Source organism: Chroicocephalus ridibundus, chromosome Z, assembly GCF_963924245.1.
Source record: "Chroicocephalus ridibundus chromosome Z, bChrRid1.1, whole genome shotgun sequence".
NCBI lineage: Eukaryota > Metazoa > Chordata > Aves > Charadriiformes > Laridae > Chroicocephalus > Chroicocephalus ridibundus.
The window spans coordinates 23,842,877-23,914,965 of NC_086316.1; the positions used below are offsets into that span (position 1 = coordinate 23,842,877).

Here is a 72,089-nt window from a genome sequence, read left to right on the forward strand (position 1 = left end):
ACCGACTTGAAACCTTCCCTAACATTTCTTTTGGAGGAGCAAGAGTTAAATTTGAAACATACAAAGTGTTCAAGTGCTTCAAGTCAGTGGTCTATGCTGGCTGATGAACAACATGTAAACACTTGCATCTGTTTACTCTCACTTCATATTTGCATATTTTTTCTCATAATACCTCTATTTTTACTTAAAAATTAAAAAAAAGGAAAATAAAGATTGCAGTGAAGGCTTATTATGGCTCGGAGAAGAGCCAGCTTCACTTCAGAGTTTGAATCCAGGCAGCAACAAACTCAGGGAACAAGGTCCATCTAACCGGTTTGGTGTCAAAACAACTGTGAATACCAAATCAGTCTGGAAAGCACAGCACAGTCAAAGAAAACAGTGGAAGTACTGAGACCTAACTTCAGCACTGCTGCGCACAGGAGTTGCTAAGAGGAGCTGCTATGCTCAGAAGCCAAAAAAGCAGAGAAAATCACAATGGAAATGGAGCACAGGAACCCAGGCAGGCACAGGCGAGTAACAGACCTGGGAGGAGCGCTGTGGCACACAGTAACGGGGGAGAATAGCAACAGCAAGCAGCTAGTCAGAGCTAGCCTAAAACAGGCTTGGCATTGTGGAAGAATGGTACAAATTTCAGCAGTTGCCCTGCTTGGAAGCAAACCTAGAGTTAACAACGGCTATATCCCTTAACCCAGATAATGATTTTTCCTCACAGCCTATTGCATGTGCCATTACAATCCCCATAAGCTACAGCAAGTTCTTATGGATAACGTGAAGCCCAATCTATCAAATTCAATTTTAATGTGTCTTGCCACGTATAATCAACAACTTTTGACTAATATTACAAGATACTGTCCTTGACGTCTTGGGTGAAGGAAAAATACAGGAAGTAGCAGGTGAAATATCCACTTGCATCCACTAGCAAATGGAAATTATTTTTTATTTCTGATGAAGTTATTAATGGCAAAAAGTTGCTCACCATTTTGATGGAGGGGGGGAAGGCCAAAAGAAAAGTCTAAAACCAAGAAGCAATCAGAGCTACTGCTGTAAGACTGGAACGAGCTTTAAGAATAGTCAAACGCTCCTGAAATAGCAGTGCTGTCTAGGAACGTTAAGGAAAAGACAAAAGAATAAAGGAGGTGGGATATCAATAACATCTAAAGGAAAAAACTGAAGTGTTCTAGGTAGACTGTATAGATATAAGAAACCACATTAACATGTTTAATGAGATCATCCAGACTGCAAATATTGTATCAACAATGTTACACATAAATTGTTTGCAAAATATCTTGCTTGTTCTGCTTTCAGAAGAACGGCCTGTTTGGCAAAAATTATGTCCTTTTTTCTCCCGATTAAATCAAGTAGTTCAGAAAAAAAAAAAAAAGAAAAAACCTCCTCTACAAATCTTACAAGTTTTGTACACAAATCTTATACAGATTTAAACACCTGTGCCCAAAAAAAGTTCTTCTATGTCAGTGAAAAAACATATATGTGCACTCAGTAAAATGAAGTATCTCCTTCACAAGTACTCCCCTTTCACAACTGCTCAGTGGCTGTGAAGCAGTGACGCATGAAGACTAGAGCACAATTATTCTCTCTCACATTCAAGAAGTAGGAGGGGCATACAACATTAGAAGATAGCAGGTCTGGAGAACACAAACAGAAATACGTTATTTCCCTCAGTATTTAATTAAATTGTAGGTCCCATTACTACAGGATGTTGTGAAGGATAAATGGGTTCTAAAAGAGATTACAGGAACTCACAGAGAACAAACAGGTCTGTCACAGAATATTAAGCGCAACTGTTAGATACATCTGGGTCATGAATTACCTAAGTAGCTGCCTGCTGAAAGCTGGTGTGATGTGCTTGAGAAATATATATACACATGACCTGCCTGCTAGACCCTTCGTAGCTACTCCTTGCTCCATCTGGAGACACAACACGAGACTTGACAGACCTTTGTTCTGATCCAACAGTAAAGTTCTTTATTCACTGTTCCTGCTTCTACTAAGGCTGATCTGCAAGCACTGACTTACTCATCTTTCAATATTCTAATGTCTTGGTTCCAAAAAAAAAAAGATTCTTTAAAATCTTCTAAATTAGTTTCAGTAACGCCTATACGCTCAGAGGTTTATCATATATTACACTGAAGTTTGCGGGACTTGGACTGCTTCAGATCCATTCAGGAAATTGGGAGTAATGGGTTCTTCAGAAGCGCATAACCAGAAGCTCATAATTCTATGGTACAAAGGATTTTCTTAAATCTCAGTAGTAAACTTCATAAAAAACCCTCAGGTGTACATCATTCCCATGGACTACACGTTCTCAGTCCTAACTGGCGAGAATGCCACAGTCGTAAACTTCCATAATATTTCTCTCTTCTCTTCAAGCTTTAACATGAGTCCAAGTCACGGATAAAGAACAGCCAGAACAACACAGAAAAACTGTAAAAGCTGACTTCCCATCACCTCTGCAGTCCTTTGATAACTTTTCTTGCAAATTTGAGCAGCCAGGAGGATGCTGATCTCATGATACACGTGGAACTGTCGCTTGTTTTAAGCGGTATTCCATACTCTACACTACATGTACATGTTTGCAGATAATTTGTTCCAGGAGACATGACTAAGAAGAGCTCCATAATGTGATGGCATTAAAAAAAACCACCAAAAAAATATCACATATACAGAACAAAGTCACACTGTTATTTCAGTCTTCTGCCAAAGGCAATGAACTCCTATTTTAACTTTTCTCATCAAAATTGCACAGATTTGTATTAGTTACTCTGTGTTTGTAGCCGTAGCATGTGAAATACAGCAAAGGCCTTGTTCAGGAGATTCTTCTGCTGTGAGACAGTAATCTCAAACAGCAAAGTTTTTTTAAGATAATCCCATTCATGAAGTCCCAAACTCTGCCCAAACATTATTTGAAAACTAAATATCAATTCATAAAAATAACATCTGATTCAATTAATTTCCCCACAACTCAAACCTTTTGATCTAGTAATCTTTATCTCGTTAAAAAAAGAATCCTAATGCCTCCAAAATTAAGAGCAAGAAACCTGGTTATAAGAGAGGGTGGGTTTTTTTGGATTAGTTTTGTTTTTTTTCAAGGTACATTATTTGTAGCGCAGCTAGAAATCTTAGCTTTCAGAAATCGGTGTCTGAGGCAGAATAGTGAACACAGCTTTCCAAAGTGAGAAGAAAACTACTTTCACAAACTTTATAGGAAAAGCACTCTACTTGCAGAAGAAAGCAATTTTTTTATATTCATTTGCCTTCAGCTAATGTAAATAAACTGTTAATAATTCAGACTTTTTATTTTTGCATGAACAATAATTGTTTATTAAGCACAATATAGGTTTTGGTCTCCTGCACAGACATTACATTCCCACTTGTTTGGTTGGTTTTTTTGGTTTTTTTTGCAAGTCATTTCTTCATTCTGATTTACATTTTTGGCCATGAAAGCATAAGGTAATTAGCTATATTACCTATAGCTGCCCAACTGTTTGTTAACTGACCGCACAAACTAATACAACATGAATATTTAAACTGCATGTATTAATTTTTTGTTCCGACTAATGTGAGTAAAAATACTCAGTTATGCACATTCTAAATGTAAAGTATTCTAAAATACTTTCCCATACAGAGATGTATAAAATATAGTATAATATACAGATGTATAAAATCAGAAGTCACAGTATAATTCTTGGAATCCACTATTTTTGGTAATAAATTGTACTATCATTCTGAGGGGAATTTTATGCAGACAAAACCCTGGAGTATTTTACAGCAAAGCACTTTTCATATATGTTAACACACACAGACTCTGATTGAAGAGAGTCTGCAAATGAATCCAAGTTTCCTCAAGTTGTGTTGACAATCTGGATACTTCTTCCAGTAGGTTTGGCTCTGATGAGAGAACCTTAAGATGTAACTGAAAATGAAAACAAGCAGTTAGTGAAACAAATACAGATAATAAAAAAAAATAAATTAAGAGATGAGTTTCCTCATTCAATTCCAATACTTTGCTTTCAGGAATGTCCCAAGTAAGAGAAGGACTCTTTTCCTTCAATTAATTGCCTCTGTTTAATGCTGCCTCCCTTTTCTAGTCTTTTACAAGCCATTTTACTCCCACATATGTATTAGATGGAATAAGGCAGCAAAATGTCTTAAATATGTTATTGCTTTACAAGATCTCCTGCTGCTGCTGAATCTATCCTTATCACACACTTCTCTAGAGGGTAATTTTCTCCTCTTTGCAACCTGCATCACAAATTCCTCTTTAGGCTAGTACGGCTAAATAGATGCCTTGAGGTCAATCAGGATTATTGTTTTAATTATCCATGTTGCATAAAGCAAGAAGAATGATGGTGGCACACTTTATACTGATACAGGGAGATGATGTCTCTCTCTGTAATAAACAGCAACCTTGGTAAAGATAAAGAAAAGAAACCTCTCAATCTTGTAGAAAAGCAATACATTATTACCACTTAATGGATGGAATACTTATTTTCCTGGCTACAACTTCACTCTAGGAGTCTTGCTAACCTCGGAGCTGTTTTAGTTGGAACCTACAACAAAAGATACTGGTGTTCATGTGTCACAAGCTAAGTTTATATTATTCTACTGTAGTTCACATCAGGGGTACATTTCTGAGTCAAATTTCCTAGCTGTTCCTAACCTACCCTGCAAGACCTAAATTTCTTTTGTATGAAACTAAACATAAAGACAAATTCTAATATTGCAGCTATTAATCATATCCAATCCATGAGACCAGACTAATAATAAATAGACTGGATCAAAAGCCACTGGTGAATGAATATCAGGACCTCAAGCCTAAATGTTTTACTCTACAGATCTACTCCTATTCGTCTGCACTGCTTGTTCCTGTGGAAGCTGCCTCATGCGTTCCATTTAACCTCAACGAAAGGAAAAGAGCAAGTCATATTTCTCCAGCATTACACTCTAACTTTAAAACAAATCCCTTCAATATTGCTGTTAAGAAATATTTAGTTAAATAGATAGTATTACGTGTCTGAATGTTTATAACAACTTTTTCCTAGTAAACTCTAATTAATTGCTTTCTCAGAGTTTCACAAATCAGAGTATCTTGACAAGGTAAGCACTTGTACATCAAAAGGTTTTCAATCTTCTGCAGAACCACTTTCTCTCTGAGAGTAACTGCTACTATATTTTATCACAACAACTTTCTAACCTCCACACACCTGGGAATCATTTCATTAGCTCTGTGATGCTTAGCAGGTAACAGAAGAAAGGCAGCCCACTGACATGGGAAGTAAAAGTCAGTCAGCCTTGCAATGTCTAGTGATAAGTCCAACAAAATGCTCATTTTACTTCCCCAAACATTGTGCACTGAATTATTTTCTTACTTAAGACATAGCGTATCTCATCTTAGCAATTAACAACCATTAAGAAGTTAGGCACATTACAAAAAATACCAACAATTCTAAGTAGCAAATAGTAGAATAAAACCTGTCTGGCACGGTCCTCATCACTATCTGGTTTTTGCAAGTTTCTCTCGACTGTGACCAGATGAGTTGTCAAATTATCCAGTGCATTCAGTTAGTAATTTTAAAACCATCCCCAAGAAAAAAATCACTTAAGATAATTCTTTTGAGCAGACAATTTACATTCTTTTACTGGACAACGATCATAGACAACCATCATTTTAAACAGGACTAACATAAAATTTTATAAGAAAATTGTTACCTTTAAAAATAGCGCAAGGTATGCCTGAGCAAGTTCAAAGTTGTACTTCTTGTTCAGCATCATCCCAATCATTCTCAAAAAGCTTAGCATCACCTCCATTGAGCCACCACTTTCAGGGGCCAAACCCCTTAGTTCTATCTCAATATGAGATGGTCCCAAGGTTTTCAGTAAGTTAAGTGGAGATGTATCTGTGTTAAAGCATTGAGGGATACATTATCAGGAACATTTGAAGAAAACAATCTTACAAATCCTTCCAAAATTATTTTGGTATATTCCGAAATTCTTGGGCAGTGACTGTATGTTTCAAGTTTCTACTGTTCCCTTACTTTTTTGTTTTACACAAAATGCCATCCTGCCTTTAATTTACCCTCCCATCACATACTACAGAGAAGTACATCTCTAAAAAGACAGTTGCATTTTATTTCTAAGTTCACCTTGAAAAATACAAGTAACAACTTTGTATTTGTATAACTTTGTTTTCCCATTTCTGTCTTTAAGCTGAACAAAATTTCTTATTAACGGCATTAACGTTGTCATTTTACACCTCTTGGCAAAAAGAACATATATACTTGGGACTTCAAGCTGTTACTGCAAATATATCCTAGAAGAGACAAGGTATTGGTTTTACTAGAAATCTTTACAGTGTTTACTCTTATCGAAATTATGCTAAATTGAGGATCGTCTGGTGCACCTAAGGTAATTATTACTTTAAAGTCAATTCTTCCTGCTTTTCCTGGGACATGGTGCGTGGTAGAGTGGGGGAAATCTTTTCCCTGATGGAAACGCTTGCCATTTACAAACTCTTTCCTCCTCTTCATGAATGTTCTTCCTCAAGATTTTTACAATCCTACCTGATCTTTAAGAATTCCATTTGCTTTAAAAATGCAGAAATAAAAATATGTATGGTTGCAAACACAGCTGTTGGTAAAAATATTTTTAAAAAGTCTTCCAATTAATATTTATTTTGCTAAGAAGAGCAACTTCTTAAAGTCTGATATCATGGTAACTAATGGTATCAGGCTTTGGCTATTATTCCTTAGGTGGTATAAATCTGTTTCCATCTGTATTTGATTCCTGTGAAAATCATTAGCTAGTTTTAAATATAATTGTGATACTAACAGTACTAAACAGATGCATTAAATCATTTTTACGCCGTGACATTAAAAAGCCAAGCTTGGAACATACTATGAAGTTGGCATCCATACGATATGGAAAAGATGCCCAGCTCAATCTATGTTCCACAGTCCTAATCTGAGATACCAATCCCTGTCTCCATGCCAATGGCAAAAAAGCCATCCCAGGATGGCTTCTAGTATACTACTCTATTTGCAAAGCCTAGTCACCTTTAGAAGAGATGCCTGCAAACTAGCAAGCACAGAGCTGTGTTACACATCAGAGGCTTCCCAAGTCAGGATCAACAGGCTCCCTGGACTGGGATCACAGCACACAGTGTGGAGCACACCTGCCTTACAGCAGAGGTGGCCTGAGGAAGGCCCACTATTGCCCACTACTGCAATGCATCACAGAGTGTACTTGCTCCCTGGTATGCCCAACCTCTAGGTGCTTCATTAGGTTTTTAAATATTCACCTGATGTTTCACTCTTCTCTGAGCACCTCTGAAGCAGCTTAATAGAATACTATCAATCGAAATACTAAAAACACAGCATAAAAACACACCTTGTTTGTGATGAAAAATAAGGTTCTGCACACAATGTGTTTGAAGTGCAGTTGACTACGCTGGTCATCTCAAAAGCGTTTAAGAAGGGGTAGAAAAATTCCCAGCAGAACTGCCTTGTGGTCAAGCTACCAGTGACTGTCTGTTTACACTTCCAAGCCAGCTATATTGGCAATCATTTACAAAAATCTAAATTTCAATGATTCTGTAGCAGCACAAGTTAAACAGGGAAAACAGCAGGTACATTCCACAGGCAATTTAAGTGACTGAATTTCAAAGTGAAATTAATGTTAAAAGAAATCCAACAGCTTATTTTCATATAAATTATTTCTTTTCAAGCTTTAAATTGTAAAGCTATCAACAAAAGCTCTAAGTTTGCTGAATGTTTTGTGAAGTAGCCCTTGAAAATAGAACTTGTTATGCAAATTACGTTTTTCATGTTTCCATGAATCACTCGAGTATTCCTTACCAGACCATTCCCTTCCTTTCTTACCCTACAAATAACACATAGCACCTTTTCTGGGTGAGATCATCACAATCTCCAAGAAAGTCTAACCATCTTATGAATGTTACCTTCTTTCTCTATATGGCTTTTAGCCTGAACTAGGCTCCATGCTGCAGGCAAGCTGGAATGCCAATGGATCTTTGATCTAGATTGGCTATCTACGTATTAGTCAGCTTTATAGCTGACTATATAAATATATCTATATGTGTGTATCTATCTATCTCTATCTAACTAGAAAGGCTCTTTGCCTTTGCTACTGTAATACACATATTTTTTTCCTCAGACATTACAATTCTGGCATTAGAAATCCAACCCATATCAAAACGGTATTAGCACCTACATTTGTAGTGAAATGTCTTGTCAACTTACATTCATTAGTGCTCAGGGCTTCTTCAAGACGAATGTAGAAATCTGATTTCTGTGCCAGAACTCCAAGGTTTACTACCTTTGACTAGACCACAAAAATATAAGAGAGTGTGCATGAATACACAAACATATTTTTACATCTCAATTAGATTCTTTTCCTATTGACAGAATAAAAGACTTTAAGAAAAAAACATTAATGCAAATGTGTTAAAACGGGTACTTTAAAGTCTTTAGCAAGATTTCACTCAGCACTAAAAAGCACTCACGATTTTCTTGTAAAATACACTAGATAAAAACTATTGTATTGATTCTTGGGTTTACCTGTGTATCATTTTCTTCCTCTGGAGCAACGTATCTGGGTATAAGTCCAGGAACCGTTGGGATGAAGAAAGGGGCTGATTTGGGAACTTTTGGTGGCTCTCTTGGTTTATTTTTTTTCTGTTAATTAGATGATGATTATTTTAATTCAAATATAGTAACAACATGTGGGGATTTTCTTTGTCAAGAGTTTTTTTTTTAAAATACTATGAAAACTGTAAGGACTAACTGAAAACTAAATATATAGGTAAAATGTTTTACCACTGAATATGAAGCTACTATTTAGAAGAAAAAACAGCCGCTCTCCCAAATCCCAGAAATTGTGAAAAGCACCATATAGTCTTCTACTGCAAAATCTTGAAAAATACCTGAAAAGTGGGATCAAGTTTTGTGATTTAAGTAAATGCAGCTCATAGAACAAGGGCAAATATATCTGGCTATATACTACTATGTTTTGCACATTCTGTCTTGTTCCAGTTATGGGAATGCCCAACAGTGATTTGGAGACACAACCTAGGAACAGCTTTACAGGCACTTCTCAGCTGCGTTGACATGGAAATATCTGCCCTCAGGCAGCTATTTTGCATGTTGCAGAAACAGTAATGTCAAAAGTTACGAAACGCTTCCTCCTTCTCAAGATTTCTCGAACATCCAAGTTAACACAACTGTCTGCTTTACACTACAGGAGAAATAGCCCTTATTTTGCCTTCTTAAAAACTACAATCCAAATACTACAATAGATAAGCAATGGTGTGCCTAATATCATTACCTTGATAACATCAAGACTGAGGAGATTTTTCCACCTTGATTCTGGTAATGAGGAAAGGGTCACTAGCTGCTCTCCCAGCTGCTCAGGTGAGACATATTCTATCATTTCATCACAGGTTTCTTCATCTCCTGACACATCCACATCTTTCGAGAACAGATATCTTATGAACATACATACTTCACATTTATTTTTTTAAAAATCAAAACATGATAATTTCTTTTGCAATTTTTGAAAAAAAACCATGCATAACAGCTAGCATAACATATAGCTCAAAAGCTACAGAAACAATTTTTATTAACCCTATTAAATATTAAAATGGCAAACAATTATAGCTAAAACATAGAATTGGATAAATAAAATTTTAAAGACTAACAAGATTTATCCACTTTGGCTGAAATGATATAAATGCAATTTATAGAAGTCCTAAAGGAAGAACAATGGATTACTTTTAAACTGTTAACTGCTGTAAAATATATACACAGCAATTTTAGTTCCAAGTTACAAATCTGTAAAATCCTTGCATTTAAATACGTACAATGTTCACAATCTGTTCATAGGTATGACTGATGTGGCACATGAAGATGAAGAAAATCTCAACATTAAAGCACAACATCACACAACAAAAGATATGCAGTTTGTCATTAGGTCTCTAGACTTCCTATCTGGTCTTGACCAAACACCTTGACTTTCCCTTTCTTTTTGCAAAACATTACATGGCTGAAGACATGAATATGATAGAAGTCAAAAGAAACAAAAAAATGTAAAACCATTTAAAACTCTGAGCATCTAAACAGGAACTTTACATTTGCTGAAGACAGAAAGCGTATTAAAGTGTTCAGCCAAAATCAGTTTATAGGATTAAAACATTCAAAGTTTTGGGATGAAATCCTGTCTCCCTAACTTAAGTATCTAAAATAAGTATGTGCTTAATAAAGCAGTCATCATTAAGCACGTTCCTCACTCTTCTATACGGTCAATAGCTATGTGTGTTTCTCCTCCAGATGGAGATCAAAATGCAGGCACTGCTAAACTTGGGCAGACAAGATCTCCATCTAGAGGCTCAACCATTTCTATTAAATGTATCAAAAACGCAATTTAGGCCTTTCTTTCACTGGCAATCTAGCACAGGTACGTAGCAGGTCAACTGAACCCAATTCTGTTGCAAACAAGACAATATACAGCAGAGAAACTACCATGGCATACAAGCAGACAAAAAAAGTTGGAGGGAAGTGGAACAAAGAACAATTCTCTTCCCACCACCAAACAGTAATGTTAATTTCAAACTGGCCTCCCAGATGTCACAACAGAAGGCATTTACGCAAGTCTGGGATTAAAGAAAGCCAGCAAATAGCACAGATGTTTTTATTACCTACAAAATCTCCTTGAAGATGTGGAGATCACCACAACGTAATTCTTTATGTCTGAACATAGAAACATGACTAGATTTTAGTAAATAATATTAGCATATGAGTAACTATGCCAAAAATGGTTGAAGCAATAGAACAGTTCAGAGAAAGACTGCCAAGACACAATGAGTTTTCACTGAGGAAGCAAACCATCTTCTACTTAAAATATAATACCAAACTGAACATAAAATACTCTTTCATCTGAAGATTACCTTGCACAGGGCAGGTGCTAGGGAGTGTCACCACAGAAGGTTCATAATCTGCCGGAAGGGGCCGTAAAGAGACAAGTGAATATAGAGAACGGTTTGACCTGAAAAATAAGACAGGCATTTTAAAACCAATTGTCAGGAGAATGGGAACAAGTATTTTAGACATAATTTTTACTGCAATCTAATACTACTGCATTACAGCAGTTCACCAGATTCTATTCAAGATTAGTTTTCCTCATCTACCAGATAAACAAGAAACAAAATGCAGCAATATACATAACCTGGAAGTCTGAAACATAAAAGTTATGCTGAAGTACCATTGCCAAGAGCATTTAATACATATGGCACTACCTGGTACGATTACTTTAATCATTGCCATTTACTATATTTACTCGAAATTGCAAAATTGCCTACCTAAAAAGTTTGCTTTGTACTTAATATGTACAATACGTTATGCAAACATAAATGATTCACCCTGCTTTCACAGAATTTCAGAGTAGTACTCAGCAAGTTTTCCTGAGGTCTGGAATACACACACAAGCCATTCTGGCAAATTATTTTTTCCTGTCAATATGAAATAAGGCTAGGTAAAAAACTTTGTCATTACTTACAATGAAGCACTTTTACTTAAGCATAGAAAAGTCTAACAATTGAACACCCCTCAGCCAAAACTACAGGCTACAAATGTAACCTGAAAGATCAATCTATCTATCAAAACGGAAAAAAACCCCACCAAATCACTTAAAAGGTGTGTTACTTCAGTACTGGACCTTAGCAGTCATTTGTTTTAAAGCTGTATCGGTAGGAAATTGAACCAAAACAGATTTTACATCTGTGCTGATCTATCATTAATAAGCAGAAATAATTGCACCTTCTAAATTCTACTCAGAAGTCTTAGACAATATTGTATACCAGAACAAGAAGAAAAGCTCTTCAGGAGTAACACTACACAAGCACTGACACTTCAAAAGGGGTAAAACAAAAATAGTAGAGTCAAAGAAAAACTCCAGGAATGACACAGAGAGAATTCTTTAACATAGAAACATTTAGAAAAAAAGAGTTCATTTAATTATCAGAATAATTTTTTAACTGTGAGAGATTTCAAAGTTTATGAATCACAGCAATACAGAATATTTGCCTTAATTAGAACCAGAGAACACAAAACCCTGGAGATGATATTTTGCAGAACAACTCTCTATTTGCAATAAAAGTGATTAAAAGAATTCTTCCCCATCTGAAATTCTGTGTAGAAACAGATGTAACACATACTCACCACAAATAAATTCCAAGATCATCCACATGTGTTGAAGCTAGAAAATCTCCTGTAGGAGACATAGTAAGGCTCACAGCTGCAGAGTCTACCAAAAAACAATCTATGAGGCTAAGTAGAGAAAAAACAACAGAGAAATTCTCAGGAAGATCAACTTGTTTATCTGTGCATATCTGAACAGCAGCACAAATACGACTGAAACCAAGCACAACCCTGGAAGCATGTATACAAACTATCGTATTAGAAGTATTCAAATACGACATATAAACTTAGCAAATGACAAATAAACTTAAAAAATGACACTATGCAACAAACCACTCACCTCTATAAAATTCTCTAAAATCGACTAAAGCTGGTACATTCATCCTAGACATCCACATTCTGTGGAAAATATGATGAAACACCTATCCGCAATTCAACTCCTTATGCCTAACACTAACCATTTTAGTGGCCATGTATTTTGTACTTTCAATCAGCTCCATGGTGCTCTGACCTCATCTTTTAGTTCTCTGCCATAATTGTCAATTCCCTTTCTAAGAATACTTCATATACACCTGGTTAATACTAGGACCTAATGTTCCTGAAGTAAAGAACTGAAAAAATTAAAATATTCAGTAGTATGTGACTATTTTAGTAATAAGCCACTTTTGAGTTCTGGATGATGCCACAAGTCCTGTATGATGCACACCCTTGTAGACATGCACTCAAGCCCACATCATAGCACTAACTTGTCACTTGTTGAGGTACAAATTTCAGTTATTTCAAATTGCAAGAAACAGTTAAGTTTGACAACTAGTTAAGAGAAACAAAAAATGGAGACCTTAAATAATTTGTTATTGTTTACAGACCAAAATCAAAAGCAAAGTGAGAAGTGATGAGAGCAGCTACTTCTACCACTCTGTTCTGTTCAGTACACATAGAAAAAAACACTGATGTAACAAAGCAGTCCAAAAAGTAAAATCTTGTGGCCAATGTATTTTCTTAGGTACCGAGTACTCCTGTGATTATCTGACAAACCACATTAAAAATAAAAGCTGTTTTTTCCCCTGAATGGAATGGTTTTTTCCTTCTGCATGCTGTTAGATGCATGTTACAAGTCATCAGGTAAGAGCCACATCATTCATCACTCTCAACATAAAACATACAAACACTAAATCCACAAATGCCAGAACACGTATCAGTTACACTGATTTTTGCACACAGAGCACAATGGCTAGAAAACTTAAATACAGGTTCTAGTTTCAAATCCGTCCTTTTACCAGAGTCTTTATCAGTAACTGAGAAACACTGCTCAAGGAAACAACCATAAGGAACAACTGCAAAACAAACTTTAAATTTTTCTAGTTATGGAATTTAAATCATGATTAAAAATACAGACTTGGGGGAGGAGAGGAAATCAATCCACTATAGGACAATGAGAGACATGCCTGTAGTTTTTACACAAAATGTATAGTAATTGCTAAATTAATCCTGCCTGGGGGCTGAAAGCATTCATCTTTACACTTTTCATCCAGCTGCAGAAGTGAGACAATGGAAAAGTATAAAATTGCTGAGCTCACAACACCAAGAAGTTTCTTTCACCATTGTGTCTCAAGTATCCTGTCCAAACTATAAACAGTCAGCTTGTGCCCTTGATTCCTTCGTTTGTCTAAAGCTGCACTGCAGAAAGAAAAACTTGCATAATGCCAAGGTTTCTGCTTGTAACTCTCTCTACATAAATTGGTAATTTTTTTCCCAATTCTCAAAAAGCCCCACATAAAAAACCATATGCTAGGAATACTTGCATTATATAAGGACAGTTAAGCAGCATTCCCGTTTATAAACAAATGTTCTCTAAGTAAATGGTATGACATCTATTAAAGTCAGTTGGTATTTTTTGTAACATAGTACTCAGTCATCTAAAAAACATGTTTTCCATCCTTCTCTAAGGACAATATCAAAGCTGAGTCTTTAGAATACACAGTTTATAATTCAGTTCTTCGATTTATGAGCAAATATACCACAGCAAAAGTAAAACAAGTATCTGGCTTTTTATTAAAAGCTGTTCTTCCTTTTCAATACAATCCTTTGCATATGGTTATGGAAAAACCTTTCCTTTAAGTTCTAGAAGAACTTAGCCTCATTACTTTCAAAAACAGGGTTTGTCATGTACCTGCCTAGATTTGAGCTTGACTGGAATTTCTTGCAGTTACTTAGAGAGAAGAGACAAAATATTTACTTATGTGTTACATGCAGACAAGAACTATTGTTAGATTACTTTTAAAGAACAGTATGAATGGATTCTTACTACAAAGTGTTATGTTACTAAGGAAATGAAAGATACAAGTAACATTTCTGAAGTGTTATAATTAATGCCGTAAGTTTTTGTAGGCATATCATTTGGGAAGGGAAAGAGGGTTAGAAAGATGTAGTCCAAACAGAGTGTTAATTTCCCTCCCCTTTATACTGGAAAGATGACAGTTACTGTTCATCCTGTCCCCTTTTAGACTAGTGTCATTCATCATGTAAGAATAGGTCAATTATTTGTTGAGATTCAACACACTTTTCATAGTAAATTGAAAACTTTTACTGTATACAAAATTATTTACCAAACCACATCAACAAAAGTAATCAATTGAAATGCAACCATTCAGTGCCAGGTATAACCAGAGCCGCACAGTGCACAGGACTACTTTAAATTACTAAAAATCTATCTGATGTGCTGCTAAAAGAATGCACTGGCAGAACTCCAAGTTACTTTTTCACATCTTTTTCTGGGCTCCTGAACCTCTTGCATGTACTTCTCCAAATTTCATTCTGGGAAAAGACTACTCACAGTGGATCATAAAAGCGTATTTTTGGCAGTTGCAAGGATGCCTAAGTGAAAAATATAACTGAAGTAAAGCCTTATTGTGCTGCTAAAATTAATGTAAGCGAGAACAGGTTTCTACTTAAAAAACCAACTGGAGTAGTGCATCCAACTCTGGGGCAACCAGCACAAGATAGGCATGAAGTTTGAGCAGGTCCAGGAAAATAATCAGAGGGCTGGAACATGTTTCCTGTGAGGACAGGCTGAAAGAGTTGGGACTGTACACCCTGGAGAACAGAAGGCTCCAGGGAAACTTCCTTGTGGCCTTTCAATACTTAAAGGGGACTTATAAGAAAGACTGAGAGAGACTTTTTAACAGGGCCTATAGTGACAGGAATCATAGAATGTGTTGGGTTGGAAGGGACCTCTACAGGTCATCTAGTCCAAGCCCCCTCCATCAAGCAGGGACATCTTCAACTCGATCAGGTTGCTCAGAGCCTCGTCAAGCCTGGCCTTGAATGTCTCCAGGGATGAGGCCTCCACTGCCTCTCTGGGCAACCCAGGAAAAGGGGCAACAATTTTGAACTGAGAGGAGGTAGGTTTAGACTGGATACAAGGAAGAAATTTTTTACTATAAGGACGGTGAGACACTGGAACAGGCTGCCAAGAGAAGCTGTGGACAGCGCCTCACTGGAAGGTCAGGTTGGACTGGGCTTTGAGCAACCCGATCTAGTGAAAAACGTTCCTGTCCATGGCAGGGGGGTTGGACTAGACCTTTGAAGGTCACTTCTAAATCAAACCATTCTATGAATACTTCAGCATATCATAAAGCAATTCACCTTAAGCAATCTCTTTTTGTTTAGGTTAGAGTGCTACTTCCAGACAACAAACTCACACTCATTCACACCACATGAGAACTCCAGGATTCACCATTAGATCTTCAGGGCATCGTTATTTTGTATACACAGAAAAAGGCACACATTGCTAGCATCACATTCAACTGAAATACTGCGTACTTGTTTGTTATACCATGTACAACTTTGAATACCACATAGTACAGGTTGGTGACAGATACTCAAGCTAGAAGGCTTTTTGCCACTTAACAGACAGAAAGGGGATTATAATAAATTTCTTGCTGCTGTATAGTTTTTAAATTACTCACCATCCAGAGGGAAGGTCCCAAGTCTTAATGGTACAGTCCATCGATGAAGTTATTAGCCAACGGCCATCAGGACTGAAAGTCTAAAATAAAATAATCAATCCAATGGCACAACTGACAAGTCAGTCCGTACAGGAGGTCCCCTTTTACACATTTCAAGAATAGATTGCTCCCTAACATCAGGACGAAGTGGTCTGGCCACAAAACAAAAATTGACCTTATTGAAAGCGATAAAAGGACAAAAACGGAAGCTATTTCAGAACATGTTTAAATACATGATGCACGACACATCTCATTGTTAGTAAAAGCACTTTGATCCTCACTTTTATGTTAATGATGAAAACCACTGAGCATAAAATTGAAGAAACTGAACAAATACTTCTTTACTAGCACTTAGAATTAAATCAGAAGCTAAAAAGTATTTCAGTGAACACTACAAAGCACTATTACACAAAATGTAAAACAAGGAATTATCAGTCCATTGCATGATCTCAGAACTGCTTATACCTTTTATCTCCCTGTAGCATCTTTTCAGTATATACAGTTAAGAGCATTGCACAATTTCGCCCCTCAACATGCTTTTGGTTATTCTTAATGCTTTATTTTGTTAAACCCAAAATTAGATTGTTGCAAATTTATATATAGTAAAATCCCAAAGCACATCAAAAATACATGGCCATTCAAACACTATACATTTAAGTTGAAAACTATCATTGTGAAAACTGCTGCAGAGCTGAACTACAACTTTACTATTCGTAGCTGAATGTAATACTCAGTGACTTAGTAGACACAGAGAAATACACCGTCTTTAAAATTAATTAGGTATTTGTACACACCATCTGTTACAGAAAATGAGTTAACAATTACCATGTCATTAATCCGTCCATGGTGTCCTGGGAACGTCCTGACAATCTTCCTGGTTTCTATATCCAGAACACTAATACTGAAGTCATCAAAGGCAATTCCCAGAATACCACTGCCAAAAATCATTAGCACATATGATAGTGAATATTTGGAGATAAGAAATAAAAACAACACCCTAACATTGCTCCAAAAATCTTTTATCCTGACATAATCTCAGAAAAACAGTTACATTCCTTCAGTCTAATAAAATAGCTCGTGGTCACTTTGTTTTGTCAACTAGTAGTCAGTTGTATTTCAATGCATCAAAAATTTAAACTTCATTACAATATTTGGTTGCCACCCTACTCTTACGTACTTGCAGCAAAAGAAAATCCACATGAAATAGCTTCAGTTTCTTACCTGTCCCTGTGAAGCAGAATTCCACTCGGCGAAGAAGAAAGCTCAGTGCAGTAAACGAGATCTTTAGTTTTGAATTTCCAAAATTTAATTAATCCTTCACTACCAGCTGTGATTATCAGCTGATTTAATCCATCCACTGCTACCCCCCTAATGGTCCCCTCATGTGCTGCAAATAAAAGGAAAAGAAAGTTGTATTTCAGAATTTGAACATAGCATAGAAATCAGCAGAATGCCACACACTATTCTGTGTGTCTTCACCTAACTGCACTAAATGAGCAGTAAGCATGTGACAAACAATTCTAAAGCCACCTGGCAAGGCAGCTTGAATATTATAAGTTTCTTTACTAGTACAGAGCCAAACTGCTTTCAAGTAAGCACCTAGAATACAATACGAAAGCTGTGAGTAATTCCAGGTGAATATTAGCTTTTATTTCTGCTTTAAAATCTGGGGGGCTTTTTTTTGAATGTGAAATTTGAGTGACTTTTTGAATCACTTATGGAATACCTCCAGGAGGCCCAACTACTCCACACAAAATTTACAGCCTCAGTTTTGGCACAAAGACTGGGAGTTTTCCTAGGATGCTTTACACTGCAGTGTAAAGATGATAAGGCATAGCTCCTCTGGTTTTGGATCAATTTTATATCAATTTTATTTCTTACTATATGCCTAGGGCTACTGACCAGTAACCAAACTCATATAATTCATCCCAGTATCAAGCAATGATGTCATTAGGAGACCACTTCACATTTACTATGCTAGATGGCTTTTAGGAACCCATTAAGGTTTAGAGGTTCATCAAGACTCTTTCCTTATTTCTATAACAACAAAAAGAAAAATAAATCGGATCACAAGGTCCTTATTATAAATTGCAGATTTACAAAGCAACAGCAAACATACATGAGGATACATGACATGAAATATATATGTACGCAACCATTGAAAGAAGTCTGAACATTGACACTTACATTAAGACTTAAGTTTGCAGCTGGGTTATTGAAAATAATAGCATACGCAAAGAACTGGACTTGCTTAGGATTTCAATTTCCCATGCATGTAAAGTATTCTTTCAGTTTTAAGCAGAGAGCACAAAACAGATGGCCAAATTTATCTCAGAGATAAAACCCTATAACATAAAGCTAAGTACTGGAAATGTGATTATCTCAGAAAGAGCTGAGGCCAGAGGATCTCATTTTAGTGCTAACCATTTTGGTAACTGACAATTTTGTGTTAATTAAAACCAAACATATGCTAACATCGGAGCTGTTAAAACTAGCAGGGATCCTGTCCTTCAGAGTATGTTTCAAATTACTTCTGATTACAATACAAGATGGGACAATATAGGGTAATTAGAGAAACTGAAGACATTCCCAAATTCAACTCAGAAGCTATGTTAAATGACAGAACACCAGTTTGTCACTGTTCTGTTAAGAGTCAGTATTTTAAAAGTGTAGCAATTCTTACCTCTTTCTTTGCCGTAACACCCTCTGTGAATACCAGACTGCATGTTATACACATCTACCTGTCCAGTTGACAGCCCAACTACAGCAAAGTTCCCACATGAGGTGATGTCAACTGCCTTTCAAGGGGAAAAAAACCACAAATATCTATGAAAACAATTTTTAAGTGTATATCTAATTAGCAAAGTTGTTAGAAGATATATAACGTATCAGGAATACAAAATACCAGTGTGTTTTTATTAAACTTCTTCAAGGAAAACTGCACAGAACAAACAACAGTTTACACCTGAAAAAAGTAGAGGAAGGAGCTCTTAAAATAAGCAAGTAATCAACAAATAACAAATATGGCACTGCATGCTTATGAAGCATAATGAAATACTGACTTGGTGATATCCATCAGATTTCATATCTAATAATATCAACACTGTAACCTAAATGACTAACTTATATAATCAAGACATCCACAAGTTTAATCCCTAACAAAAGTCCAAGCATGCCAACTGCACGCCTCTTTCAATGCCCGTATTGGCAACAGCACCCTAAAACAGGGTAAGTTCACACAGACTTTAAATAGTAGAGAAAACAAAGATCTAGATGCATTGGGAAAGATTAAATCCAAAGAATGTAGTACTTAAAGCCACCTTTACAACTGAACTGATCTCATCTACCACTTTACTAAGCATAAGGTCAGAAAAACGATGTATCACAAGATACAGTAGTAGTATTAATGCCTAGCACATGAAGTATGCCATGGTAGCTACTTGTCTTGCAAGCTCATAAGCCTCAGGAAACATTTCTACCTCTTTCATCGAGCGTTAGACTTTCACTGTGTCCAGATCAAGTGGTAAAGCATTTTAGAGGGAATATCCTGGCTGCAATTTGGAAATGCATTTTTCTGTATTGCCAAAAGGAAGTATCTTCCACAATTTGCATTCACACAGCAAGTTTATCATCACAAGCATATAGTCAACTCTAGATCATTATGACAGATTAAAGGAAACACCAACTACCTATGTGAATCAGAAAATAAAATCTGTGCTTAACCTGGATGTTTAAGGAAAAAATGCATAGGCAGCATTTTTCTTAAGACCATATACATTACAGAACAGCTACGTGGACACACTGAGCTGGCAGAAAGCACTTTGCAAAGCATCTAAAACACGTCTAGATAGTGCTTTTGCATTCTAAACATTGCTTCTGTACAAACAGAAATCCAAATAGCATATACTGTAAGGGTAAAGAAACATTATCTTAAATAAACTTACTGTTGCATATATATCAATAGGCTTATGTTTGCCAAATTCTTCTGGCCTCAGTTTATGAGCTCCCATGGAAGTTTTCTGATAGTTCCAGGTTGTACAGGTTATATACCCTTGATGGCAGGCAACAATACCATCCCAGTCACTCTGATGTGCTATTTCTGCAATGTAACACATAATCCTTTTAGAAACATCATTGTAAAATCAAATAAGCTCTTCTGATTTCATAAGAAAGAGTACTTTGAAATACCTTTAGGCAGAACAGTTCATATTTAGTGTTCTTGTTGGACACTCAAAAACCTACCATTCAGAAAAAACACCTGGCAAACCGTTGTGCATTTGATAGCGTAACTGAAATGCCACCAAAACCACAAGCACTTTTTTGGTATGTTATATACATATATGTGTATATATACATATATGTGTGTGTGTGTGTCTTTGTATATTTGAGTATATGCAGTTTGAAAAGCATATTTAAACTTAAATGGTTTAAGGGGACAGGATCTTTTCAATGGTGCCCGGGGACAGGACAAGAGGTAATGGGCACAAACTTGAGCACAGGAAGTTCCACCTAAACATGAGGAGGAACTTCTTTACTTTGAGGGCGGCAGAGCACTGGAACAGGCTGCCCAGAGGTGGTGGTCTCTCCATCTCTGGAGACATTCAAAACCTGCCTGGAAGCGTTCCTCGTGTAACCTGCTCTAGGTGACCCTGCTCTGGCAGGGGGGTTGGACTAGATGATCTCCAGAGGTCCCTTCCAACCCTATGATTCTATGATACTGCTCAATCTGTACACATTTCCAGCTGAGTCTCTTAACTGTTTCTTCAGCTGCTGAAGCAGCAGCAGCCACTAGTTTAACAACTTAAAGCAGGGTTTAAGAGCTAAGTCCGCTTCACATAGCAAAAGACTTTTCTGCATTTGCAGGAAAATCGTTCCTCAAAAGCTCAGTATCCAAACTTTGCAGGAAAAATATGATATGCAGGGATGTAAATAATGAGCAAGTCTACTTTTTTCCCCCTGGAATTTACACATCAAAAAAATTTGAGAGCACGAAATTAGGTATTTATAGAACTTCAAAGAATAAAACAACTAGATAACAAACCGGTTCACTTCACAAACAAGGACAATATAGCAAAAATGAAACAACTCTAATTAAAATGTACTTAAATAAACATTTTCTTCTGTCACAAAACATACTTAAGGTAGTTCTACCTTAATTCAATCAGGCAGGTCTAATATTAATTTAAAAAATGCATCTATATGTATATACACACACATTTGCGACAAGTATGTACAGATGGTCTCTATCACTGAAGTCTGCAGATATAAATAGTCAAAATGGCTACATAAAATTGTTAACTCAAACCTTTCAACAAATGAAACAATCAACCATCCTCAGGAGGCAAAAGAATAGCTACACTTCAGACAAAACCGATTTAAAGTCTGAAGAAAAGGTCATTAATTTAAAGAAACACATTTTGATGAAGCAAAGATAATCGCAATTCTGCTTCAAAAAGGTAGGTTCGCTGTTTGCATACTGAATTACAAATTAACAGAGTAATTGAAATTTGACTTTGAAAAGTGACTCAAATAAAGGAAATGGGGAATCAAAATCCACCACTATAACCAAGATTTCCTTAGCTGACAAAAGATATTCATCCCTGCTAATTGCTGGTTCTCCAGACTGGGATAATATGTATTATTATCCAGAAGATTCTGGCTCCCATGATGGAGATTTTAAAGCCAAAAGCCAGTTAAAGACGTTTGAAATGAAATGCTCTTTTTTGAAATAATAGAAAAGTTTACCAGGTGAAATATAATTTTCAGCTGTCACTCAACAGCTCATGAAGGGCCACAGAATCTCAATGATCTCATCTTGATACAGCATGGGCTTTCAAAACAGTAGTGTCTCAAGCGTTAAAAGGAAAACCTGATGAGTTCTGTAACGTATCTCAAAGACTACTTACCTGAAGCAAAGACTGTAATTGGTGGAAGTGCCATCGTATCAAGCTTAAGACCTTTCTTTTTCGATTTCTTTTTGTTAATCGAACCTTAAAAAAAAGAAGTTAAGTGTCTCAATCTCATGGCTAAATCTGAGAATGCTTTTAAAAGGATTGTTTACTAAATGTAAAGTTCCTATTAAACTTAGAAAAATTTGGTTTACGTTAACACAGCATTGCTGTTACCTAGGGTTAAAAGAGCTAAGAATATTATATATAGAGTTTCTGTAAAAATTCATGTGATGCTGAGCAAATCTCTAGCCAGTACAGTTGTACTACTAAACCCATTTGTTCCAAGACCTTGTGCTGACATCCTGAGGCAGAGGTCGCCCCATTACAGCTAAAACCATGGTCATACAGACATGGCTACATAAGTAATACACAACACTCTTTCAATAACCAAAGAGTCAGGAATTTCAAATTTATGCCCAAAGGATATATATAATCAATTAACCTATGTTGGTCTATTCAAATCTATCTAAATACATATCTATCAATTTATAGATATAGATATTTAAAAATAAGGATTATCTTAGTCTTTCTGATTCTTGCTCTCTGAACTGTCCCTTAACCACAGCATTGCGTGGAAGATTTGTTTTTTAAATTAAACTGTACATTAAATCAAAGGAACTAAAGTCAAGAAATACAAATAAACTAATGATTTAGTCAACCAAATAAAGGGAAGTGGGGTAAAAAGTTGTAATTACCTATGCTCAAATGTCAGCTACTGCTTTACACATTTGTAATACAAAAATCATACCCAAAGTTTCCCATGGCAAAATAACACACACTGCTAGGCTAGAGAAATTATGTTTCTTACGTACAAACAAATCTGACAGTACACTTTATATACATCAGGAAGGACTGAGTTTACAGAACAGCTGAGGTGAATAGTTTTCATACAACAGTTGAAAGTGAAAATAAGGCCTACCTAATGTTTTAGCTCCTGTTTACATAAATGCTTTTCAGGGCTTTTTTCCACCAATATTTGTACTTTCATTGAAATACTTACCACGTCCTAAACTTTTATTGAACTTTTCATGCACTGTTGAAAAAGACTGCAATGTTCCATCTTGACCTGACAAAATATTAGCAGAGAGCAGTGAAAGGCAAAGATCAACTTCTGTTTACTTATAAGCTATCTGAGCAAGAAAAGCAGAAGATTAGCACTAAGAAACCTCAAGCACCATAAATAAAGCATTTACTAAAAATTCTGATCCAAGAAAAAAAAAAAAAAAATCACTATGAGGCTGGTGAGGCACTGGCGCAGGTTGCCCAGAGAAATTCTTGAGGCACCCTCCCTGGAAGTGTTGAAGGCCAGGCTGGATGGGGCTTTGAGCAGCCTGGTCTAGTGGGAGGTGTCCCTGCCCATGGCAGGGCGGTTGGAACTAGATGATCTTTAAGTTCCTTTCCAACTCTAACCATTCTATGAGACAGCTTTGTAGGGGAGACATGGGCAAGGCAGAAACAAAAAGAAAATGAAACTGCATAACACATGTAAAATTAAAGGCATTGACATGATTTTTAAAAATCCAAAGAACCACAAAACATTTTTTCTAGGCCACTTTAGTGGTTGCCTCTGTGCCCTCTCCATACGTTTCAGTACAGTTAACAAAGCAGTAAACTGCAAAAGCAAACATGAGGATTTGTTAAGCAACTCCTGGTTGTTACTGTGGTTCATCTGGTGTGAGCTGAATTACTGTCAAGTAATTAGTTACTTAAATCCAAGTTGCCAGTTGGAAGACCAGCAAGAGATTTCAGCACAGGTGGGTTTATCACAGTGTACTGCTGTGCCATATTGGGTGTAACATTCATCAAAATGTAGTGTGATGTTTTCAAACATTACCCATGTAGACAATTTCATTACTGCAGAGTAATTAAAGATGAGGTGAAGAGTCTCCATTATTCCATTACTGAAGTGTTCTGGGCCACAAAATGTTCTGATCTAGTACTTAATTTCCTAATTGATAGACTTCTAAATATGCAAGTCTTTAAGGAAGGGTAGTCACTTAAGCATTTTACACTTTTAGATTAGTATCTTGGTAAAAAGTGACCTTGGGAATATACGCTACAGATACAACTGAGCTTTAACTACTTAAAAAGACGTTGTAACTCACAAAGCTTGCTCAAACTAGTGGAAAAAGTGGATTGGCTCCTCTAAGCTACTAAATGCATTATGCTGCTTATTTTTTCTCTGTCACAACAGAATTTCCCTAGTTGTTACAGGTTTTCATTTTGACCAGCTGATAGCTCCTTAGGAGATAATGAAACAATTTTTATTCATCAAACATATAAATAAGGATGACAAAAGCAGCTCCTAAGCTCTTCTGCCTGTAACGACTTTTCAGCCTACTCACTGACACATGTTCCTCTAGGGAAACTGTAAAACAGTTTAATACAGTACTAAATTATACTGACTACCCTATCACTTACTATGCTTCATAAATACACATACGTAACACAGGAAATATAATCTACTGTATTAATAAAATAAAGACATTTAGCTCTGCACGCTTTCTTTACCACAGCAGGAAACCAGACTGAAGAATGAGAATTTCATACCTGCACTAAGAATTTGCTCTCCATTTTGCCCATGGTATCTGATCTTTGTTGGTGGTGCACTATGTCCCATACGACTTCTCAGAACACGTCCTGTACCACCAGGTCCATCAAAAATCCACACCTGCCTCCCAAGAAAAAGCAGAAAAATGAAAATGATAAACATTGCTCTGCCAATAATTACAGCTCTTGGCAGTGAAACAGGCTCAGCTGGGAGTTCGTGCAGCAAACTACATGCATTGGCTTTCATCCTTGATCCTAAAACCCTGGAAGTTTCCACCACAGCAGCTGATTGTTTCCCACTGTTCATTCCGCCCCTCCACCAAAGGCTAATGGCATCGCAGGACACACAGCACAAGGGACTTTTATCAAGAGAAACTGCTCATGATCCAGAACATTATAAATATACATCAAGATTTAAGAGAGTGCACGAGGATACAAAGTGTGATTCTGCAAAAGTGGATACAAAGCTTTGGTCTTCAAGGCTACCATGAAATGACACATGAAGCAATGACACCACGGCAGCAAATCCTTAAACTGCCTCACTACAGATTAACTCAGAGCCAGCAACATCATGAACTTGAAATTTGTTGTATTTGTTTCATTTGAGAACTGCTACTTCAATCAACTAAACATTTACAACTGGGAGGACTACAAGAGGAAAAACAAAAAACATAAGAGCAGATAGCAGTGGCTATTGTAACTTACCCGTATAGCGTTATCAGCTCCATTAGTAATAAGCAGTGGCTCTCCAGGGACAAATGACATACCAGCTATTGCTGTGGAATGGGCATCTTGCATCTGACACAGTACTTTCTTCTCTTCTAGATCCCACAAAGCAATGTGTCCAATTGGGCTACCAGCTGCCATTACTGGGTGCCCATCTGCTCCAAAGACAAAAAAAAGTTCAGAAGGTTTGCACATTGACATTCAGTTCATCTTTACTGACTTCTCACTTCTTAAAATTGATGCAAGAAAAGGCTGCAATCACAAGAAAAAAATATTCTCAAGCTGATTCTAAAAATAGGGTATTTTTTAACTGATATATTCTAGTATTTCAAATAGAAAAGGAACAAAATTCAGACAATAAAAAACCAGGATTTTTTTCGTATCAGATCGTAACAAATGTATCTACATCTGACACTAGAGGTTTTGCTTCAAAGCGCAAGAGATATTGTACCTGTACCATTTTCAAAAGTTACTCTATACTCCAGATTCTTCCCCAAACTTATTAGGCTTCACACTTCAGGATGTTATAGCTGATGTATCACCACTCTAGAAGTTATCAGTCATTTTTTTAAATCCTCTTAAATTTTTGGCCAAGCAACTTGCAAAAATAAATTCCAGAAGTTGATTACGTGTTTATTCAATCATCCTAACCAATACTTAAACCTCAATTCACAGAATTTCTGATTTTGTTCTATTTGCTCTATCCTGTCTAATATTAAGGAGATAAATGCATCACACTAACTTCTAATAACATCCTACAAATAATATGGTAAGTTTTAAAACTTATTATAGTAAGATAAAATTCCACCGAATATCCTGCATAATTGGTAATTAATCTTTTCGCTACAACAAAAGAAAAAGTCAGCTTCCAGTTTGCAATTACACATATCATAGATAACTAAACCAGACAGGGCTAGGGTTTTCTTTTTCAGTACAGCTTCACAGATATGGTAATTTGCCAAGTTCATTTTAATTTAAAGACCACTTTGCTCAAAGGCTGAATTAAGTAAATGAGATCAAAACAGCCAGGTTACATTTACACTAAATTTTCTAACTATAAAGACAGAAAGAGAGAGAGATGAGAGAATGTCTGAAAGCCACGCATTCAAGCAGGCAATGAAAGTTATTTCACTTTATTATCATTTTGACTTAAACAGCTGACACAAAAAGGCGCTCTTTCGACTTCTCACAAGTCTTTCCACCAAGTCTCTCCAGTAGCATTCTTCCTCAATAGGGTCTGCATCAATCTATATTAAGATTTGCAAGTTTGGCTATTCAAATGAGATACTAGATTCAGTATCAACAGTATCCTAGGCAGGATGAACATTAAAGTAACTAGCTTTAGTAATCATTACATGCTTGTTAGAGAAAAAAAAAGCTCTGAATATAAATAGTGTTCCCCTGTAACAGTCAACTATTAACACGCTAAATTTGTTCTGGATACTAGCACTATAACATACTGATTACTCTGCATTAACTCTGATAACTGTGTACTGTGTTAGCTCTTGGCACATTGTAAATATAAATTGTCTAACTTTTCTTTGCAAAAGGAGTACTGTACGTCACACTTCCTGTGCACTGAGTCAGTACACAGGAAAATGCAATAAAACAGCCAGTATGATGAAGATGCATGATCTCCCTTATTTACTGGTAACTTTTCTAGATTATCTGCAGCCTTTGAAGACAAAAACTCTCAGCCCGAATTTTGATTCTCAAACGACTTATCAAAACATACTTTCCTACCTTCCACTTAGCGTTAGTGATTTTATACGTATTTTCACTAAGAATTCTAAGACTTACCTGTACGAAAAGATATTGCTGTGATGGGACCCCAGTCTTGTTGAAACTTCATCAGAGTTTCATCAAACTTAATATTATGTACAATGATATGACCAGACACAAGACCAACTGCAACAACATCCACTGCTGGAGCCTGCAAGATAATTGAACAGCAACTGAATAAAGAAAAGCTTGTTGCTACACTACTAAAACCAATACGTACAAGACAATGTATCTAAGACCAGGAAAAATACTAAAGAAACAAATAAGGCATCTTGCATGAAATCTTTGGTCTATAATACCAAACACATGACTGAACATCTGATTAATCTAAACAAAAAATGAAAGATGCAAGATTTTGTGCTTAGTCTCCATTGGATTAAATCATTCTGCTTCCAGAAGCTGGAACTCCTTTAAAAAAACACCTCACTAAGTTTTCAGTAGTTCTGGTAAACCATTATACACCCTGCCACACACCCCGATATTTACAAATTTTATCTAGGACAACTGTAGACCATTTTCAAAGCTGTCATCAATGCTACCAAGAACTTTTAATTAATTTTTATATCTACACAAATACAGCAAATACAATTACAAAATCTTTTATCGAATCAGAAAAATCTACGTTTTATTAACCTCCAAAGCAAAATAGATTTTGCAAAAAGCTACCAGTGTAACAGAAGTTACACGATACACATGCATCTTGCAAATGAACTGTTTCTGTGAATTCATTATATCGTTCAGTGAATAAAACTACAGACATGATGAACACAAACCAGCTAAGATGCTAAATGCAACAGAACTAGGACTAGAGGGAAGGGTAGACAAAGAAGCCTTCAAGTCTACCTCCCTTCAATGTCTAAAATGCCCAAGAGAGGGTTATTAAAATTACTTGAGAGAATACACATCATCTTTATTGATGTAATTTTAAGCAATATTTTGCCTGTTATTCTTGACCAGTTATATAAGAAAATAAGATAACGAAAATACTAACTTGTTCAAGAGTTGTGACCGCTGAGTGCCATCCTGGAAACGAGTATAAGAGTTTGCTGGAAAACAAACAAACAAAAACCATAAATCAATCAACCCTTGAGGATTTTCCACAATCAAATGGATGCTTTATAGGCACTTACACAGAAAAGTACACTGGCTTTCCATCCTTCTAAATTAGTTATAAGGGAAAAAACCCCGTGACACTAATAAGTTAGGTTAGGAATAAAACTTATGGTTCATTTTTATGAAGAAGTTAGTGTTGTGCATTAATACTGCAAAGGTGACATAATTCCACAGCATGAATAGGGAGGAAGACTCCTTCTACACCAGCTGCTCCCCATACATTTCTGCTCTGAACGCAACTCTTCAGAGCTCTTCACACTAACATAAAAAGCCATTCTTGGTCTAACTTCTAATAAAAATCCTTCAATTGCAGAGTAACTTCCCTACATGAAGACCCTAATGCATATTACAAGCACAGCCCATCTTGTTTCCTTCACAAATAGTAACAGCCAAAATGTGAAGCAGGACTGTCAGTGACAAGGCAATCATGCAGTACTTATTAAGGGTGCAATTATGAAGACCATATTTAAGAACAGACATGAATAAAAAGCTATTCCTTCACCACAGACTGCTGGCAGCCATGTGTTACCACCTCTCACTTTCCTCTCTTGCCAGAGACCATTAAACTTTTCCCTCACTTCTTCCAATTCTCTTGTCTAATTGTGCCCATACCTATCTACAAAATAATCCACTTAGGGAACAAACATACTGCTTAACACAGCAACATTGCTGAAAGAGCAGTAACAGTCCATAAGTTTTTACACATTAAAAGAGAAACTAAGGAAGACTTTTTGCCATCTAGGATGTATTGCATCTCAGATGCTGCAAGAGGCATCAAAGAGACATAAGAGTACTATGAGTAGAGACCCTTACTTTTTCTGTATTTTTAGGTTATTCCTACGTCCTGATTTATATACCATATACGGCATATCCAAAACTTTAGCATATGAAACAAAAAAATTAGCAGTGACATGACTGAAATTATACAGTAGTTACAAGAATAAAACACTGATCTATGCAAGCTGAGCTAACACCTATTTGCAGTAGGTACATTAACATGCACGGAAGTTCACTGTAGCTGTAACTTCTATGAGCTAGAAAAGTGGCTGATCATGGTAGGCATGAAATACCATTATAGGTGGTGCTCTACTGGGACATGCTCAGAGACAACTACATGTCTACACATCTCTTATTTGAGTAGAAGGATCAAACGCTAGTAATTACCTCCACACTACCTGCCAGCACTTCCACAACAACCAAAAAACTTAGCTTGGAAGAAGGGAGGCAGAGGGCCTCAACATGCATTTACTATTAATTATTTTCATGGGAATCCTATGGGATTCCAAGAAATAATAAAAATAACAACGTAATTATAAAAAACATTCCTGAACAATTCCTGACACTTTGCAGGGAGAGTAAACAACACGCAACTTGAAAGGCATCAGCATTCAGGGAGCAGCAACATTCTTTGTTCCTGGAGACAGACCAACTGAAAACTTTTGCCAAAGGAGTCAGTAAAAGATTCCATGTTCAAAACCTACTGTACTGAAAAGTATTATTTGTTGCATATGAAATTGCTTATGAAACTACTTGGAGCATTAAGTATAACCGAGTTATTAAGAATCTTACTTGGATTTTATATTCCATAGTTGCAAGCTCCCTTGTTCACTCCCAAGGAGAATTTTATTCAAATAGGTGCTGGGATGCAGAACTGCAGAAACTGCAAAAGTGGCCTTATCAAAATCCACTTGAAGATACTGCTCTGCAAAAAGTAAGAAACAATGTTAGTGTGGCTACCCCTACAAATCTGCAGGCTCATCATCCTTTCGCAAATGTAAAGGCAGAACTGATGTTTACTCTGTACAAATCCCATAATGGGTATTTCTTGCATTAAAGGATTAGTTAATGTGTAACAGTACAGGCTAAACTTGTCTGCGTTATAACATCTGTTGGCTTGAAGGTATATTTTTTTCCCTATAAGCATACCTAGCACAACAACAATGCTGGCAAAACTGTAGTGATTTCTATCTTTCTGAAGGATTCCTGCTCCTGCCTGAGCAAAACACCTCATCTGATTAGCATGCCTTTTGTTTGTTATAGCAACTTCAAATCTCTAAAGCCTGAATGTAGCCACTTTTGAGATCCAGCATCCAGGGAATGACATTGGTCATACCAATGAGAATACTTTCTAAAGAAAAAAATTCAGGGCACTGAGGCAGGATTTCATAAGGCACTTTACAATGGCATGAGAAGATGTCGACACAATCAAAAGATTATTCATAAGAATTTATTCGTACCCAGACTGGTAAGTATCAAGGAACTACAGGATGTCAGAGATGGTGCCAAAACTGCTGTACCACAGTCTTTACCAGAATGGTAAACACTAAAATGGAATTTCTGTAAAAGCATCTCTCTTTACACCTATCTGTAACCTTACTGGGTCTCCGCATGTGGAGCAGGATCCATTCATGAAAAATTACTGCAGGATTAGGACTTCAGATCACCATTTACGTAGCACTACCATTTAATGATTTTTTCTTTTTAAAGAATAAACTACTTCTGAACACACATTTAAAAAAACCCTTTTTTTAAATTACTGAATGTTAACACTGCTATCCCATAAAGCAATAAAAAAATAAAATAAAGTGTCTCTCACCTTCTGACTGTATATTCCAAACAATAAGAACATTATCAACATCCACAGAGATGACATGATCACCAAAAGGCAGCAGAAGGTGTATCCTTGCCTTGTGACCTTCATAGGTATGAACCACCTATAATTTCAAAATAGAAGTGTTTTCAATATAAGCTGTTCAGGTGGCATATCATGTTAACATAACACCCAAGGACAGCTCAACACGTCAGCAACAAGTTTAAATAAAATACAGGGAAAGGCCACACAACTTTAAGTGGAAGATACACAATTTTCCCCAATATTTAAAAATGTTGGCAAAAACATTTTAACTAAATATTTTTAATTATTTAGTTTCATTTAAATTCATTTATGTGAATTAACTATTTTTTTATCTTTAAGTAACTACTTAATTATTATAATTAATACATAAAACACAGGTCAGCCATTACAGAATTTGCTCTTACATTCCCCTATTTTAAGCTTTTTATTCCTCCTTCCAGTTTTTGTTTCCCTAAAATTGAAGTTATTAAACATCTATGGAAATAAATGTTCACAGAAAATTAACTGTCTTGAAAACACAAACACTACAGAACTGGTTTGTACTACTAGGCAGTAAGTAAACTGATAAAAACCTCTTTGTTCCTGGCAAAAGCATGGAGAATATTGTCGTATGAAGCAAATATCAACATGCGATCTGCTGCCAAACATGTAATGTCTTGTGGCAACGCATTACCTGTTAATCAAACAGAAGAAAAGTTTAACCAGTTTCAGGCTCATAACAAGAGTAAGCCCGACAGAGTACTTTTTTAGCGTGGTGACCCACCAAGAAAGCTCTCCTGTTGAATTTCTTAGAGAAATGCACTCATTTCAGATGAATGCAAATACTACCATAAATAATATCACACCCGTAACAACAACATAAGTAACATCAGATTGATTGATCACAAGACGGTTCTTTTGAAAAACACTTAATAATAAATTACTGAATTGTCACTATAAGTAAAGGCACACGTTAGCTTTGTGAGGGCTTATAAAGAAGTTATCCCAAGATAACACTTCTGCAGACAATGAGAGCCCCACAGCCCACTGGACTGGAAACACAGATGATAAATCAAAGTCTCAGCATTAGCAACGCCTATTAGGTTAAGCCATTCTGCAGACCTGGAAGCTAGTGACCCACTCCTGCACCCATTTTCTAATTACACCTGAAGACACCAAGAATTTACTGTTCTAACAATACACCTCACTCCCCACCTTGTGACTGGTGCAGAAAGAGTATCTACTATTGTGATCTGCTGCTTTACTACCCCAAACGGTAAGAGAACCAAAGCTCCAGATCACAATTAGAAGCTCCTGGTGTGGTCCCAAATGGTGGAAAGCTGAAAAAAACACTCCAGAGAAAAATACTATCTACGAAAATATAAAAATGCAAATGACAGCGCTTAAAGATTGTACAGAGAAACACCAGATCAAAAATCTGTCACTGTGAGAGTGCGCCTGTGATACAAACTTACATGATCACACAGCAGCCTTCTCTAGTGTTGCTTTGTATTATGAATTACTATCAGACACAAGGAATCCTGTACTCTTTGCTGTATGGCAGCACAGCTTCAACGGGAAGAACTAAACTAAGAAATTAAAAGAGGTTGCACTTTATGAGAGGTTTGATTTGTTTGAACACATTAGACATCTTCCCATAGAGCCCCTGAAGTGACTTAGGCCCACAATCAGGTTACAGATACCTCGTTCTCCGCATGACCTCTATGCAAGTCTGCTTAGGCCAAGACAGTGTTTGAGGCACACCCCAATTAAAAAGTTCAAAGCACTAACCCCATCACATCAATAAACCAACAACACTGCACATCGTTCATCAATCGCAAGTTTATATGTAAGCATCTCAGTTTCTCAAAAAGCTTAAATGATGACATCACTAAAAATATGTAGCCCACGGAAAAGGATTTCACAGAATATGCCATGTTTTTATGATTTTGTAAGCTGAAAACAGAAGTTACATCAATGGGTTTACAGCTGCAACTATTCACCGCTGATCTTCTAAATCTAGTCCTAGTTGTGTGACAGCTATTCCCAAGTTTACAAGTGCTCTGTTAATGACAAATATTTTGCTTTATGAGTTGTGTGTAAAAACTTTGTGGTATACAGAAGTAAAATACTTTTCAAGACTGTGTGCATCTCACTGAATCATCTAAATGTCAGTTACAAGGGACCTTTGGAAATCATCTAGTTCAACCTCCCACCCAGCTCTTCCCAAAGCTGAATCATCACCAGTACTAGATCGGGTTAACTGCAGCTATGCCCAGCTGAGTCTCAAAAGCTTCTGGGGAAGGAGCTTGCTCAAGCTCTACACTTTACTACAGTTACCTCTTAGTCAGGGCCATTTTCCCTAACTCCCACTGTGACCCTCTCAAGCTGCAATCTGTTGCTGCTGCCCCTTCTTACTCTGTCTACCACAAATTCAGCTCTGCCATCTTTGTAACTGCTCTTCAAGTACGATGCTGCCTTCAGGTCACCCTGCATTCTTCCCTTTGCAAGACTACACAAATCCATTTACTTCAATGTTTCTTCTCATACTGTAGGCCCTTGACACTCAACAGTTCCTCAGCATCCCCCCCTGAAATAAAAAGGGAAGGGGTGGGAGGGGATGAACCACACTAACTGGGTATCGCAGTCCTCACCGGCATGAAGTACAGGAGAATAACAGCGTTCCCTGATCTGCTGGCCGCGTTCCTAACGTAGCTCAGTACACGGCTTGCTTCACTCACAGTTACTGCATTGTTGGTCCACGTTCAACCTGGCACCAGCACAGTCCCGGCTCCTTTTTAGCAGGATGCCACGCAGCCCATCAGTTCCTGGCTTGTTCTGTCCCAGGTGCAGGATTTTGCACTTGCCCTCACTGAACTTGGCGAGGTTTCTGTTGGCCCAGGCCTAGCGTTTCGTAACACCTCCGCAGACTGATGCTCTGCCATTCTGGTTGTCAGCTGCTACTCCTCCTAACATATTCTGCAGATTTTATTAAGACTGCACACTGCCTCATCACCCAGGCTTGTTGGTAAAAGTGATGAACATGGGCCCTGCTGTTGACATCTAGGGCACTACGCTTTGTTACCAACTGCCAACTGGATGTCAAGCCATTGATTCACACCCTTTGTATCCAGCAGTCCAGCCGATTTTTAACACTCCCTGAAGACTTTTAGTCCCATCCTCACCTACTCTGTTCCTGTAATATTTTCCTCCTATAACACTGCCTTCTAGTAACCCCAAAAACAACAAACCAGGCATCTGGAATTAACAGCTTTATTCACCACTCACTCCTTAAGGCCTTGGGGTGCTCTTGGAAGAACAAGATGACAAGAATGGGAGTTTCATAAGCTATATCCCCAAGAGAATTAAATTACAGTTGCAACAGCTGTCTTATTTCCAAACTTATACCTGATATTTCCGAGACTCCTTTCAACGTATTTCAGTGCAAATATTAGTACACAGAATTAATTTTCCATTTTTGAGTTGAGAATAAAGTGCAGATGTCAGATGTGTTAAAAAAAACCCAAACAAACAGGAGGGAACAATCTGTGCATACTTACTCACAGCAACAAGACCAAGCTTATTCACCTGCAATGAAAATGTTAAAAAGGCATTTTTAGTGACTGGTTGCAATGAACTTGATATAAACAGAAATTCAAAATTCTAGGAACCAACCTAGATAAGGAATCTGCATGCCTCACAAGACAGAAAACTTATTCTTTTTAGTTTACAACAATATCTACAGCAAAATCCACAGATAGCAGGTCAAAAAGGAATGGGACAATGTATTTGCCAAAAGAAAATCATTCAGCAAGACAGAGTTGTGCTTCTTGATATACTCCACCCTAATGTACAGAAAGCTAAGCACCTGTTTAGACACCTTGCAGAGCAAATTTGTTTTCACATCACCCACATTCACACCACATGATTCCCACTACAACCACACAATCTTATCTCCGTTCACACAGAATTTGCTTCAGGTACAGTCCTCTTTACCCAGCGATGATCATTACTAATTTAGTTCAAAGTCTGCGGAAAAGATTGACAGCAGTCAACACTGAAAGACTACCATAAAGGCACAGGAAGATCTATGCTAGCAGCACTCTGCTGTTCACTATAATCACTTGATGCAGTTCTGCTTTGTAAATGTTTCTATGTGCTGAAAATGCTTTTATCATAGAGCAAAAAGTGGGACAATATTACACGTTTTCATCTTGCAGAACTGGATTACCCTCACCTGTTTCCCTACAAGAGAAGTTTTAATACGATCTAAGGAATTACACTCCGCCTCCGCCCCCCCCCCCCCCCCCCAACCCTGTAGTCCCCAGAGGCTAAGCCGCAGCCATCCAACCTGCAGGTGAGTTTTGGTTTATCTACCAACAGGGGGAAAGCTTCAGCACCCGGCGGCTCCTCCGCCCGACGGACGGGGCTGCCCTCCCACCCGCCGGGGCTCCTTAATCACCGGCCTCACTCTTCCCTCACAGCCACCCGCCACGGCCTTGACACCGGGATGCCGCGGCCCTCCTCACGGGATCCCGCCTCACCACAGGGTGGGGGTTCGGAGGGCAGGCGGCGGCCCCTGCGCCCACGAGGCCCAACGCCGGCCCGGCGGCGGGGTGGAGGCCGGGGGAAGGCCGCGTACTCACGTTGTAGGTGTGGACGCTACATCCGACGGCCACGGCCAAGTAGAACTGGCGGTGGCGGCCGTGGTAGCGGAGGACGTGCGGGACCGGCCCGCTGAACCGGCCGAGCACGCGGAAGCCGGCGAACAACCCGTCCCGCGCCATCGCCGCCCCACGCGCCCGCCGGCAGGAAGCCTGAGTGTGTGTGTGCGCGCGTGTGTGTCCCCGCCCGCTTCCGGCTCACGCGCACGGCACTTCCTCCTCCCTCCCCCCCACCGCACCGCCCGGCGTCCGGCGCCGAAAGCGGTCCCTGCCGCCGCCGCGCGGTTCCGCCGTCTGCCGGGCTGACCCCCGCCGCGACCGAGGACCGTCACCCACGGGCGCCTCTACAAATACCCACCACACAGCCACGACTGCTCAGTTTTTTGTTTTTTTTCCTTTTATTCTTCTTTTTTACCCCCCCTCCCCACAAACCGGCAGCCCCCGCCGCAGAGGCGCGCAGCGGGGGTAGCGCAGCGCTCGGCGGACCGGTTTCCAGCGGCGCATCCCGGTGGGGGCCCACCGGAGGTGTTCGTTGGTTGATTGGGGTTTTTTGGGGGTGTATTTTTTAAAATAAATTATATATATATATATATATATATAAAAGCCAGACGACCCGCAGGATGATTTCTTTGCGATGACTGCACGGCGGACAATAAATACTCAGCAAAGTCCGGGGCGGGGGGGCTGGGGGAAGCCACCCCCCGCAAGCCCCCTATCCCAAATTCATGTAGCTCCTCCACACCGCCATCAGCTCCCGGGCCTTGCTCTCGTCGCACGGGCCACGGCTCGCCTTCCCGGCGGCGGCACCCTGCCACCGCACACGCGTTAGCCGGTGGCGGCGGGGCTGCCCGCGGCAGAGCAGGGCTGCCCCGCCGCCCCGGCACCGGACTCGGCCCCAGCCCCGGTCCCGCACCCACCTTTGGCGGCCGGTACCCGGGGCAGTGCCGCTGTAGGACGGAGAGAGTGCTGCGCCAGTGCGATGGCCGCCGGCCGCAGCCCCGCGCCCGCTCCAGGACGCACTCCAGCAGCCGGCCCGCCCGCCGGGAACCCTGCGGGCAGGGGGCCGGTCACGGCTCCGGTCCCGGTCCCGGTCCCGGTCCCGGCCACGGGCCGCGACCCCAGCCCCGCCGAAGACATCAGCGCCCTTTCCCTTCAGCGCCTCCCCACGCATCCTTAAGAAAAATTTGCCCACCCATCCCTCCTCCCCGCTCGGTCCCCATCCCCGCCCCCTTCTCCCCGCTTTCCCCCCTTTTTCTCCCTCCCGTTTTTTCCTTCCTCCCCCCTTTTCCCCCCTTCGCCCCTTTTCCCCTCTTCCCCCCTTTTCCCTCCCTTTTCCGTCCCTCTTTTTCCACCTTTTTTCACTTTATTCCACCCCTCCTTCTCATCCCACCCAACCCGACCCCTTTTTTTTTTTTTTTTTTTCATGGAAAGGAGTGCCACCTAGCCGCCGGGGGATGCGTGCACCCGAGCAAACCTCGGACTGCTGCGGGCCCGCCGGCGGGAAGGGCGCGTCCTCGCAGGTGTGAAAATCGAGTTGTATCTCCTGGAGGGAAAAAAAAAAACAAACAGGGGATGCTCGTTAAAGCCACGGCCCCTGGCGTCGCCGTCGCCGGCTTCCAGCTCGCCTCGGACACCCCGTGACAGATGTCCCTACCGCCCCGACGCGCCGCCGCACCCCCCCCGGGGCCGCGCAGGTTGCGGGCGGCCGCGGGAGTCGGGCGGCGGCGGTGCGGGGCAGACGGTGCTGGGCTGGGCTGTGCTGGGTTGTGGTGCTGGGCTGCGGTGCTGGGCTGTACTGTGCTGCGCTGGGCTGCTCGCACGGTGCATCTCCCCGAAAGCCGCCGCCTGGTTTTTTGCCGCTGAGCGCCGGAACTACCCGCGTAGCTTCTAAACCGCTCATCACCTTTGCAACCGTGACACCGTCTTCATCTTTCAGTCCTACGGGTCTGCAAGGCGCCGGGAAGTGTCGGGTAGCGCTCTGGCAGCAGCCGCCCGGCCTCCCGCTCTCCGTCCCTGCCAGTCCCCGGCTTTGGCGAAGCACATTTTAGGAAGGTCGCCGGAGGAGAGTGCGCAATAACTTTCCCGTCCTGTTTCACAGGCACCGGTTTACTAAACTAGCCAACTCCCGGCTTGCTAATCGGGACTTTCAGAAAGTAGCTGCTGGCGGTCAAGGGTAAAATCGTGAAGGCAGTGCCGTCCCGACAGTTTCCCTCCGATGCCACCAGAGAATCCACCAACCTCTTTTGTAAAGATCCGCTTTAGATCCAAAGCGTTTAGGAGATAGTCTTGTATCTGGTCGTGGTTACAGAGGCTGAAATCGTAGGTGGAACCCCGCGGGAGGTCGGCGATCTGAAGAAAGATGATCAAGCCACAAAAGACTGTGTAAGAAAAAGCCAAAGGTTAATTCTCCTGCACCGCTATGTGACCCGACAAGGCACGGAGGACAGATCTGAAGAGAGGGATGCCGGTGCTTCGGGAGCACTAGAAAAACTAGTTGGTTACCCTTCTGATTATCCATGGTGTCTTTACAAGTTGTTTTTCTCCTGCCGGCTTCAGATCGTTGCTGGCTTCATATATGTACCTGTACGCCTACGGAAAGGAAGGTTTCCAATTCCATAACCGGGGCTCATTTGGACGTCTCATGCACCACTTTCCAGAACAGTAAATAATAATTATTCAGACTTGAAGTTGTGTCACTGATTCGAAAAGAAACCCGGGATAATGAATAATAATCAAACGCAGCATCCAAACCCTAAACAAACCAGACCAAAAAAAAAAAACAAAAAAACAACCAAAAAATCACAACAGCCAATCTTGCACGAAACAAGTGTGAGTAGCCCTCCCAATCACGACGTGGGGTCCACCTTCAGCGCGGACTAGTGCATCAGTATGCGATTTTCTCTCGAAGACGAGACAAAGCGCTTCAGGGTACCTGCAGAGGGACTGCCCAGGGGTGGACAATCCTGTGTCCTGCATCCACACCGATGCCGCAGGGGCATTCCTGGTGCATCGTTTTAAGACGGTAGCGCGGGAGCGGGTGGAGGGTAGTGGTCATTTCCCTGTGCCACCTACAGTGTTTTGTTGTGTTTTGTTTTTTCTCGAAGGTGAATGTTTTACCTCATAAACCACTTTCCCCCGGGGAGCCCCTTCGCTTGTGCAGGCTGCAGGGAGTGCAGCCGAGGGGCACTTGCCCTGTCTGGGCACAGCCTAGCTGATAGGGCAGCCGGCTGCCCCGGCTACTGGCGCCCAGGATGCTCGGGACGTCGGGGACCAGGCTGCCCCGGGCACTGGCGACCAGGATGGTCGGGACGTCGGGCGTCGGGGTCCGGGCTGCCCCGGGGACCGGCCACCAGGCTGGTCACCACTGGCGACCAGAATGCCTGGGATGCCAGGGCAGGCTGGCAAGAGGAGGCATGTCCCCCCTGCGTCCCTCGACCCAAGGAGCCCCCAGAGCCCTTTCTTCGAGGGCGGCCGGCACCGACGCCTCTGCCACGGTCCCTACCAGCTATTCCCAGGTCCCGGGAAAGCGGTTCGCGGAAAGTGCCCCGAAAGCCGCTGCGGGAGTCCCGGCCGGGCCGGCGCGGCGGGGCAGGGGCGCGGGGCTCGCACTGCAGAGCCCAGCAGAGCCCAAACCAGCCCCCCGTCCCGCCGCGGGCACGGCTGCCAAGGCTTTAAGCCCAGCCTCAGCTCAGTTTCAGAGAAAATTCCTGTTCATTTACGGGGAATGCTTCTCCAGCTTGAGTTATCAGGGAAACCCAGGAGGACTGCCACCGCCGCGGGGGAAAGGGCATTTTTTGGCCAGCTGAGCTGGGCACGGGCCAAAGCAGATTAGTCAACGCTGCATGCCCGTCCGCCTCAGTGGGTTCCCCGCCGCGCCACTCCCGGATCTCTTCCTTCTCTCCCTCCTTTTTTTTTTTTTTTTTTTTTTTTTTTTTTCCCCTTCCCGTCCCTCGTCCCGTAGCCCCGGGAGCGTCTCCGGCTCCGCCGCGGGGAGCTGCCGGTGGGGGGTTCAAAGGGTGGCATCAGCCGTGTAGCTCCGTGTGTGTGCATGTGTGTGTGTGTCTGTGTGGATATAAATCTAATTCCAGTCAAACCCGATGTTTTGAAATCTATGCCTTAAAAGCTGTTGCACGGATTGAGATGCAGTTGCAGAGCAGGTGCGCTAAGCTTTAGCCCAGCTCGGGTAGCCCTTAGCACTTCATAGAATCTTGTCAGGGTGCTTCCCTTCATCACTCCCACAGTGTTGCCAAATCAACCAATAAAATCCCAGTTTCCTAAAGAATATCTTCTCCTATTCCAGAAGCAGTTGGGATTTTCTTAACTTGCAAAGTCGTGCTCATTCATCTTTCTCCAGGGCTTTTTGTCTGGAGTTGCTAATGGGCTTCTTAAAAGTTAGGAAGTTAATAAAACCACAATTCTTCTAAATAGCTTTGTGTTTCTCATTTTACAGCTGCATAAACAAAGGTGCACCCCAACATAAAGGAAGTAACTTCAGGTGAGTTATATTGTACTCCTGAAAACTAGCCCCATAGTTGATGACAAGCTTGCTCCTGCCATGAATTCGGTGTAAAACTGACCTAAGGAAGGAATTCAGGACCAGGAACACATTATTTTTTACTTTCCGTTGTTCATTTGTCTTTACTAAATGGGACACAACAACCCTGTGAATTGTTAAATAAAGGTGTTTATTTGTCCTCACTAAACAGGACATGTTTAGTAACATCCTATTTATAGGTAAAGGGTACAACTTGTTTTAATGCAAATAACACTGGGTTGAAATTCTTTTCCATCACTACTAATATGCACGTGTTTTTATTTCCAAAGTGTCTCTGAAGTTAGCAGTGGAACGAAGTTGCAGCAGGCACTGGCAATATAATCAGATCAGAAAATGAAAAATGTGGGTTTTTTTAGAGGAAGCACAAATGTACACAGCTATAAAAGAAAATTTTGTTGTTCAAATCATGCTTGTAAGTAAGGTTAAATGAAAGATTAATAAGAAAAAAGGAATTAACTTACTTTTCCTTTAATCACTTTTTTGTATGTGAAAAGTTCTGTGAATAAACAGTATGTGTCAAAAACTTTGCTAGTCTCTTATTTTGACCTACGAGTAACCTCAGAAATGGCTAATAATGAACATGTTTTAAAGATTGTTTTCTATTTTAACCTCTCCAGAGATACAGGTTCAATTACTGAGAGGCAAGAGAGGAAAAAGAGGAATTTAGAAAAATCTGTCATTTTTTATAACTATAGCAATACAAAACATTTAATTTTTTTCTTGCTCCAGCCATAAGAATGCTGAGGCCTCACTTCTGACAGCAGCTTTGACCTGAGCAGTTGGCCAAGTTTGGGGCATTTGGAAGTGATTTCCATTAAGAGAAATAACTTGTGACAAGAAGTATTTTTCTGATGGAGCTTTACACTTACAGCACATTTGCTTTCTTCTCTAATCCCTGCTGGCTGGTTGCCTTGAAGACCTCACATTTGTGACTGTGCAGCAGAAAGAAGGGATTGAGAAATAGCTGTTGCTATTTCCCTGCAGGTTGAGATGGTATCTGTGTGGGTGGGACTGCTGCCAGCCCTCACTGGGAGAGGAAGAGTTCAAAGCTAAGAAGAAGCTGGTAGGCATTTCTGATCAATATGATTATATTACTGGCATTATAATTTGTCAGTTTGACTTGTATTAGCCGAGCCAGTTTTTGATTGTTACATCTTGGTACATGTGGCTGAAAGGCAAACCTTAGACTTTTTTTTTTTTGTACCCATGAGCAACATATTCCTTTCTAAAATACCTCACTGGTACAGAAATGCCATCGTATCCAGGACGTTTAACATAATTATACTTTGGACATGTAGGATTTGGGAATTTCTTAAATTATGAAATTATGTACTTGGAAAGGAGAGGTGGGGGAGAAGGTGATTACCTGAGGTAGGCTGGGGAGGTGGGAAGGAAGTGGGTCGGTGCTTGAGGACATGCACGGTGTATGTCACAGCCTGAGTGCCCAGCACAGGCTGCCCTGGGGCGATGCAGATGCGCACAGCTTGTCTGTGACCTGCCCACCCTTCCCAGCAGGCACACAAGGGGGAGACCCTCCTTCTGCCTGGGCAAGCGCTGCTCAGGTTTTCACGTTCATGGATCAGGCTGTGGCTGAAAAGTTCCCTGATGACCCCTCTGCAGGTGCAGAAGGCACCGCACGCCTCAGTGGTGCCCCGCACCGTCTAATCGCTGGTGACAGCATCCAGCCAGCTATCCAAAAACACCCTGCCTGTAGCAGCTTCGGTGTGTGCATGTCACCACCAAGAAACCTGTACTTAAGCAAAGATGAAGATGATGTTAGAGATACCCTTCATGCACACAGCATGGGAGTGAAAGCTCAACGGCTTCACATTTTTTCATATGTTTTTATTAAAAAAAATTATTTCAGAAAATGATGTAAATTTTTTTTTTGAAGTATCATAATTTCCAACATAATGTAAATTCAAAGTGTTGGTCACATTTTTTTTCCATATTCCCACCTGATGCCTGTACCCTGCTCTTCCTGGTCCCAGACATACAAGCCTGGCTGGTTGTCGCTACGCGTGTTTAGGAGCTTACCCTCTTGAACACAGGCAGCAGCTGAATGCTTGTGATGACCTCCACAGGACACTTGGAAGAGGTGTGTGCATCCCCACCAGGAGCACCTGAGGTTGGCTAGTGGCTGACAATGAATAAAACAACACTGAGAGAGTGCAGCAGCTGTTGCTTTTGGTACTCCTTAGCTTCCCCCAGAGATCAAAAGGCATGTCCGCAAAACACAGAAGTATGCCTGCATTATTGGAAAAAAGCCTAACCCTTTTGATCTAAATAGGCCGTGATGATGGCAAGCTCAGGAATGATAGGTCCCAACAAAGAGGAAGTTGGGCAAAAATGCCAGGAGGCCTGCATGGATGAACAAGGAGCTCCTGGAGAAACTCAAACACAAAAAGGAAGCCTACAGAGGGTGGAAGAAAGGACAGGTAGCCTGCGAGGAATACAGAGAAATTGTCTGAGCCGCCAGGGATTGGGTTAGGAAAGCTAAAGCCCTGGTAAAATTAAGTCTGTCCAGGGATGTCAAGGGCAACAAGAAAAACCTCTATAAGTATGTAGGTGATAAAAGGAAAACTATGTAAAGTGTGGGCCTTCTCTGGAAGGAAATGGGAGACCTGGTTACCCAGGATATGGAGAAGGCTGAGATACTGAATGACATTTTTGCATTGATCTTCAGCGGCAAGTGCTCTAGCCACACCACCCAAGTTGCAGAAGGCAAAGGCAGGGACTAAGGAACCACTCACTGTAGGAGAGGATCAGATTTGAGGCCATCTAAAGAACGTGAAAGTGCACAAGTCCATGGGACCTGATGAGATTCATCCACAGGTCCTGAGGGAACTGGTGGATGGCGTTGCTAAGCCGCTAGCTATCATATTTGAGAAGTCATGGCAGTCTGGTGAAGTTCCTGCTGACTGGAAAAGCAGAAACATAACCCCCATTTTTAAAAAGGGTAAAAAAGAAGACCCGGGGAACTACAGGCTCGTCAGCCTCACCTCTGTGTCCATCAAGATCATGGAACAGATCCTCCTGGAAACTATGCAAAGGCACATGGAAAAAAGAGAAGGTACTGGTGACAGACAATACGGCTTCACTAAGGGCAAGTCATGCCTGACAAATTTGGTGGCCTTCTGGGACAGTGTTACAGTGCCGGTGGATAAGGGAAGAGCAACCGACATCATCTACCTGGACTTCTGCAAAGCATTTGACACTGTCCCACACAACATCCTTGTCTCTAAATTGGAGAAACATGGATTTGATGGATGGACCACTTGTTGGCTAAAGAATTGTCTAGAGGGCTGCACTCAAAGAGTTGTGGTCAATGGCTCAATGTCCAAGCAGCAACCAGTGACGAGTGGTGTTCCTCAGGGGTCAATACAGGAACCGGTGCAGTTTAACTGCCCAGTCATTGTTGGCGACACAGGCAGTGGGATTGAGTGCACCCTCAGCAAGTTTGCTGATGGCATCAAGTTGTGTGGTGTGGTTGACACACTGGAGGGGAGGGATGCCATCCAGAGGGACCCTGACAGGCTTGAGAGGTGGGCCCATGCAAACCTCATATAGTTCAACAGCCAAGTGCAAGGTCCTGCATCTGGATTGGGGCAATCCAAGCACAAACACAGGCTGGGCAGAGAGTGGATAGAGTGCAGCCCTGAGGAGAAGAACTTGGGGGTGTTGGTTAGTGAGAAGTTCAACGTGAGCTGGCAACATACACTTGCAGCCCAGAAAGCCAACTGCATCCGTTACGAGGGGTAACAGTTTTAAACTGAAAGAGGGTATATTCAGATCAGATATTAAGAAGAAATTCTTTTCTGTGAGGGTGGTGAGACACTGGAACAGGTTGTCCAGAGAAGTTGTTGAGACCCGATCCCTGGAAGTGTTCAAGGATAGGTTGGATGGGCTTTGAGCAACCAGGTCTAGTGGGAGGTGTCCCTGCCCATGGCAGGGAGGTTGGAGCTAGGTGATCTTTAAGGTCCCTTCCAACTCTAACCATTGTATTATTCTATGGTATTTATTTGTGTAGCTGCCAAGTAGACCATCGGCATATCAGCAGAACTCAGGCATGTGGGTCCCGAGATGAATACAAAATATCTTCCTCTGAAACTTCCCAATGCTGGTGGCTTCTACATGGCACATAGAAAAGCCCAGGTTTGAGCAAGGTGTCTAAGTCCCACAATGTCAACAGCTGGCACATCCTTTCTTTTAAGAACTTCATACAGATCTTAACATTATTCTCATGACTATTTGTTTCTAAAATCAACTTCATGGCTCTTTAGGGAAGCCAACACCCATCAGGAAGAGAAGCTTCAGCACCAAGATCCAAACTGATGGTCACCTTGCTTTGGCAGGATCCAGGCTCTCAGCTGAGGTTCTTTCCATTCAGGATGACTAATCATAGCAGAGGGGATCTGTTAGGCTCTGTGTAGGTTGGTTGCTAGAAGAAAAAAAATACATTCCTGGGAGGAGTCACACTGATTCATTGCCGGAAGAAGACTGCAAAGACTCAGCACACTTATTAAGGCCCTTAAGGAATTGTGGTCTGTGGGTTAAACACGTCTGTCCCTACTGTCCTACCCACTGTTTTTCCCTGTTCTCTTGCCAACTCCATTTCATCTGTCCAAGCATCTCTGCCTCCACGTCTCCAAAAGACTGAGTCTTTTACCCTTCCATTTTTATCCAATCTCAACCGTTTTCCAAGTCCACCCTTACATGCTTATTTTTAAGCTTTTATCTTTCCTAGGTAGTGAAAAATCTACCTGCTGTCAGACTCCTCCCTTGCTTTCTCCTACTCCTTATCTTTTGAGATCCCACAAGAAATTATAAACAAATGTCTTAAGAGACCAGCTGCATCTAGTCTGACCACAAAAATGCTAAAATACCAGAATTGTAACCTTGTCATGATTTTGGGTATTCTCAGCTCATCTAAGTTAAGACTGTTGAGATACTTTAGTCTCGCATGTTGTGGTGGGTTGACTCTGATAGGACGCCAGGTGGCCACCAAAGCTGCTCTGTCACTCCCCATCCTCAGTTATACAGGGGAGAGAAAATATAATGAAAGGCTTCTGGGCTGAGATAAGGACAGGAAGAGATCATTCAGCAATTACAGTCACGAACAATTAATTTAATTTATTACTAATCAAATCAGAGTAGGATAATGAGAAAACAAAAACTAAATCTTAAAACACTTTCCCCCCACCCTTCCCTTCTTCCCAGGTTCAACTTCACTTATGAATTCTCTGCCTCCTCCTCTGCAGTGGCTCAGTTGTTCAGTTTGGTTATGGTCAGTTCACCACATGTTGTCTCTGCCACTTCTTCCTCTTCAGAGGGAGGACTCCTCATATTCCTCCATGGGAGACAGTCCACCACGAACTTTTCCAACATGAGTCCTTCCCACAGCCAGCGCAGGCTTCCCATGGGGTCACAGCCTCCTTAGAGCGCGCTCACCTGCTCTAATGTGGGGTCCTCTATGGGCTGCAGGTGGGTATCTGCTCCACTGTTAACCTCCATGGGCTGCCAGGGGACAACGTGCCTCACCATTGTCTTCACCATGGGCTGCAGGGGAACCTCTGCTCCAGAGCCTGGAGAATCTCCTCCCTCTTCTTCACTGACCTTGGTGTCTGCAGAGTTGTTTCTCTCATGTATTCTCACTACTCTGTCCATATGCAATTGCTGTTGTGCAGCAGCTTTTCCCTCTTCTTAAATATCTTATCACAGAGGTGCTACCACCATTGCGGATGGGCTCAGCCTTGGCCAGCTGGCCAGCGGTAGGTCCATCTTGGAGCTGGCTGGCATTTGCTCTGTTGGACATGGGGAAAGCTTCTGGCATCTTATCACAGAAGGCACACCTGCAACCCCCCTGCTATCAAAATCTTGCCACGCAAACCAAATACATTCCACCCCTTGCCTCTGTGTACCATGTGTTTAAGAATTATCATTGAAATCCACATTCATGACGCAATCTTCAAAAACTTTGCTCATATCAACAAAAAAAATTCCCGACACCAAAATCAATATAACATCATCACAGCACTGGATGAAAGTGGACATTTTACATAAAATTCACCCCTTGTCCGTTCACCACAATTACAACAACTGAAATTCCCCACATTCATTCCACTCAGCTCTCTAGCTGTGTTCAGGCCATGTTTCACTATCCTTATCTTGAATTCCTCATGCCCTATGTTGGGCACCAAAAAAGACTGTGGTGGGTTGACCAGGGGCCCACCAAGCTGCTCTATTACTCCCCTCTTCAGAAGGACGGGGAGGGAGAAAAAAGAAGGAAAAATTTGTGGGTCAAGATAAAGGCGAAAGCGAAGGCCGTGCATGGAAGCAAAGGAAAAAAAAAAAATTATTCTCTACTTCCCATCAGCAGGCGATGTCCAGGCACTTCGCAGGAAGTAGGGCTTCAGTATACGGAGTGGTTGCTCAAGAAGACAAATGTCGTAATAACGAATGCTTCCCCCCGCCTCCTCTCTCAGAGCAGACATCATATGATATGGAATATCCCTTTGGTCAGGAATATCCCAGGATCAGCTGTCCTGGCTGTGTTCCCTCCCAAGATCTTCCCCACCCCCACCCTACCAGTAAGGGGGGAATGTTGGAGAGACAGCCTTGATGCAGTAGCCAAAAACATCAGTTCCCTACATTTGAAATATTTCACCAAATATCTGAGGTTTGCCTCATCCAAGAATTATTTCAGTAGAAAACTACTTGAACTATTGACATGGTTTGTCAAGGGAGAAACCCTGAGGCCCTTATTCATCAAGGTGAATTAAAAACTGAATTTTTGAGAAAGTCAGTTTCACTGCTGTTGAAAGCAGTAAAAGCAAAAGGACATCCTTGTCCTTGATCAGTCACTGGATCCACAACTACTGGAGAAGCTGAAGAATTATATATCTAACCAGAAACATCGATTGCTAAATAACATTTCATATTTCTAATACACAACTGATAACCTTTAAAGAAACAGCAGTTGCCTGTTTCTTCTCCTATATTTGCTCTTCCATGCATGTTGTTGCTTACTTTAACTATGCAATGACCACGTTACAAAACTTTTTTGAACATTGCAGTTGCACACCCTTTATCAGGAATATAATCAGACAAACACCACTGTGAATTTGACGTTATCGATGTAATTAAAGGGTACTCCAAAGAAAATGATGCATTTGTAAGATTTTTTTCTCAAGGATATTAGTAAAGTAAGTAAACGATTTTAATCACATGTGACTGAATGAGAAGGTAAGCTCTAAATGAAGTAGTAATAATACTGTGATATCACGTTCTCTATGGGGAACATCATAACCTTAATATTACAAGCAGCTCGCTACAAAACAGTTTCTTATATTGCCATTCCTGACTGAAGCGCAGTGTTGACAAGCTTGTGCCTTTGTGCTGATTCAGTGAAAATTTAGATGACATTAAGCTTTGTATTTCTAGGGCTATGGAAATGATCATAATTAAGCTTCTTCATAATCAGCTGATCAGTTTTAGAATCATAGAATCATAGAATCATAGAATCATAGGGTTGGAAGGGACCTCTGGAGATCATCTAGTCCAACCCCCCTGCCAGAGCAGGGTCACCTAGAGCAGGTTACACAGGAACACGTCCAGGTGGGTTTTGAATGTCTCCAGAGTTGGAGACTCTACCACCTCTCTGGGCAGCCTGTTCCAGTGCTCTGCCACCCTCAGGGTAAAGAAGTTCCTCCTCATGTTTAGGTGGAACTTCCTATGTTCCAGTTTGTGCCCATTGCCTCTTGTCCTGTCCCCGGGCACCACTGAAAAGAGCCTCGCCCCATCGTCCTGACACCCACCCTTTAAGTATTTATAAGCGTTGATAAGGTCACCCCTCAGACGTCTTTTTTCCAGACTGAAGAGACCCAAATCCCTCAGCCTTTCCTCATAAGAGAGGTGTTCCAGTCCCCTAATCATCTTTGTAGCCCTCCGCTGCACCCTTTCCAGCAGTTCCCCGTCCCTCTTGAACCGGTGAGCCCAGAACTGGACACAGTACTCCAGGTGCGGCCTCACCAAGGCAGAGTAGAGGGGGAGGATGACCTCCCTTGACCTGCTGGCCACGCTCTTCTTGATGCACCCCAGGATGCCATTGGCCTTCTTGGCCACAAGGGCACATTGCTGGCTCATGGTCATCCTGTTGTCCACCAGGACTCCCACGTCTCTTTCCACAGAGCTGCTCTCCAGCAGGTCAGCACCCAACCTGTACTGGTGCATGGGGTTGTTCCTCCCCAGGTGCAGCACCCTACACTTGCCCTTGTTGAACTTCATAAGGTTTCTCTCTGCCCAGATCTCCAACCTGTCCAGGTCTCTCTGTATGGCGGCACAGCCTTCCGGTGTGTCAGCCACCCCACCCAGCTTGGTGTCATCAGCAAACTTGCTGAGGGTGCACTCTATCCCCTCATCCAGGTCATTGATGAATATGTTGAACAGGACTGGACCCAGTACTGACCCCTGGGGAACACCACTCGTCACTGGTCTCCAACTAGACTCTGTGCCCCTAATCACAACCCTCTGAGCTCTATCTTTCAACCAGTTTTCTATCCACCCCACTGTCCATTCATCTAACCCACACTTCCTAAGCTTCCCTATGAGGATGCTGTGGGAGACCATGTCAAACGCCTTGCTTAAGTCAAGGTAGACCACATCTACCGCCCTCCCCTCATCTATCCATCTAGTCATGCCATCGTAGAAGGCTATCAGGTTAGTCAGACATGATTTCCCCTTGGTGAATCCATGCTGAGTACTTCTGATAGCTTTCCTTTCCTCCACGTGCATTGAGATGACACCCAGAACGAGCTGTTCCATCATCTTTCCAGGGATGGAGGTGAGGCTGACCGGCCTGTAGTTCCCCGGCTCCTCCTTCTTGCCTTTCTTGAAGACTGGAGTGACATTGGCTTTCCTCCAGTCCGCAGGCACCTCGCCTGTTCTCCAGGACCTTTCAAAGATGATGGAGAGCGGCCCAGCAATGACTTCTGCCAGCTCCCTCAGCACTCTCGGGTGCATCCCATCAGGGCCCATGGACTTGTGAATATCTAGATGATCTAATTGGTCCCTCACTCACTCCTCCTCAACCCAAGGGAAGTCGTCTTCTTTCCCTGTTACTTTATTCAATGCCTGGGACTCCTGAGGGCTGGGCCGAGCAGAAAAGACCGAAGCAAAGAAGGCATTCAGTAACTCTGCCTTCTCCACATCCTCCGTCACCATGACTCCTGCCTCATTCAGCAGTGGGCCTACAACTTCTCTGGTCTTCCTTTTGCTTCCAATATACTTGTAGAAGCTCTTTTTGTTGTGCTTGATGTCCCTAGCCAGGTCTAATTCCAAGGCGGCCTTGGCTTTCCTTGTTTCATCCCTGCACGCTCGGGTGGCATTCTTGTAATCCTCCCAAGGGGTCAGTCCCTTCTTCCACTTATTATAAACTTCCTTCTTCCACTTGAGCTTTTTCTGAAGCTCCCTGCTCAACCATGCAGGTCTCCTGCGTGGCCGATTTCTTTCTCTTAGGGATGCACCGATCCTGAGCTTGGAGGAAGTGGTCTTTGAATATCAACCAGCTTTCTTGAGCCCCTTTGCCTTCCAGAGCCCTAGCCCACAGGATCTCTCCAAGCAGTTTCTTGAAGAGGTCGAAGTTAGCCCTCCTGAAATCCAAGGTTGTAATTTTACTTCTTGTTGTTGTTTTGTGGATAGTACCCATGATCCTGAACTCAATCATTTCATGATCACTACAACCTAGGGTGCCCCCAACCTTAATGTCCTCCACCAGTCCCTTTGTGTTTGTCAGTACCAGGTCTAGAAGTGCTCCTCTCCTTGTTGGCTCCTGTACCACCTGTGTCAAAAAGTTGTCATCAATGCACTGGAGGAGCCTCCTGGACTGTGCATGCCTGGCTGTGTGGTCTTCCCAGCAGATATCGGGGTGATTGAAGTCCCCCATGAGAACCAGGGCCTGCGCTTGCGAGGCTACCTTCAGTTGTCTGTAGAAAGCCTCATCAGCTTCCCCATCCTGATCAGGTGGCCTGTAATAAACACCCACAACAGTGTCCCTCATATTTGCCTGTCCCTTAATCCTCACCCATAAGCTCTCAACCCGCTCTTCATCTGCCCCTAGTGAGAGCTCGATGCATTCCAAATGCTCTCTCACATAGAGTGCAATTCCACCACCTCGCCTCGCTGGTCTGTCTTTCCTGGAAAGGACATAGCCATCCATGACAGCATTCCAGTCATGCGAGTTGTCCCACCACGTCTCAGTAATTGCAATGAGATCATGGCCCCGCAACCACACACAGACCTCCAGCTCTTCCTGCTTATTCCCCATGCTGCGTGCATTGGTGTATAAGCATTTCAGAGAGGGAGTTGTGTGTGTAGTTTTGACCCTTGAGATGTGGTGTGCCTTCTGGCTTTCAGAAATACTGGCACACTGGCCCACGAGCGCTGAGCAACTACACCCTGGCACCTCACCAGCAAGCCCAGTACCATCCCCACCCCCCTTCAGATCTAGTTTAAAGCCCTCTCAATGAGCCCTGATAACTCTTGTCCTAGAACCCTTTTTCCCCTGGAGGTCAAGGTATTCCTGCCTGTTACCAGCAGGCCAGACGTTTTGTAGATCAGGCCATGATCTTTTGTACCCAACTACAATATGCTCTTCTTTATATTAAAGGAACTCGGCAAGTAGCTGAACTTTCTCTACCCCTACCCTCAAAAAGAGCAATGTGCCATAAATCTTGTTTATGTAAATAGTTCTGAATTATATTTTACGCAGAAAGATTGCCAAGTAGAGTAATGGATAGATGTAGTACAGCCTCAGGGAAAGCAAATGGAAATTCCTGCTAACTAGAACCATGAGGATGTCTAACTCATTTTACTCCTGGTTTAAAGTACTTTCACTAAGAATCGCAATCCTCAATGTAGCTGCTCAGCTGTTGCATATCCCAGGGATATTCAGTCCCTATAGGAAGCCCTCTATGCAGAAGTCTTCCTTAATAACATCCCAAATAATGTCAAGGACTCCCTGCATCTCATGGCCTTGGATTTGCACCTGGTGCTGTAAACGACCCATGGTTTCAAGACAGCCCAGGGAAGCTACAGCACATGGCAGCACCTTACAGGACACTGTTTTGAGCTGCACTACTTGTGAGCCTGAGAGACTTGGAGGAATATCTGCACTGAAAGCACAGCAGTTCATTTATTCCTGCGCTCATAGCTGCCTCCCTCCGTCACCAGACAAAGACTAGAGAGAGAGGCAGGCTGCCTGCCCCCACCTGGTGAGGGCAGTGGCATTTCCCACCCACCCTGGAGCCTGGAGCAGCAATGTGAGGAGCAGCTGCCTCACCTCCAGAGGTGGAGGCTTCTTTGGCATTGCTCCTGGGGGGACTGGACTCTGGAAATGGAGCTTTTGCCTCCTGCCAGAACCACTCCCTCTTGCTGCTACTTCCTTCACTAGCTGATAGCATGCTCCAAGATACACCTGTCCCAAAAGCCACTAGAGTATTACCTTGGATAAGGTAACCTGTAGCTCGTGTGAGGTTAGCAAAGCTGGAGTCTGGGTAAAACGTGTATCCATTTCACCTTATTCACGTACTGTGTCCTGTTGGAAGTTTCACATCCCTGCCGATCCCTGGGCACACGCCACATCTCCGTGCAGTCCCCGCCTGCTGTCCCTGAGCTACTCCCTATGTCCCAGCCCGGCCCCGGGCAGCCGTGTGCTCTCTCAGCCCTGCTGCTACCCCTGCTTACTCTCCCCAAAAGTTTGCTTTCAGATAACCCAAATATCTCCCACCTGTCTGTCTTTAACTTTCCTCTTACTTTGCTGCTCATGCCATCTGTTAGCAGAAGCCAGGCTGGGTGAAGGTTAGAGGGTAGGGGATGTGGTGGCTTTCGCACCTGTTCCTGGGCAGGAAGCATCAGTTCAGACCTGGTGTGGGTTGGTTGCAGTCGTGGCTTGAATGCAGCAAAACATTTCCTGCATGAGTTCAGTGTGATTAGGAAACACAGCGTGTGGTAGAGTCATGGAAACAGAGCTTGAGCCCAAGACAAGGTCAATTTGGCAGAGGGGGTGAACCCCAGGCTCAGGCAAAAAAAAAGCTCAGGTCTCTGCACAGTCCTGACAGCTGCAGGGTGGAGGTGCCCGCCTTTCAAAGCAGGGTGTGAAGTAAGTGGGATGGACAGGAAAATGAGACTTTGAATTTAGACCTGTGCTTAAGCAGTGCTAGGTAGAAGGTTCTTCCCTGCTGAGAGACAGAAGCCTCATCCCTGGGAACACACGGGAAGCACATTACCTCTTAGTGAAATGTCATCCTTTGCTGTCACAGTGCTGGGGCTCTTTTACTCCGAATGAAGCAGGAAAGAGGGAGGTCATAGGTAGAGGGAAGGGAAACAGAAGGCTTGGGGCCGAGTGGCTGGAAAGCTGCCCGGCAGAAAAGGACCTGGGGGTGTTAGTGGACAGCCGGCTTAACATGAGCCAGCAGTGTGCCCAGGTGGCCAAGAAGGCCAACAGCATTCTGGCTTGTCTCAGGAATAGCGTGGCCAGCAGGAGCAGGGAAGTGATGGTGCCTCTGTACTCGGCACTGGTGAGGCCTCACCGCGAGTACTGTGTTCAGTTCTGGGCCCCTCTGTACAAGAGGGACATTGAAGTGCTGGAGCATGTCCAGAGGAGAGCCACCAGGCTGGTGAGGGGTCTGGAGACCAGGTCATATGAGAAGAGGCTGAGTGAGCTGGGCATGTTTAGCTTGAAGAAGAGGAGGCTGAGGGGAGACTGCATTGCCCTCTACAACTACCTGAAAGGAAACTGTAGAGAGGCAGGGGTTGGCCTCTTCTCCCAAGGGAATAATGACAGGACCAGAGGAAATGGTGTGAAGCTGCGGCAGGGGAGATTTAGATTAGATATTAGGAAGAATTACTTTACTGAAAAAGTGGTCAGGCACTGGAACAGCCTGCCCAGGGAGGGGGTTGAGTCACCATCCCTGGAGGTATTTAAGAAACGTGTAGACATGGCTCTTCAGGGCATGCTCTAGTGCCCAAGATCATTGGTTTGTGGTGGGGTGTTGTGTGTGGGGTTGTGGGTGTGGAGTTTAGTTGGTGGGTGCTTTTTTTTTTTTTTTTTTTTTTTTATGTGGTTGGACTCGATGATCTCAGAGGTCCCTTCCAACCACTAAGATTCTGTGATTCTGTGAAATCATGGGGATCTTTTCTGTCTCCTTCCCCACGGCATAGGAGACGCAGGATGCCTTACTGGGAATTCCCCTTGGGTGGCAGGGCCCTGACACCAAGGAAATTAAAAGCCAAATATTTGTTCAATTGCAGGTGCTCTGTGCCAGCTCATAGGCAGCAGGGACTAAGAGGAAACTGGTAGCCAGTCCCTGCTGCAGGAGGGAGTGGGGTCTGGTAGGTTAAACTAAACTGGCGGATGTTGTTCCTACAGCCTAGATGAGCAGGTTCAAAAAAGCTGCTGCTGGGAAATGTCTGCTTACTCATGCAAGTATATCTCTGTTTAATGTCTCTTGACGAAAATTATGAGCAGCTGGAGCCAACTCATTTTGGCATTTTAAAGTTATAACTATTTGTGAGTTGGCAACGAATATCTTAATCACACTTTTACAGGCTGTTCTGAAAAGGATGTAAAGTCCTCTGGCATTGACATTTGTGTAAAAATAGCCATTTTTGTGACTCGTGAGTTGAAAGATTGAGCCAAGCTTTTTCCTGGTCTTGTGGGTCTTGATTCACTATGTGCTATGCCAAGTGAAATAAATCAAAGCTTCTGCTTTCAGCTCCAGCATCATTTTAAGAGAGCCGCACTCTGATTTTCCAGTTGTGGGAGGAAGATGGAGAAACAGCAAAGCCATGATTTGTGGAACGGGGAGGGACCCTGTGGTCTGAGACTCCACATCAAGCAGGTACTTCACATGATGTGTGCCAGCTTTCAGTGTGTGCCACACACACATTCGCACACAAATAACTTGGTCAGAGACTGATTGACAACAGGTCTTTTGCTTTTGCAGTTCAAAATGCTCTTTTAAAAAAAAACAACAAATACCAAGAAAAAAGAAGAAAAGATGATAGAAACTGAAACTCACCCTGAGTCTGTTCTATTCTATAGGCACACACGGTTTTAAAATAGCTACTGAAAACCAGGCAATAGTCAGGAATATCTGTCTGACAAATATCTAGAAAGATAATTGCGAAGTTTAGCATCATGTTGTATAGGGTTGAACTGCGCAAAAGAAACATTAATAAACAGAAGTACTGCATCTAGATTTAATAACTTAACTTCAAAGCAAGAGATACTAGAAATGTTAACAAATGTTGCCCAGAAAGTAACATATTTTACTGAGAAAAATATACTGCAGAGTATAAACTTAAGTGCATTGTTTCTGGTAAAATAGAGTGATATATATTACTTCAAGAATAAAAACCTAGGAGGCATTAGGGAATTCAGATGTGGTAAACTTCTCAGATAAAAGTATTTTTTAAAAAGTTAAGTTTTTTGAAGGAAGAGCCATCATTTTCTATGAGTATTTTCTAATTTCTCAGTTTACAAGTTATTACCTTCATGCTGCAGCTGACCAGTATATAAGTCTTATTTAGATGAAAACATTTAGAAGTTAATTGCCAAGAAATGTTTACAACAGATATTTTGCATATTGAAATGCAGTATTTCTCATTTATATAATAACCTGGTAATGGTAAGATTTGTTTCTCTTTAGAGAAGAAACATAGGTGGCACGAATGAATTACTCCTTTTGTGCAGCTCTATTTAGTTCCAAGAAATGTATGCACAAACTCATTTTCCTGGAGGCTGTGCAAAGAAGGTGTGGAAAGAACAAAAGAAAAGCTTGTGCCTCTGCTCTTATCTCATGATAAGGGTTAGAGCAGGAGCCTGAACGTGCTAGTTTTCCATCTGTCTCAGAACTTCCTTTTTTTCTCTTGAATCTTGGAGAAAGATGCTTAAGTAGGTCTCCCTCTGGTTTTGTACTAAGAACCAACCCTTTGGCAGACATGACTATATGGTTGTTATAATATCATACCTTACTCCAACTCTATCCATATTTTCCTGTTAAAGTATAAAGTTGACATCCCATCTGGTTTGCAGGTCTGAAATTTTTTTGAAACATAAGTATGTGCAGGTTTAGATTTGATGTCCTGATAGGCTATTCCTACCAACTTGGAACTTTGAAAATCACCTCATCCTGCTCAGTTTCCTTTAGAAATACAAGTATTAAGCTAAGAGTAATTGCCAAGACTATTTTCAGTTTTTGAAATGGTAAAATCAAAAATAGTCAGAGGCATTAAAGCAGTTATTGAGACCCTGTGCAAAGGTTTTGAAGCAGGACCAGACATTATGAATGGGCCCCTATAAAAACCCTATTTCAGGAGTGCCTGGAAAGCTGGCAAGTCATGCACAGCCTCAATCTTCTTTTTATTAATGGGCAGACATTCTCTCCTCAGTATTTACACATCACAGTTTATTCTGGAACCATTACCATAGATACTGAAATCTGTTGATGGTCCTTCTCTCCCTTATAATCTTTTATGATATCTTTTAACATCTTCATCTTTTTTTTTCCTCCTCAATATTTTCCAATTGTCAGAAAGACTCAAGAGATTAATGACAGTCTGGTTCAGGTACACAAGAATGTTGATAGCTAAAGCTTCCCAAACCAGAAGTTGTAAAGTGGGTTTTAAGTACCTCACCCCTCTTCTTTCCGGAGTGATGAGGATGCCATCCTTTGTATTCAGTATTAGAGCAATTTTCTCGCTGTGAACCAGCTGCTTCTAAACTATTTAGTTCATTCATGGTTGCAGAGAAAATAGCTATAAACTTCATTTATAAAACAACTTTCCTGGTATTTAATACATTATCTATCATCTGTACTTAAGTCCAGATAGTTATTAGTTCAAGTAGCATAAACTCTTGGCACTTTGTAAAAGTTCCAGAGGGCCAAGTTTTGCATACAACTTTCCCATAATGAAAAGGTACAAATGCTCAGTCATGGGGAATCCCTGCATAAGAGCTATTGGCAGGTCACTGTCAAAAACCCAATTTTCAAACCATTTCAAATTTTTTCCAAACCATTTTGGCATATCTGAACTATGTGTGTACCTTGTAGTCTTGTGAATTTTATAAATCTAACTACTCTTTCAGTAATTGGCCTGTGTTTAACCAAAAAGTCTAATGCAAATAAAGCGGGCCAACTGTTTTACTCTCAAACTTAGATGATTTGGTTTGCTATTGCTGGTTTAGAGTGCTTTGTTCCGGCTTCTTCTTAAGTTTGTTCATCTTGTGGTTTCTTGTGGCCTTTTCTGGCCAGCATTGCATTTATCTAAACTACTCTTCCTATGTCTGCATGGTTCTCAGACTCCCAAACCGTGTTTAATATTTTTAAAGTTCCAACAAGACCATGAGCAAAAAAAATTAAATCACTCTTTTTAGCCCATGTTTTGAACACAAACCTGGATTTTCAGGGTTCAGAGCAGCCACCTTCCATCACATGCATTGGAAAGTACTTCTTTCTCTTCCTGACTGGTAGAAGGAAGAGCTTTATGTTCCATGACAGGTCTCATAGCCCTCCAAAAGGATTTTGTCGCTTATCTTTCTCAACATCCCAGCATCATACTTCGCAAGTGACAATTTTCTTTTAAATATTTGCTGAAATTTGGAAAAAAACCAGAATCACGTGTTTTCTCATACCCTCAAATATGATATGTAGTTAGATTTATCTTATTTCTTCAATTAGTCATTGGAGAAGTCAGATGGCTCATGGATCCCAAGATGTTTCTCATGTTCTTAATGCAAATGTAAGGGTTAGTCTTCTTTTGATGGTTCACCAGCATGTAGATTTATTGTCTGGACTTCTACAGTCTTTTAATGACCCATTCATGTCGGTTTTCTTGCACTTGCGGAGGACGTGTGAAATATATGCATGGTCTGTTTCTAGGACACAAACTGAATAAAGACATTAGCATGTTAGTGAGGCATGTCAAGCATGATCTACCACAAATGTACCCTTGTGGCAAAGGCAGACTATTGTATCCTGGGCTGCATTGGAATGAGTGCTGCCAGAAGGTCTGGGGAGGTGGTCGTTCCCCTCTTTTCAGCACTGGTGAGGCCATGCCTGGAGTACTGTGTCCAGTGCTGGGCTCCCCAGTACAAGAGACATGGACATGCTGGAGAGAGTCCAGTAAAGGCTCCCGAAGTTGATGAAGGGACTGGAGCATCTGTCATAGAAGGAAGAGTGAGCTGGGACTCTTCAGCCTGGAGAAGAGAAGGCTCAGGAGGATCTCATCAATGTATATAAATATCTAAAGGACTGTACAAAAAGGAAAAAGCCAGGCTCTTCTCATTGGTGCCCAGTGACAAGACCAGAGGCAATGGGCACATACTGAAACAGAGCAGGTTCCCTCTGAACATCATGAAACACATTTTCACTGTGAGGGTGACCAACCATTGGCACAGGTTGCCTAGAGAGGTTATGGAGTCTCCATACTTAGAGTCATAAAACCATAGAATAGGATGTTACTGGCCTTCTTGGCCACCTGGGCACACTGCTGGCTCATATTCAGATGGCTGCTGACCAAGGAAAAGGACCCCATGTCCTTTTCCTCCAGGCAGCTTTCCAGCCACTCTTCCCTAAGCCTGTAGTGTTGCATGGGGTTACTGTGACCCAAGTGCAGGACCTGGCATTTGAATTTGATGAATCTCATGCGGTTGTTTTTGGCCCATCCATCCAGCATGTCCAGGTCCCCTTGTAGGCTGTTTCTACTCATAACCAGATCAACACTCCTGCCCAACTTGGTACCTTTTGCAAACTGTCTGAGGGTACACTCAATCCCCTCATCCAGGTGGCTGATAAAGATATTACACAGAACTGACCCCAATACTGAGACCTGGAAATAACACCTGTGACCAGCTGCCAACTGGATTTAACTCCATTCACCACAGCTCTTTGGGCCTGGTCATCCAGCCAGTTTTTTACACAGAAAATAGTACACCCGTCCAAGCCATGAGCAGTCAGTGTGTCCAAGAGAATGCTGTGGGAAATGGCGTCAAAGGCTCTACTAAAGTCCAAGTAGCCAACATCCACAGCCTTTCCTTCATTCACTAAGTGGGTCATCTTGTCATAGAAGATCAGGTTAGTGAAGCAGGATTTGCCTTTCATAAACCCATACTGGATGATCACCTGGTTGTCCTGTATGTGCTGCATGATGGCGCTCAAGATGATCTGCTCCAGAACCTTCCTTGGCACCGAGGTCAGACTGACAGGCCTGTACTTCCTGGGATCCTCCTTCTGGCCCTTCTTGTAGATGAGTGTCACATTTCCTAATCTCCAGTCAACTGGGACCTTCCTGGTTATCCATGACTGTTGTTACATGATTGAAAATGTCTCAGTGAGCACTTCTACTGGCTCCCACAGTACCCGTGGGTGGATCCCATCTGGCCCCATAGACATGTGTGTGTCTAAGTAGCGTAGCAGGTCACTAATCATTTCCCCTTGGACTATGGGGGCTTCATTCTGCTCCCCGTCTCTGCCTTCCAGCTCAGGGGGCTGGGTACCCAGAGAATAATTGGTCTTACTATTAAATACTGAGGCAAAGAAGACGTTAAGTACCCCAGCCTTTTCCTCATCCTTTGTCACTATCTTTCCCCCTGCATTCGATAATGGATGGAGATTCTCCATAGTCATCATTTTGTTGTTAATGTATTTATAGAAACATTTTTAATTGCCTTTTTCTTCAGTAGCCAAATTAAGTTCTAGTTGGGCTTTTGCCCTTCTAATTTTTTCATTGACATGACATCCTTTCAGTCCTCCTGAAAGAGCCCTTTCTTCCAAAGGTCATAAATTCTGTTTTTTCCTGGGTTCCAGCCAAATCTCTGTGTTCAGCCAGAATGTTCGTCTTCCCTACTAGCTCATCTTTTGGCACATGGGGAGAGCCTGCTCCTGCACCTTTAGGATTTCCTTCTTGAAGAAAGTGCAGCCTTCCTAGACTCCTTTGCCCTTCAGGACTGGCTCCCAAGGGCCCCTAACCAGGCCAGAGTCTGTCCTCCAGAAGTCCAAGGTAGTAGTTCTGCTAAGCATCCTCCTTACTTCTCCAAGAATTGAAAATTCTATAATTCCATGATCAATGTGCCCAAGATGGCCTCCAACCATCACATCACCCACAACTACTTCCTGTTTGCAAATAACAGGTCCAGCGGGGCACCTTCTCTACTTGGCTCATTCACCAACTGTGGCAGGAACTTATCTTCCACACACTCCAGGAACCTCCTAGGCTGTTTCTTTTCTGCTGTATTGTATTTCCAGGAGACATCTGGTAAATTGAACTCCATATAGAAACATTTATTAGCTTCTCAAAATGATTAGTATAGGTCTTAACAAGACCACGATAATTGGTTAGGTATATGACAAATTATGGCAAGTGGTGAGGTACGCATTGTGTTACTTAACAACAGGAAAACAACAACGTATGGCAAGCGGTACTTAAGGTCATACTTAAGGTTGTTACTTAACAACTCTAACCATTACTCAACAACTCTAACCCTTATTTAACAACTCTAAGACAAAAGGGAAACTGACGGACAGGGAAAGGAAAAGACAGAGACAAAGAAATCACCAGTCCTGGTTCCAGCGTCTTTTTCAGGGAATCTTCCCAGGCATAAACTTCTCTTTCTTGGAAAAACCTTCCCAGGCACGGTCTTCTTCCTTGGGAAGAATCTTCCCAGGCACTATCTTCTTCTATTGTCTCTTCTTTGTTCCCCCTCTAGGGGCACTTATTTTCCCCTTTTGTGTTTGCTGAATTAGCATGGTCCACCCCCCTTGCCGAGGACAGCCTCATCTCAGGTTTCTCCCTGATCCCAGGTGACGTGTAGCATGATTTGGGTAGAGAAACAAGTGCCATAGTCATACATGTTTAGCATGATCTCTATAATCTTCATTAGCATATGCAGGGGTGTGCGCTTTCCTATGCATTTCGTGGATAATGAAGCAACAGTCACTCATTGGACACAATGGCCTCAAGAACTGAGAACTAGCAAGCTCACCCCTTGAGTGGCAGAACTATCTTGTCTTCACAAGACAGTTCTCCCACACTTTCAGGCACCAGAAGTGTTAGCCTTATCAGTTCTTTGAAGGCCAGGCCTGCATTATTTATTTCCTTGGGAGTGTTTGAGGCATTCCATTGAAGGCTTGGAGGGCCTTCTGCCCCTCGTCAGGTAATTTACGGCCTGTGTCTTACGCCTTTTCATCATCATCGTCAAACTCCAGACACTAAAAAGACTCCCTAACATATAGAGCTACTCCATTGCCACTCCTTCCATGTCTATCCCTCCTGAAGAGTTCATAGCCATCCATTGTGGCACTCCAGTTTTGTGAGTCATGCCACCATGTTTCCATGATTGCAATTAATCAAATTTCACAGCTGTACAATGGCTTCCAGCTCCTCCATGTTTGTTGCCCATGCTGCATGTATTGGTGTAGATGCACTTCAGTTGGGCTATTGATCCTGCCATCTTTTTTAAGGGAGAAACCCTAATTTATATGTAGCTGTTTTCAGGTGCTTTTGTGGTTTCTGATGCTTCAATGACCTTTAATGTCTTTGCTGCCGTCTCCATCCCCCACCTCCACTGAAAAGGGCTAGGGTGCTGAGCACAGGGACATTTCAAATGTGCTCCAGTGTACTCAGCATATTGTGGAGCGCATTGAAGAACCTCGCTAAACACTGTCACTCTAACATTGGCATGCCACACCCAGGCTTATCTCTGGTGAGCCTATTTTCATTCTTTTCCCCTTTCAAATCTTATTTAAAGCTCTTGCAACGACTCCTGCTAAATGCAAAAATCCTTTTTCCCCTTTGAGGTGGATGTACCCCATCTGTTGTCAACAGGTTGGTGTTATGTAGCTCCACCCATGATAAAAAACTGTAAAATTCTGCTATTGATACCAGTCACAGAGCCAGGTATTGATCTGCTGTGTCTTAAAAACCTCCATTGGTCTCTAGAAAGGACTTCATTATAGACTATACCTTTCTGACAGAGAAAGTATTTGTTGTGGTTTTGGTAAATGCTTTGTTAAGTTTGATAAAAGCTGGCAAAACCACTTTAAGGGTATGCAGGTTATGTTTATACAGTGAAACGCTAATTATCATAGTAAACAAAAAAAATTAATATACACTATTTTAACATGTCACTGACCACAGATGTGTTTTGGGTAAACTGGATAGGATGAAAAAATATCTTCTGGGATACTTTTCCCCACTCAGATTATACAACTAAATGCACTTAACTGAAAGTATAATTTCTCAGCCTTCCTCTAGCTTTTAATTTTGACAAAAAAATTGTGTGTCTGAGCAACCACTGGCCTGAATGCAGCTATATGGGAAAGAAAGCACGGATGTTAAATGGTTAGACATTTTCCAACTCCTACGTTGGGACAGACTTCCAAGCATATCATGCCAAATATTGGAAATAAGTAAGGAATTTAAAAAGTCTAGTCATTGCAGCCAGACACAGCGGCTTTTATCAGAAATAAGATTACGGGTATCACAACTCTTGGATCAGGACAAGACAGCTCATCTGTGAGGTTGTGAAGTCCATGATACAATGTTGCTTCATGGTTTTTTTTAAAGTAATTGAGAAGTTTGGATTTCCTAGATCTAATATTTAAATTCTGCATCCTATGTGTTGGGTTAACAACTTCTAAGGGAAACTTGTACTTTCTTACTTGAAGGGATCAAATCTAATGGGGAATAACTTTAGTTAAGCAAAGAGGACTTAATTACATTTTTACAGATAACTCCTGATAAGATTCTTATGATACTTTCACTTTGCAGTTGCACAGAAATGGGAATAAAATGTTGATGACACCATAAAATTAGAAATAAGAAGGTACCTTACAACCCAGCCACTAAATCACTCAAAGGACTGTGTTCAACCCTGCTTGCTAATACCACACGACAGATAAATCAGCTCTTTGGAAGGAGAGTTAGGTCTTAAAAATTTTATCGGAAAGGCATTACAGAAGAAAGCATACCATTCTCAAGCTATCATTTGTTAGGAACAGGAAAAGAACTAGCCCCTAATGGGTCCAGATTATGAAATAGCTCTGATTACACATCTTACAAAGGTTGTTGCGCAGAAATTGCAAAAGAAGGCATGCCATTTGAACTCTAATGTTTGTTACGACCATAAACCAAATGGGTTCTAAAATAACTGAGATTATAAAACAGCTCAGGCTACCTGTAATAAAGAGGTATTGGGAAGGCATTCACTAATTTCTTCAAAAAGTTGTTTTCAGCGTAAGATACATATATGATTAATTGAAAACATTCTTCATGATATTACTTTCCTTTATATCTTTAATTCTATGTGAATTTGCCATACCTTTTCAATTTAGAAAAGAACATATCCCATACATGGTCTAAAGCCATAGTACACTCTCTCCTTGTCACCAGCAAGAATGAGACCAGTGGCAAGTGCCCTGTTCCTGTCCTAATAACAGCTATTGGACTTTAAAAAGTGTCAGAATAAGGCAAACTTCTTATCCAGTGGAAATCAGCAGAAGTAGTAGCGTAAGGAAGTACAAACAAGCCATTCCCACTCCCTCATGACTTATTTCTTGTATTCTGGGGTTAATACATCATTTTTCAGTCATGTTTGACTAACCATCTGAGCCGCATGTTATTATACTTGGCATATATGGATGAATGTCAGTGTGTAAAGAGGAATGGCTCAAATGCACAAAGCTTTGCTACAGAGTGACTGGTTGAGACCTTAGAAATCATGACCAAAGGGAAGGACAGCATGATGGGTGTCCCCTCCAGACTACCCCATCAAGAAGAAGTGTTGCATGAAACCTTCCATAAACATCTGGAAGAAGCTTCAAGATTGCAGGCCTTGGTCCTCATGGGAGACCTGAACTGTCATAACATCTTCTGGAAGACACTCACATATGTCATGTCCAATGCATACATATGCAACATATGAGGTGGTTGTTCCGGTGGGCTGCAAAATGTCTGTACTCGGTGCTGCTTGCAGTGCTATTATATAAGCGGTGTTTCATCTGTTAACTTATAGCTGACTTGGGTGTAGTCATCCAGACTATAGTGAACCCAGTGTAGCTGCAGCCTACTAACACATGTATTACACTTCCAGTCTTAGTCAAAAATAGTCCCTGTGTGTTTTGCTTTATTTCTGTTGTTTACCACAGAGGTTGAGAAGCCAAGCCCTAAAAGTAATTCTTTGAAATTGAATTTGCCCCTAAGACACATCTGAGGATACAGCTATGGCACTGGTGGATGAGTACAAAAAGGAGAGAAGACAGCTTACCCCACATAGTCTCTGAGGTCGTTATTGACTACAAGTTAAGAAAAGATGAGCAACAAAGAGGAAACCATAGATTGAACAGCACAAATCTTCCAATGATCACTGTCTCATGTAATTCCCCAAGGCAACACCACCTCACCTGTTTTCCAGTTGGGGATGAGCACATTTGAGGGGATCAGAGGAAAACCCTGGACAGGTCTAGAGCCAAAGCTGTATTCAACACAGCATTAACATGAACTGTCTGAAAGTCTTTGATTAAACCAACATAATCTTTAGCGTCCAAAAAAATAATCAAACCCAGAAAGCTATTAGGTAGTTTGCTCATGATAGTCTCCCTCTGTAAATATTTGTCCTATTAGGAGAGTGATTTTCAGGGAAATCCCTTGAGACTGCTGTCCCATTCTGAGAAAGCCTTTTCCCCCATTGCTGAGTCCTGGTAGAGAATAAAATATTTACCTAGAAAAAAGACAGTTAACTTTTGTCAAAGAAGATTTTAAAGTAGGAGTTGGGATACAAGATCTCTGGAGAGGAAAAGTCAATAGCGAGTGAGGACAGTAGTGTGGTTATCTTCTCTCCTTTTGTGGTATTACTTACAGCAAGAGCTCTGCCTTGGTCTCTCTGTAGCTGATACTTATCATAACTAAGGGCAAGTATAAAAGAATCAGGTTATTCTTAAAAATTAAATCTTAATGGGTGAGGTTCCAAATGAATTACATCTGGCAGGGATTACACCAGGCAAAGGCAGCTGTTTCTACAAATCTATTAGCAGCTAGTGAATGAGGGAAGGAAGCACATACCTAGTACTGAAGAAGGGAATATAAACAATGGTGACACTTCATTATCGATAAAAACACATAGAGCTAGAACAGATGTCAAGAGATGGTCTTTTAAACCCTTCCTCAAGGCATAATCAACTGTATCTACACTATTTCTGACAGAGGGCCTGTCAGCATGCACTTGATTACGTCAAGCTATGAAAATAGCATGACTATTCAAGACAAGCTTCTGTACCGCTACTATTCAAACAATGTTTCCTAATGTCTGCGCTATTGCACCCATAGCAAGGCCATTAATCATTATCTTGCCTACTTGGGAGAAAGAGAATGCACCACTCCTTTGCTCTTCACAGATGTTTTCCCTACGCTTGAGGGATGTTATTTCCCCTCAGGGTTCTTGTATTTGGACTCAACAACCAAAATTTGCTCAAACTACTTTTAAAGGTCAGTTAGACTTCTGATCATTCATGGTCAACATTTTTCTTCAATAGAAACTAGACTCAACTTTGCAGCTGAGAGATTTGCAGTTTCATTTGCCTTTGAAAATGACGCTTGAGTTTACACATCACATTATGCTGTTTGCTTTTACTTGTTCCTGCAGTCTTGCATTGGTGAATCATGCTCAGTTTTAATAGCATTTTTTGCTTCAGCCTTAAAAATAAAAACTGAAACTGTGGCTAGATGTTTAATTTAATTGAAATGAATTGAATTGAAGATAGTACCAAAGGCCAAAATAAGGAAGGTAATTTCCAGCCTTCTGTAAAAATGAGTATTATGCTTGTCATTTTCCTTCCCTCCAATGCCAAGGATGTTAGAGGAGAGATGTTTCAATGCCTTAGAACAAATGAAATAAATTTTGGGGACTTCACAAATTTCATAAACGTTTCTCTGTTTCCTTTATGAATGATCCACTTTTTCCCCATCTGAACCTTGGGGCTTTTCCCTCTTGTTGTCTTATTTTCAAAATGGGTGTTTGATTTGACATTTTCACCTTCAAACTCAAAATAATTCCATCGTTAAAATGGAAGCGTAAGAAGCTTTGATATTGCATGAAAATGCCTCCAGAATCAGAAAGTACAAAAAAGACAAATTTATAAATGCCATTCATCAGTATGAGCAGAAAGATAATGTTTAGTATAACAAGACCCAAACAGTAAGGTGTATGGAAAGCAGAATGGTCAAGAGAAGCTATGTGTGAAGATAACACTCTATGACGCTGATATTCCTCTTGTGAATTACGATTATACACTTTTAATTATGGTATATAATTTGCTTAGGGAAGGAACCAAAGTCATATGGCCATATCTGAATTTTGAGCCTGCTTCCATGGTCCTGGAAGACTGGTTGTACTGAGGGTTGCTTTACTTCTTACTTGGATCAGCCCTTTTGTGCTTTTGTGTATCCTCATGCCTGTTGCTGCTTTGAGAGCTCATTTTGTGTAGCAAGGCAAGCTACTGTTTCTGGAAGGTGCTCCATGGGTTGTACACCCTTCTAAGCACCGAGTCAGCCAGGATTTGTTTTTCCCAGTGGAAAAATCCTGGGATTCCTAGACATTTGGGAGAGTGCAAGGCCTGGTCCTGTCTTAGCAGAGCTACATACCTGCCAATCTGGAGAGGCTGGGAAGGGCAAGTTCCTTTAATGGGAGGAGCTCCAGAGAAGTAGGTGAAAGGACAGCAGTGAGACCCCCAGAAATAATCCCTCTATATCCATCATGAGCTAAACTATGGTCTTCCAAGAGATTTACTACCAACCTCCAACATCTGATGAATTTTGCAACCAATGATGAGGAGAAGGCTGAGATTGCAACCAATGACGAGGAGAAGGCTGAGATACTTAATGCCTTCTTTGCCTCCATCTTCAATAGTCAGACCAGCTATCCCCAGGGTGCTCAGCCTCCTGAGCTGGAAGATAAGGATAGAGAGCAGAACAACCCACCCATAATCCAGGAGGAAGTAGCCAATGATCTGCTTCTGCACCTAGACGCACATAAGTCTATGGGGCCGGATGGGATTCACCCAAGAGTACTCAGGGAGCTGGCGGGAGAGCTCACCAAGCCTCTCTCCATCATTTATCAACAATCCTGGTCAACAGGGCAGGTACCAGACGACTGTAGGGTGGCTGATGTGACGCCCATCTACAAGAAGGGTCGGAAGGAAGATCTGGGGAACTACAGGCCTGTCAGCCTGACCTCGGTACCAGGAAAGATCACGGAGAGGATCATCTTGAGTGAGCTCTCATGGCAAGTGCAGGGCAGCCAAGGGATCAGGGCCAGCCAGCATGGGTTTAGGAAAGGGAGATCCTGCTTAACCAACCTGATCTCCTTCTATGACCATGTGACCCGCCTTCTGGATGCAGGGAAGGCTGTGGACGTTGTCTCTCTGGACTTTGGTAAGGCCTTTGACACCGTCCCCCATAGCATTCTCCTGGAGAAGCTGGCAAATCATGGCATAGACAAGTGTACTCCTCGCTGGGTTAAAAACTGGCTGGATGGCCGTGCCCAGAGAGTTGTGATTAATGGGGTGAAATCCTGTTGGTGGCCGGTCACCAGTGGTGTCCCTCGGGGCTCAGTTTTGGGGCCAGTTTTGTTTAATATCTTTACCAATGATCTGGATGAGGGGATTGAGTGCACCCTCAGTAAGTTTGCAGACGACACCAAACGAGGTGGGAGTGTTGATCTGCTTGAGGGTAGGAAGGCTCTACAGAGGGACCTGGACAGGCTGGATCGATGGGCCAAGGCCAACTGTATGAGGTTTAATAAGGCCAAGTGCCAGGTCCTGCATTTCGGTCACAACAACCCCAAGCAGCGCTACAGGCTTGGGGAAGAGTGGCTGCCCAGCAGAAAAGGACCTGGGGGTGCTGGTGGACGGCCAGCTTTACATGAGCCAGCAGTGTGCCCAGGTGGCCAAGAGGGCCAACAGCATTCTGGCTTGTATCAGGAATAGCGTGGCCAGCAGGAGCAGGGAAGTGATGGTGCCTCTGTACTCGGCACTGGTGAGGCCTCACCTCGAGTCCTGTGTTCAGTTCTGGGCCCTGCTGTACAAGAGGGACATTGAAGTGCTGGAGCATGTCCAGAGGAGAGCTACCAGGCTGGTGAGGGGTCTGGAGACCAGGTCATACAAGGAAAGGCTGAGGGAGCTGGGCATGTTTAGCTTGAAGAAGAGGAGACTGAGGGGAGACCTCATTGCCCTCTACAACTACCTGAAAGGAGATTGTGGAGAGGTGGGTGTTGGCCTCTTCTCCCAGGTGAATAATGACAGGACCAGAGGAAATGGACTGAAGATTAGATATTAGGAAGAATTACTTTACTGAAGGAGTGGTCAGGCCCTGGAACAGCCTGCCCAGGGAGGTGGTTGAGTCACCATCCCTGGAGGTATTTAAGAAACGTCTAGATGTGGTGCTTCAGGGTATGCTCCAGTGGCAGAGATTGTAGGTTGTTTGGTTGGACTCGATGATCTTAAGGGTCCTTTCCAACCATGAAGATTCTGTGATTCTGCGAATGGTAGCAAGGGGCTCAAGGCTGAATCTAATATCTGAGGGTGTTTTTGCCAAGCATGGGCCTGAAACAGACCCAGGACAACAAGAAAGCAAGATAGAGATCCGTAATTCTGCAATTAATCTATTATTCTGTCTCAAGGAATTAATACTTTGGAAAGGGTACCAGAAACAGGTCATGCAGAAAATGGGTGCTGCCTAGGCTTACTAACTCAGTTTCTGACAGTCAGTGATTCAAGGACTTCCTCAGCTGGAGGCTTCTTTCAGGCAGTGACATACAATAGCCCTCAGTGGACCTACCCAGCACAAATTGCTCTAAGTCCTGCCTGATTTCATTCCTATGTTTGGTTTCCATGGCTCCTAAGGCAATTTATGCCACAACTTGACTATGTGTTTTGTAATAAAACCACTTCCATTGCCTTTTTTAAATCATGCCTGAGACTTTCATGTCCCTTTTGTTATAAGAAACAGTGCATATTCATTCCCTAGTTACCTCTTTTCCTGTCCCTTGGGAATTTTAAGGGTCACCCTCTGCAGTTGCCTCTTACTGATGGAAGACCTGTTAAGTCTCCTGTCACAGAGACTCCATCCTCTGCTCTTTTCCCATCTGTCTTTTTTCAGATGAGGGAACCAGAACTAGACTTGGTATTCATGATGCAGTTTGTGAATCTATGCAATTGCAGAATCATATTTTTGTTTTGGTTTCAGTTCTTTTCCAACTCACATTACTGTATCGATAATACCGTGGCCAACAGCACTGAGGGAGAGCTTTATGTTAAAACCAGATGACCTATTGAAACCTTGCCTTCTTAATGGGTCCCAGGATTTTATTTGCCTTTTCAAATCCTTCTGCGTGTTGAACTAATGGCTCTAACATGTACGGTCTGAACAATTATACCTAACAAACAATTATACCTAACCTAGAAAACACAGGTAGGGCAGTTTCTTCACATATACTTCGTGTTTCATTTATCACTGTTGAATGGCACATGCTATTTTAGCACTCCATCACTCCAAACTGTGCAAACCTTAGTCAAGCACAAGAGGAGTTGCCAGCAGTCGCTCTGAAAAATGTCAGTTACTATTATACCATTTGCAAAAGTTGTCATCATACCATTCAACCCTTTCTCATAGATCATGTATGAGTGGGTCAACATGGGAGACCTTATTGAAAATGTCCTTTCATTGTGAAACCTCACAGTTTATTCCTGGCATTTATTTCTCAACATTTAGCCGGTTGTTAGTCATCCTTACTCTCCAACAACAACTTAATTTCTTTAAGAGACTTTCACAGGAGACCTTGTCAAAATCTTTTTGTAAATGTAACCACGCTGTATGGGCTGACTCACCTTATATACATGCTTGCTTCAGAGTAAACTGAAGCATGGTGAAGCATGATTCCTCTTACAAAAGCCAGGCTGTTTCTTCCCGAGTATAAAATTTACTCGTGCTATCTACAGATTATCTTCTTTATTACTGTAGTTACAAATTTCCCTGGCACTGCAATTAAACTTACTTGTATTTCGATTTCTTGTCCGCTCCCAGAGCCCCATTTGGGAATCTGGTGTCGTGCTTACCACCTGCCAGTCCTTCTGTGCCAGGGCTTATTGGAGCAGAAGTTGCACACTGCTGCTGCTATCTCAGCTATTTCACATCTTGGTCCTTTCAGACTCTTGGGTGAATACCAGCCGGACCTGACTGTTTGTTGCTCTTCAGTTTTTCATTCAAAGCAGTTTTTTTTGAAACTGAAATTTTATTTTGAGCCAAGACTTCAGACTTTTCTTCTGCCAAAAATGGCTCTGGTGTATGAATCTGCATTAGACAACAACACAATTATTAACTGCTATGTTTTTTTTCACTAGAGCATTCCTTTATACCTTTTTTTTTTGTGTGTGTGTCTGTTAACGCCACAGCTTCCTTGGCATGCTTTCAGCTTCCAGAATAAATGAAAATACATTAGTTATCTTGTTTTTGTGTCTTTAAGCAGTTGTTCTGCTCTTTGTTTGCCTTACAGTGTTTTTGTGTCTAATTTTTCAAGAGTTTACTGGTGCCTCTGCCTCTCATTTGAGTTTAATTCCTGTGTTAAAAAATTCCATGTCTTACAACTGATAATCACCCTTCAGCTGTTGAACCCAGTTGCTTTTGTGTGTGCATGCATGTGTTGTCTTTACAGTCCTTCTTGATCTGCTGTACACATTTACGTGGTTTAGTAAATAACATATATCCATGATGCTTGTGAGTGTTTTATATTTTGACCTGTTATTTCCAATTTCCCTCTAACAAGTTTCATTATTTTTATGTTGAGCATTGCATGCACACCCAGGCCATTTAAATAAAATATCAGTTCGGCAGATTATTTCCCTCCCTGTAAGAATACTTGAGCATCTTGTGGTAAATTCTATGGGAGTCCAAGACTTATATATTGAGTAAGGTTGCTTGCGTTTTTTATAGCTAAGCCAACTTTATTCCTCCTCTTGTGAGTTCTCTGACAAGTTGATTCAAGGTATAGCAAATTACAGTGTCTAAAATTTCAGTTCCTGCATCATAATCCCATGTGATATTTCCATTGTTCATACAGTGGCACAGGAACAATTGAAGTATCCCATTGCTAGAGTATTTTCTCAATAATACGAAACTTCATGAGAAGCAAATCACTCAGTAAGTGGCCTATAATAACTTGCTCAGACATTCTGCTTTATCAACTACCTCATCTGCTAGTTCTCTTCTTGGTGAATCACAGTGTGTAGCTTCAAAAGAGGGTATGGACAAAACTGGGATCTCAGAAACTCTAAGGAGTGGAGTCATCATGAAACCATAAAGGTAGGTCCCAAACTACCCAGAGCTGGTAGACTGTGCCATACTCTTCGAGCAACTGCTTTCCCTCATGTTAGGAAACAAACCACAGAGAGGTATGCCAGATTGATAATGATGGATCCCAGTGGACTGAAATCCCACGCCTCAGCAGGAAGGGAATGACATTAGGACTGTAATACTGCCCACCCAACAAGAATGGAAAGAGTAACGGAAACATGTTAAGAAAGAGTAGAAAGGCTGCTGATGAAAAAAGATGAAAAAACACGTGTAAAGTAGAGAAAGGCAAGCAAACAAATTTTTATGCTGGTTAAACCATTTGAAAACATTCTAAAACCACTAAGTATTCTTGAGCTGCAAAAATACTTTTTGCTTAAATCTCCAAATCTATTGAAGAATTATATGACACTCTAAAAAGTTTATTAAAAACTTCGATTTTTGCAACATTTTGTGGCTGCTGACATTAAAATTAAATGAGAAGGAAATGAACACTTTTGAAAATTCTTATTTCATGAAAAGAACAACATTATATTGGACTTGACTGTTTATAGCCAAGCAGCTATGATTATACTGCGGCTTACACTGATGTTTTATGTGCAGGTCTCCAAGTTATTGGAGGTGAGAGCCAGAAAGCCAACTCTGTGCAAAGCTATGTGACTCTGTGCAGACTTCTAGCAGACTTCTAGAAACAGCATCACCGTGTCACATTTTGGGATGCTTGCTAGGATAGGCACAATGCCAGACTGACACAGCTGTGCTTTTTTTTAGTCCACATAGCCTTAGTATAGCCATACATGAAATATACCCAACAGGAAATACTGAGGGCGTCTTTATGCTTTTCAGGCCTTGGATGCTTTACCTTCATTTATGTGAACTGACCATTCATTTTATCACTTAATGCTCAGGTCCTTGGTCTGCTTAATCATTGGCTTCTTTTGCAAAAAGCTGAACAACTGAGAGACATTCATAGCCGTACAGTAAAAATCTAACATTAGCTATGTACAGATAGTAATCCATGATCTGTGAAAGAAGGAATAGGCATAGTGTTAATATTTCCTACTAGGCCTTTATGTGAGCATGTTTGTGGGCCAGTGAAGGCCATCTTTACTCACAGAACTTTAAATTATTCTCACTGAGGACCTAGTGGTGTTTATAGGCTACTCCAGAGTAATGGCTATGGTGGGAACTATAAGTCAAACGGAAAAATTGAGGCAATGTTTCACATAAGTTTAGAAACAATAGCAGTTCTGGGCATAAATCTGCAGTTGGAGTTTGAAGCCCATTTGATCACAGGATCAACAAATTTAAAGTCTTGGTTCTCTTGTTTTGTGGGTTTTTCTTCCAAACATCCTACCTGGAGAGGGATACTCCTGATAATTTGCTAATAGTTCCCAGACAGTTGATTTTAAAGTTGGCTTAATTAGTAGAACACAATCAACGTAGCTACTTAGGAACCAGACAAACAAGGGTCCAAATTTCAAGAAAGGAGAAAATTAGACAA

General features: G+C 41.5%; 1 protein-coding gene across 2 annotated transcripts; it reads right to left on the minus strand.

The window, feature by feature from the left end:
- Positions 1-3,389: 3,389 nt before the first annotated feature.
- Positions 3,390-36,797, minus strand: WDR36 (WD repeat domain 36). Of its 2 annotated transcripts, none has more exons than XM_063320363.1 (23): positions 36,552-36,797; positions 34,531-34,558; positions 31,564-31,664; positions 30,953-31,070; positions 29,926-30,058; positions 28,235-28,289; positions 27,262-27,394; positions 25,441-25,616; positions 24,736-24,856; positions 23,186-23,251; positions 22,141-22,224; positions 20,179-20,333; positions 18,918-19,032; positions 17,456-17,621; positions 17,060-17,168; positions 16,196-16,275; positions 12,249-12,356; positions 10,979-11,076; positions 9,361-9,503; positions 8,595-8,711; positions 8,277-8,358; positions 5,728-5,915; positions 3,390-3,931 (listed from the first exon to the last, which is right to left on the minus strand). In XM_063320363.1, the coding sequence occupies exons 3-23, from the start codon at positions 31,618-31,620 to the stop codon at positions 3,782-3,784; spliced, it is 2,454 nt and encodes an 817-aa protein (XP_063176433.1). In that variant the 5' UTR covers positions 31,621-31,664; positions 34,531-34,558; positions 36,552-36,797; the 3' UTR covers positions 3,390-3,781. The 2 variants fall into 2 exon arrangements, with proteins under 2 accessions (XP_063176433.1, XP_063176432.1); XM_063320362.1 differs by lacking the exon at positions 36,552-36,797 and adding an exon at positions 35,617-35,835.
- Between the last annotated feature and the right edge of the window lie 35,292 nt (positions 36,798-72,089).

Excerpts from the sequence above, each read along its gene's own strand:
- WDR36 (XM_063320362.1), bottom strand. The coding sequence starts at position 35,757 with ATGGCGCGGGACGGGTTGTTCGCCGGCTTCCGCGTGCTCGGCCGGTTC. Across the intron at positions 22,225-23,185 it reads CAATAAAAGTTTAGGACGTG|GTTCGATTAACAAAAAGAAA; the intron begins GTAAGTATTTCA and ends CTTTTTTTTAAG. Across the intron at positions 8,712-9,360 it reads TCAGTCTTGATGTTATCAAG|AAAAAAAATAAACCAAGAGA; the intron begins GTAATGATATTA and ends TCTAATTAACAG.